Source organism: Protomyctophum bolini (genome assembly GCF_963924005.1).
Source record: "Protomyctophum bolini genome assembly, chromosome: 6".
Taxonomy (NCBI): domain Eukaryota; kingdom Metazoa; phylum Chordata; class Actinopteri; order Myctophiformes; family Myctophidae; genus Protomyctophum; species Protomyctophum bolini.
Window position 1 is genome coordinate 4,884,901 of NC_137867.1, and position 72,089 is coordinate 4,956,989.

The 72,089-nt window shown below is 42.8% G+C and overlaps 1 protein-coding gene and 1 long non-coding RNA gene across 2 annotated transcripts; both read left to right on the plus strand.

Moving 5' to 3' along the window:
* The first annotated feature begins 9,198 nt into the window (after positions 1–9,198).
* Positions 9,199–14,461, plus strand: LOC308316836. The gene is made up of 6 exons (XR_013964218.1): positions 9,199–9,328; positions 9,718–9,975; positions 11,242–11,295; positions 11,412–11,600; positions 13,344–13,517; positions 14,306–14,461. It is a non-coding gene; the product is annotated as an uncharacterized lncRNA (long non-coding RNA).
* A 342-nt stretch (positions 14,462–14,803) lies between these two features.
* LOC308316842 (adhesion G protein-coupled receptor F5-like) lies at positions 14,804–29,076 on the plus strand. The gene is made up of 13 exons (XM_080765630.1): positions 14,804–14,901; positions 15,361–15,391; positions 16,281–16,332; positions 21,586–21,687; positions 22,104–22,180; positions 22,900–23,075; positions 23,574–23,738; positions 24,081–24,280; positions 25,109–26,126; positions 26,683–26,724; positions 26,856–26,921; positions 28,523–28,586; positions 28,954–29,076. Exons 1-13 carry the CDS (start codon positions 14,806–14,808, stop codon positions 29,028–29,030), a joined length of 2,166 nt encoding a protein of 721 aa, XP_080621756.1. The 5' UTR covers positions 14,804–14,805; the 3' UTR covers positions 29,031–29,076.
* Positions 29,077–72,089: the final 43,013 nt, after the last annotated feature.

The window sequence follows — 72,089 nt, forward strand, 5'->3', positions numbered from 1 at the left end:
GTGGCTGAAACCATTTAAGATGTGTGCGACTGTTTCTTTGTCATGTGGTACTGGATGTAGGATGCAGTGTGGGTCGTGTGCTGATGGGCACCAGGTTGCCAAGTTGAACTTGGTCGGCAACACCTGTAAACGGGCTTTAATAGTGAAAATGAGAATGTCCTCACCTATGGTGTTATTTGACAGTAAATAAAGAGTGTGATAATGAGTGGTTTGCAAAGGGAAGAAGAGACAGTTTTCCCTGCAGCCTCAGACAGGTCCAGTGTTGTGCACTTTCTGATCGCTTCATTCCTAGAATGGTGGCTCTTGCGGTCGCGGATTTGATTGACAGTTCATGGTGCGCACCGTCCTGCTCGTAGGTCGCACATGCACGGACACGCGGATCTATGATGATGCTGTTGTTGAGCGCAGCAGTTGTTGTATCAGGCGCCGCCCACTTTAACTGTAATCCTGATCGCTGGCATAGATCATTAAGATCCATCCAGTCGGACCGCACACCGAATCCAGCGGCTTTAATGTCCAATTTACCATTCGCCTTAGTCTTGAATTCAAGGAACTGCGTCTCGTTCTCCAGCGCGGATGGTACTTTACGTCGCTGCATGTTGAATGAGTGACTCACGAGCCATTTCCCTGACCGTGGGGTCGTCGCTGTTGAGCATATTTATGAGGTGACTGGTTCTGGGTGCGGTGTAAACCCATTCAATATTCGGTACACCCAGACCACCATCTCTGATGGGCTGAAACAGTATGGCACGGGTGGAGTGAGTATTGAGACAGAACCAGCCCCTCACCAAGCGCACTGCCTTGTTATTCAGTTCTGTAAGGGTGTTCTGTGGCAAATGGATGTTCGAGAATAGATGTTGAATTTTGGCGAGTGCCAATTCTCTGATTGCCTGCAATTTCATTCGGATAGGGAGGGGGGAGGAGTCGATCAAGTCCAGTCTGACAGAGTAGTCATCATGACATCACACACACACACACACACACACACACACACACACACACACACTTGTCCCCTTATGCACAACATCAGTATCGTGATAAAAACAATCGATGATCGGTTCCAAAAAAAACCTGATCGGAGTTGGAGCACCTCTAACTTGAATGAATGCCAGCCTTGTAGATTTCCCCAAATCCAGCAGGATTCAGGGACACAGCAGTCGATTCCACAGCATGAACGTCACATAATCACAGAGTAAACCACACATAACGAGCTCAACGCTTACGTACAGTAAGCCATTAGAACCAACATGTAGCAGAGAAGACACGTCAGGTCTTGTAAATCAGTGGTTCCCAAAGTGGGGTCCGGGAACCCCCCCAGGGGTCCTTGAGGGAGTTCCAGGGGGTCCCCATGCTAAATGATAGTTTGTAACCAAATGGACCCTTCTGGGTCTGCATTAAGCTTTATTCTACACTTCCCTGTATTGTCCAAAATACACCAGATCCTTCAAATTCAGAGAGAAATTCATTGCAAAGTGTGTGGAGAAGCTTTTAGTCCATCAAATTATTTATAAGTTCACAAGGTTGTATACACTTACGGACAGATATCTATTTTAACATTTGTTAAGTTGGTCACGTGCCAAAAGCGGTGGACAGAAACTGGTCGACAGAAACTGCTGTTGCCCCACAGGGGCAGAAACAAGGCCTTTTAACCAGGCTACTTACACACACTACAACTCGCTTACAATTCGCAAACCTGGCAACACTGCTCTGTGTTCTCATAGGCCCACCAGGCCCGCCCCCACACTACCTTTCACACTCTCACAATCAGCCATCTTGCTTTTTAGGGCTCTCGCAGGATAACAGACAGAAGGAAGGGGAGAAATTATTGGCTCACTATTTTGCTTATCACTTCTAAATCCCTGTATTTACAAAATAAAACACTCAGCGAATCCCTTAGTTAAATCAACATTGTTCATTGTCACTACTTGGATTGTGCCGAAATATTTACATTACACGTATAGCTTTTGTTATTTTCGCCTGCCAGCCAATGCCGACTACACACGCCTGCACACACACACACACACACACACACACACACACACACAGGAATGGCTATACGGCGGCGAGACAGCAGTGCAGAGTTATAATTTTCAGTTTCATTAAATAACTGTCTTTCTCAGCGTGCGCACGTGCGCACACAACATTATTCAAGTGAAATGCGTAACGCCAATATTGGGCTCAACTACGTTCACTTAATGGGGCCAGTCCTTCACAGTGACACACGCGTTAGATGAACCACGCGACCGGGATGGTTTCTACCCCTCAATGTCGTGCATTTGCTGCGCCCTTCTAATGCTGCGCCACGCCTACTCTATACTGGTCCATGCGACTCCAACAGCGTCAGCAGCAGGCTAGCAGCAGCTCCGAGCCTCCGTCAGAAAGGCTGCCCACACCACTGCACAGCCCCACACCCAAATGAATCGAATGAATGAATAAGGCGCTTATATCGCTTTTGCTCAGTGGATGGGACATTTACATTAAAAGCAATCGGATGGACGCGTGGATAACGGCATGGTTGTGTGCAATCGGGAAAGCTTCCATAATCCATATAGCTTCCATGCTAGCTGCTTCAGACACAGGGGAGGGGAGGGAGAAATAGTGCGAAATAGCACTTATGCAACAATTACCCTTAAAACAAACACCTCAACTCGATGTCATTGTGAATAAGAATTTCGAGCGAAAAAAAGTGTGCGTGTGTGTGTGTGTGTGTGTGGGGGGGGGGGGGTGTGTGTGTCGCGTCGCCCTCCAGCTGCAATTGCGAGTGTGCGCTGTGTGCAGGGCACACTACTGAGTTTAAAAACACAGCTGAAACATGAAGTGGAGTCTGTCCAACGACGTCGAGTCTGTGGGGGCTATATGAAGAATTAAATAGCCCCTTTTAGCCCCCATGAGGATTTTCGTGGACATTTTATATTAACATTACAGATTTTCTGGGAATTATTGACACTCTGTGACTCTGTCACAGACTGCATACTAGCGTATTTACACATGCTCTGGAATTCCGCCGGCTGTTCAGAGGTGTTAAAAGTACTCAAATGCTAATCGGGTTTCTTTTGTTTTCACCTAGCCAGGTATTATATGCCTACAGTACAGTGCCCATAGGCGGCGGGTGTGTAAGGCAGCAACACTGACACTTTCAGCGGAGTGACTCGAGAAAAGACCCATATCGTCCAAAATAGGCTAATCAGTCGTTGTCTGTGTATAGGCTAATTCATTGGTAAAAGTATGCTAAATCACTCAATTTTAGACCATTTGGGAAATAAATAAATCCGCGGCGGAAAGTACAATGTGCATGCACACAATATGTAAATAAATAAATGTATTTTCTTGCATAAACACAAAGAGCTGTTTCCATAACTGCACAAATTATTGCACATAACATGAGTAGCTGTTATAATAACATAATAACATAACATGAGTAGCTCTTTGCCTGCCTGCCTGTCTGTCTGTCCATGAGTAGTTATTTGTCTGTCTGTCAATGAGTAGCTGTCTTACTGTCTGCCTGTCTATGAGTAGCTGTCTGCCTGCCTGTCTATGAGTAGCTGTCTGCCTGCCTGCCTGTCTGTCCAATTGTCCATGAGTAGCTGTCTGTCTGCCTGTCTGAGTAGCTGTCTGCCTGCCTGCCTAATTGTCCATGAGTAGCTGTCTGTCTGCCTGTCTATGAGTAGCTGTCTGCCTGCCTGCCTGCCTAATTGTCCATGAGTAGCTGTCTGTCTGCCTGTCTATGAGTAGCTGTCTGCCTTCCTGCCTGTCCAATTGTCCATGAGTAGCTGTCTGTCTGTCTATGAGTAGCTGTCTGCCTGCCTGCCTGTCCAATTGTCCATGAGTAGCTGTCTGTCTGTCTATGAGTAGCTGTCTGCCTTCCTGCCTGTCCAATTGTCCATGAGTAGCTGTCTGTCTGTCTATGAGTAGCTGTCTGCCTTCATGCCTGCCTGTCCAATTGTCCATGAGTAGCTGTCTGTCTGCCTGTCTATGAGTAGCTGTCTGCCTGCCTGCCTGTCCAATTCTCCATGAGTAGCTGTCTGTCTGCCTGTCTATGAGTAGCTGTCTGCCTGCCTGCCTGTCCAATTCTCCATGAGTAGCTGTCTGTCTGCCTGTCTATGAGTAGCTGTCTGCCTGCCTGTCCAATTCTCCATGAGTAGCTGTCTGTCTGCCTGTCTATGAGTAGCTGTCTGACTGCCTGCCTGTCCAATTATCCATGAGTAGCTGTCTGTCTGCCTGTCTATGAGTAGCTGTCTGCCTGCCTGCCAGCCAGCAAGTTGGTTAACAGAAAATAAATTGTTATGGCTGAGTAAAATAAAATACAATAAACACAATTTGCCTGAAAATAGATTACCCAGCTATGACCTTTTTCATGAAAAAAATGTAGTAGTGATATGGCTGACTGAGTAAAATAAAACAATCTACCTGAAAATAGATAGCTATAAGTGAAGAACTATTAATGGCAGCTGGGTTTCATCATTCAAATAAAATAGAATTCTGTCCGTTTAGCTATAAAATTATGTCAGGGAATAGGGATACACAGTATATGTCTTTCATTTGCATTGCATCTCCCCCCCCCCCCCCCCCCCCCCCGCCCCAAACTTTTATTTTCGTTCGAGTAATAGTACAACTCTAATAGTATTACTTATAATAATGTAATTAAAGATAACTTCATTCAGATTTATTTATTTTTATTTCATTTTCCAGATTTTTTTTTTCTTTTTTTTAGATTTTCATTGGTGGGCCAGTCATAATGGTCCCGCGGGCCTGATGTGGCCCGCGGGCCTGAGGTTGAGTATCACTGCTGTAGCCTACCCAAAGTACCAGTGAAAACATCAACTTATTTTTTTCCACCGCTGTGGGGGGGGGGCCTGCGGGGAGGCGGGGCTGCGGGTAGCCCCCATGAGGATCATCAGAACTATTCGGTTCTGAGTCTGTCAACTCCCGCAATTTCCTTCTTCCCATATTGCGCTGCAACGACACTAGGATTTCGCCCCCCGAAGGGGGGCGAAATTCTAGTAAACATATAACTCTGTTTAGCGTGAACAGTAGCCTTTAACTAAAGCGTAATTATAGAGGATGAGTGTATGACGATTACAAAGCTGCCCGTCGCACAACATACACTGACATGTTAATTACGTTTTGTTTCGTGGAATGGACCAATTCACACTGGAGAGAAACCCTATGGATGTGATCAATGTGGACAACACTTCTCTCAATTGGCTCACCTTAAAGCACACCAGAAAATTCACACAGTTACACAGAATAACTGACAATTGTGGAAGAATCTTGAAAAATGAAATAAAGAGGGTAAGAAGATAGCTCTCAGTATAATCTACACACTTTAACTGTCATTGTCTCCAAGTATCCCCCAATTTACACATTCTTGTATCTAGATGGGTTGTTGACCAGTCATTAAATGTACTAATTCGTATGGTGGTGACTTTTTTTTTTTCACTTTTTTTTTTCTTTTCCACAGTTTTGTTTATTCAAGATTCAGGGCACACAGCAAATCAAATGACAGTATATGTGACACACTCGTATGAAACATATAAAAGATGACAAAATGTTGTGAGTCCATACACAAAATATTGTGGTAGCATAAAATAAAACAACTGGTCAGACACACACACACACACACACACACACACAGTCCGAAACGGAGCCGAGAAGTTTTAACCAAAACGGCTGATCCGATCCGAGATCCGGACCCATAGTGTGTTCTCTGCAATATTATATGCTTTAACATGACATGAGACTGCTCTCTATGAGCAACGCGCACCCCGCCGCCTCTCCAGACAGCGCAGCGGAGGAGGAGGGTTGCAAACTTGCATAGGCCGCTATAGTGCATTTTTGTGCACCGACATTCTTACCAGAGCTGTTGACAATCACAACAAAACTGTCCCACATTAAGAGAACAGATATAAACATAACTCTGTTTAGCGTGAACAGTAGCCTTTAACTAAAGCGTAATTATAGAGGATGAGTGTATGACGATTACAAAGCTGCCCGTCGCACAACATACACTGACATGTTAATTACGTTTTGTTTCGTGGAATGGACCAATTCACACTGGAGAGAAACCCTATGGATGTGATCAATGTGGACAACACTTCTCTCAATTGGCTCACCTTAAAGCACACCAGAAAATTCACACTGGAGAGAAACCCTAGTGTTTAGCACATCCACGTAAAAGTGTTGTATGATTATCTTTTTTTTTTACATTTTTAATTACAATTAAAGTTGTATTAAATGACCCTGACATTCAGCTCAGGTAAGACGTGGAGAACATACTGTATGATGCACACCAAAGACATTGTAATGCTGCTTTTGACCTCTTGGGTCTAATCGTGCTCTCTTCAGAAAGATCTGAGTGGAATTTATTGTGTGCAATGAATTCCAGTTAAGTGTGCAATCATTGAACATTGAGAATGACATATGTAATGTTTTTATTCCCTTTTATAATGTGACTTTTTATCTAATTATTTCAAAACTTTTCTTTTCTTTCTTTCTCTTCCCAGTCCCATGTGCCCCAATGAATGTCAATGCCAGTCTGGCGTGTACCAACACAGCCCATGTGACCTGGGTAGAAAGCTCCAGTGCCACATCTTACAATGTGACAGCAGTGGGTCAGGATGGACACATACATGACTGCTCCACCAACAGTACCAGCTGTCAGATACCCAACATGCACTGTGGCCAGAACTATACCATCACAGTGACACCATATGCTGACTCATGTGCTGGGATTCCCAGCATTCCTCTTCACTTCAGTGCAGGTACACAGAGAAAACAATATGTACTAATTATAAAGGTGCAATTTTGGGAAATTGAAAGTGTGGTTGCATTGACACGAGTCGCGAGGAATCCACTGGGAACTGAATTCTGTCTTACCATTATATATTTAATATATAATATAATATTATATATTGCGATATCATGTGAAGCATGACAACAGTGACAACAGTCACAGTGTGTGAAACATGAAAAAAATTCTCGGACCGAGAACAATAGTGTGTTGCCTATAGCAACCACACTAATATGACTAAAGACTATGCACTAATATGAACAATCTACAACAGACTAATTTGATAGTCTAATTAAGATGCTCAGCATACGTTTTGTACTTTTGTTTGATCAATTGAAGCACAAATGAAAGAGAATAATCGTTCTTTCTCTCCACTTCTTCCCTCCATCTCTCCAGGTCCCTGCGCCCCCAGTAATGTTTCTGTTTCTGCATCATGTGGGGCTAGCACAGTGTCCTGGTCCCCTGTTTCAGGAGCAGACGCGTACATAGCAACAGCAACAGGACATGATGGACACAACCACACCTGCAACTCAAGCACTGCCAACACCTGCTCTTTCACTGATCTACACTGTGGTGGAAACTACTCTGTCAGTGTTGTAGCTGTTGACAGAGGTTGTCACAGTGAACCAAGTTCAGCTGTGGAACTGAAAACAGGTGAGATGATGGTCACTAACGACTGTGTAATGCTGACCGGAGCATTTACACGTTCTTCAGTACGATATAATTTAAATGTTGGTATCAGGATGTCTGACTTAATTACTAAATGCATTACTTAATTACTAATTTAATTTCCGTGAATACATCAAATATATTTACCTCTTTCTCTTCCCTAGTACCATGTGCCCCAGTGAATGTTAGTGCCAGTCTGGCGTGTCCCAACACAGCCCATGTGACCTGGGCAGGAAGCTCCAGTGCCACATCTTACAATGTGACGGCAGTGGGTCATGATGGACACATACATGACTGCTCCACCAACAGTACCGGCTGTCACATACCCAACATGCACTGTGGCCAGAACGTTACCATCACAGTGACACCATATGCTGACTCATGTGCTGGGAATCCCAGCATTCCTTATCACTTCAGTGCAGGTAAAAAGATGGAACAAGATTACTCTAAAGGCTATGTACTAATTCTAACAACATCCAAAACAGAACATTTTGAATGGTCTAATTGCAATTTGCATGAAATACATGAAAGACAATAATCTTTCTTTCTCACAATTTCTTCCCTCCATCTCTCCAGATCTCTGCCCCCCCGGTAATGTCTCTGTTTCTGCATCATGTGGGGCAAGCACAGTGTCCTGGTCCCCTCTACCAGGAGCAGATATGTACATAGCAACAGCAACAGCACATGATGGACACAAACACACCTGTAACGCAAGCATTGTAAACTCCTGCTCTTTCACTGATCTACACTGTGGTGAAAACTACTCTGTCAGTCTTGTAGCTGTTGGCAGAGGTTGTCCCAGTGAACCGAGTCCAGCTATGGAACTGAAAACAGGTGAGATGATGGTCACTAATCCTGACTTGTTGTGTCATAAACTTAAATTGATTAAGTGTCTTAAAATCTAGATTAAGATCAATGCATGAATTGAGTGAAGGGAGGAAGGATTGAACATGTTTGCCACCCCCAAATTTTAAATGATTTAAGAAATATGAATACAAAGAAAACATTTTGCCCATTAATATAGTCTTTTCCCCCATTTCTTCTATGCAAATCAGAGATTCAAATCATGTTGTGACAAAATTGTCAAATGTTTGTCATTGGTTTCCTTAAGTTCATTGGAACATAGTATTATTGTTTCTGTACCTAATGTTTAACTCTGTATCCATGCTCTCTTTGCAGTGCCATGTGTTCCTACCAATGTCTCAGTAACGCCTGACTGTATCAGCAATGCTGCTGTTGTATCCTGGTCTGCCAGCAAGGGGGCAGTACAGTACTCTGTTTCTGCCTGGAGTAGTCAAGGCAATGCCAGACAAGTTGCCACCAACACTACAAGCTGTCAGAAACCCCTTATGTACTGTGGCCAGAACTATACCATCACAGTGATACCATATGCTGACTCATGTGCTGGAAATCCCAGCATTCCTCTTCACTTCAGTGCAGGTACACAGAGAGAACAAGAAATCTAAAAGCTATGCCGTAATCCGAACACAAAGAGTGTAATTTGATTAATCTAATTATCATTTCCTCAACAAAAGTTTATTTATCCAGTTCAAGGAAACATGAAAGATAATAATCTTTCTTTCTCTCCACTTCTTCCCTCCATCTCTCCAGGTCCCTGCGCCCCCAGTAATGTTTCTGTTTCTACTGAATGTGGGGCACAGTGTCCTGGTCCAATGTTTCAGGAGCAGACATGTACATGTATAGCAACAGCAAAAGGACATGATGGACACAACCACACCTGCAACTCAAGCACTGCCAACACCTGCTCTTTCACTGATCTACACTGTGGTGAAAACTACTCTGTCAGTGTTGTAGCTGTTGACAGAGGTTGTCACACAGAACCAAGTCCAGCTGTGGAACTGATAACAGGTTAGAAGATGTTGATCGAACACTATAACATGACTTATTAGGAAATTTTCCCCTCTGAGTCGATTTAATTATATTGAATGGTTAAAAACATCTATGATTTAGTCCATGAAATGAGTAAGTGGAGGAAGGAAAGATTAAACTTTGCCACCCCACAATGTAAAATCATTGTAGAATTGGGAACACAAATAATACAACATGATTCAGCAAAAATTATTTCTCATAACTTCTTGCTCCATGTCCTGTCACTGATTTGGAGATTCTAATCATAATAATTTACATTTTCTACATGAGATCTCAGAGCCTGCCCAGATATGTTTTATTTTCTCCCCCAATGTTCCATCCTCATATTATTTCTGTACAATGTTTAACTCTGTATCCGTCCTTTGCAGTGCCATGTGTTCCTACCAGCGTCTCGGTAGCTCCTGACTGTATCAGCAACACTGCTGTTGTGTCCTGGTCTGCCAGCAAGGGGGCAGTACAGTACTCTGTTTCTGCCTGGAGTAGTCAAGGCAATACCACCTGCATGTCCTCTGATCTCAACTGTACTCTTACAAACATCACCTGTGGCTCCAACTACACTGTAGATGTAAAGGCTATTGATGGAAACTGCTCCAGTGACCCGAGTCAGACCCTGACATTCAGCTCAGGTAAGACATGGAGAACATACTGTACTGTATGTATGCACACCAAAGACAAAAGACAATGTAATGCTGTTTTTTGATCTCATGTTCACTTCAGAAAGATGTATGTGGAATGAATAGAATCAAATAGTTTGGTATGACTTATTTCATGAGTGAATTTGTTTATGTTACATTGGAAGAATAAGGAAAGAGAAATTCAGTTACTTAAGTGTTTGATCCTTCCTGAATATTTTCTTAATGTGAAGATTTTCTGCTCAATAACAACACTCCCCTCGCACCTATTTCTCTTCCCAGCCCCGTGTGCCCCAGTGAGTGTTAGTGCCAGTCTGGTGTGTCCCAACTCAGCCAATGTGACCTGGGTAGAAAGCTCCAGTGCCACAGCTTACAATGTGACAGCAGTGGGTGAGGATGGACACATATATATGACTGCTCCACCAACAGTACCAGCTGTCAGATACCCAACATGCACTGTGGCTAGAACTATACCATCACAGTGACACCATATGCTGACTCATGTGCTGGGAATCGCAGCATTCCTCACTACCTCATTGCCGGTACAGAGAGAGAACAGTATTTAAAATCTCTAAACAATGTACAGTACTAATCTGTCTGCAAAAGTTTCCAACAAACTCATTAGTTTATACTTATTCAAAAGGAGCACCCAGTAGAACAGGGGTTCCTAAACCTTTTTGGCCCAACACCCCTTGGGAGGGAGACATTTTTCCAGTACCCCCAATCCTCGCGATAAGCAATAAGCTACAAGCTACAACCTTACATTTAGATGCTAGTGGAACTATTTGTATTACAACCTTTCAATCAAATTAAGTCTCAACTCGCTACCACATTTTCACAACTTTTATTTAAGATGACATCAGTGCAAAAACATAATTGCCTTCCTTGATGCATTAGCGAGCGTCAACGAGCAACAGCTGCTCACAGAAACGCAGCTTCTGCAGTGCTCTAACTGAAAGTGACTGCATGGAGTGACTTTCCAAAAACCCTTGAATAGGCCTATGATGTAATATGATTAAGGATTGCTGCGATTATGGTAAACTCACATATTACACATAGTATACCAGTTCACTACCAAAACCCCCCCCAAACACGGACCCCCTGGCTATGCGTCGCGGAACCGACTTTGGGATCCGTGGCAGTAGGGTACAAAGCTATACTAAGAGGCATACTCCTCTCTTAACCTTTCTCATCATCAGGCCAGAGTTTGATAGCGATCACTTGTCAGTGCAAATGTATATCAAATATATATCGTTACAGAAACTACTGAACCGAACACTACAGTCCTACCAACACCAGCAACTTCAGTAACTGGCAAATATATATATGGCATGTGTTAAACTTTGAAACAGACTTAATTACCGGTAGTCTGCTTGATCTGAATATTTTCGCCCATCAGGAATAACTGAATTATGATTTTATCATTCTAGATTCAACAACTACTGCTACAACACAGCAGAACACTACAGCCATCACATCAACTACTGCTACAACACAGCAGAACACTACAGCCATCACATCAACTACTGCTACAACACAGCAGAACACTACAGCCATCACATCAACTACTGCTACAACACAGCAGAACACTACAGCCATCACATCATCTTTAGTAACCAGTAAGTAAGAACATTTGTTGAATGTTTTCTTTTCAGCTAGTGAACAGAATACTACAATTATCACAACATCAAGTTTTGTAACCAGTAAGTATGTAAAAGATCTGTAGGGTTGTAAGTTCGTTTAGTATTTAACTTAAAATACGACATGAGACACTTAATATATAAATTCATTATTAGAAATGTTTCTAGACCTTCCTTTTCCGTGGTATACCGGTAATTTATTTTCTATAAAACAGCTTGCCCCCAAATTGATTTGCTGTCAGCTACTGATATTCACAAACACTGCAAATAAACAGATGCTTTCTTCACCCTCCCAATGACTGATTGTGGGGGCTAGCAGAGATGGAGTACTTGTAGAGAGGCTGGGGAATTGGGAATTGGCTTTAATAAATTGGTACTTGAAGGGGAGAAAATGTTTTTCTTTTGTCTTGAAGGGGCATGTTTTGCACAATAACAGTCTTCATTATGTCTGCCCACAATCTCTGTGATTTATACAGTACGTTTGTTTACCTCACTCACTGATACTAAAATCTGATATTTTAATTTTTTCTATGAACCTGTGAATTGACACCCATACTGTTAAAAAAGATTATAAAAGGTTCTAAAAAGATTAAAATAAATAAATAATAATAAACAGATGCAACAACTATTGGACAGAACACTAAAAAAATCATTAACATCGTGATTCACTTCCTCCTCCACGTCATCAGTGCCCATACCCGAAGGCGGGGTTGGCGAAAGGGCCTTTCTGTGTGGAGTTTGCATGTTCTCCCCGTGTCCATAGGGTAGGTACCCTCACATAAAACATGCAGTAATCCTGGTCACTAAACTGCCTCCCCCTGGCCAGAGGGGCGCCTGATGGAGGGGAAAGGAACTGGTTGGAATAACGTGTTCCTTCCACGCGCTACGTCCAACCAGGGAAACTCCCCCCTGTCAGGTGTAAAGGAGCAACTTGGACACTCAGGCATGAAGGAAGCATGAGTTCAAGTCCGTTGCTCTCCCCTTGTCCCCCATATATAAAATGAGTGGAATGCCCCTTTAATACATCTTCTAGATTCAACAACTGCTGCTACAACACAACAAAACACAACAATTCTCTTGACACCAACAACATTAGTAACCAGTAAGTGAGACATGAAGATAAAATATGTTTTAAAAATAGATCAAACCTTTTAGATTTATTTTAAGCAAGGCATCAGCGGTCTTCTTGCTAATAATTACTAATTATAATCCAATCATTTCAAAATAGTGCTCCTCCTTCCCTCTCCTAGCTGTGCCTTGGGGTGGCTCTTACAGTGTCAGTTTGCTCGCTATTATCACCTGATACTGTACATAACTAATAGACTTTGCAGTATTAATGTGAAGAACTGAACAGTTACTTTTCAGTACATGGAAAACAAACATTATTCAAAATTCTCCTCTGCCCCAACACAACACCACAAACATTCTCCAAAAACACCAAAAAGTCTGATAAAGCTGAAACACACCAACTGAATATTTTCAGTTTGGGGGACAAACACGTTTTAAAGCACTTTCATACATAACGTTCACAGTAGCCTACAATAACACAGGGCTTAAAGTTCTCAGTCCTGGGGACTGATTTCAGTCCTGGGGACTGATTTCAGTCCTGAGGATTTCATAGGGGTCATTTAATGAGATCAGTGCAGATTTGCAGAAAATCTTTTTCAGTCTTGGGATTCTTTTTGGCTTTAAGCCCTGAATAACAGCATTATGTATCCTTAGACTCAACAACTACTGCTACAACACAACACAATACTAAAGCCAACACCACCACCACCACCATAAGAAGAACAACAGCAACAACACCACCACCGTCACCACCAACAACAACATCAACACCATCACCTACAACACAACAGAACACCACTGTCATTACAACACCAACTTTGGTAACCTGTAAGTAACTAACTAGGAATTTGGTTGAATATTATGTTTGGACCATACCAACAACATGTGTGACCAGCATGTCATTTTAATAATGTAAATAATTATAATTACATAATATCCTTTCTTAATGCAGTAAGTGAAACATAGTGGATCGTGGGCCTCTTGTACCTGGGCTCAGCCTCCAAATATTAGTTGTGACACATACCATTTTAGGTGTACAACTGTACACTGATGCCACTTTTACATTACCAAGTATGAGTACTTTGGAATCTGCCCAACGTGCCTGTAATTCTTGGTTATGAGATCGTAAAAGCTGAAGCATCCCACCCTAAGTAAAACTTTGCAATGTGATGTGAGAGTGCAAACTGGTCAACACAAACTCTGGACTCCTGGATTGCTGTCCTCAACTCCATACCTTCCAGCATCAGGGTCCGGAGCTCTCCAGTGTTGCTAGCTGCGCTGTCGCACTGCAGTGTGTCTACATAGTAATTAGTGCGCCTTCTTCCCTCTCCTAGCTGTGCCTTGGGTTGGCTCCCACAGTGTCAGTTTGCTCAACATCATCACTTGATACATAACTAATAATTTAACTTTACCTTATTAATGTCAACTGAACAGTTACTTTTAGTACATGGAAAACAAACTTAAAATGTATTTTCTACCACACAACAGCACAACAATTCTCCAAAACACCAACATTTTAATCTGAAACACACCAACTGAATTTCTTCAAATAGAAAAATGTTTTGCACTTTTATACATTACGTTCACAGTACAATAACAGCATTATGTATCCTCAGACCCAACTACTACTGCTACAACACAACAAAATACTATAGCCAACACCACCACCATAAGAACAACAACAGCAGCAACTACAATGACACCAACGACACAGAAGACAACAACGGCAGCAACAACAACAACACCAACGACACAGAAGACAACAGCAACAACACAGAAGACAACAACAACAGCAGCAACTACAATGACACCAACGACACAGAAGACAACAGCAACAACACAGAAGACAACAACAACAGCAGCAACTACAATGACACCAACGACACAGAAGACAACAACGGCAGCAACAACAACACCAACGACACAGAAGACAACGGCAACAACACAGAAGACAACAACAGCAGCAACAGCAACAACACAGAAGACAACAACAACAGCAGCAACTACAATGACACCAACGACACAGAAGACAACAACGGCAGCAACAACACCAACGACACAGAAGACAACAACAGCAACAACACAGAAGACAACAACAACAGCAGCAGCAACTACAATGACACCAACGACACAGAAGACAACAGCAACAACACAGAAGACAACAACAACGGCAGCAACTACAATGACACCAACGACACAGAAGACAACAGCAACAACACAGAAGACAACAACAACAGCAGCAACTACAATGACACCAACGACACAGAAGACAACAACGGCAGCAACAACACCAATGACACAGAAGACAACAACAGCAACAACACAGAAGACAACAACAACGGCAGCAACTACAATGACACCAACGACACAGAAGACAACAACGGCAGCAACAACAACACCAACGACACAGAAGACAACAGCAACAACACAGAAGACAACAACAGCAGCAACAGCAACAACACAGAAGACAACAACAACGGCAGCAACTACAATGACACCAACGACACAGAAGACAACAACGGCAGCAACAACACCAACGACACAGAAGACAACAGCAGCAGCAACAGCAACAACACAGAAGACAACAACAACAACGGCAGCAACTACAATGACACCAACGACACAGAAGACAACAACAGCAGCAAAAACAACAACACAGAAGACAACAACGGCAGCAACAACAACTACCTCAGCAAAAACGGGTAAGTTAATACTAACTCATATTGAAGTAATGGATACATTTTAAAGAAACAACTTAATTGGATGGATGCTAGAATCATTTCCAAACTGTGTGTGTGCGTGTGCGTGTGCGTGTGCGTGTGCATGTGCGTGTGTGTGTGTGTGTGTGTGTGTGTGTGTGTGTGTGTGTGCACGCGCGCGCCTGACTGTGTGTTTGGATATGGAGGCTGGTTACGTGGCAGGTGCTCTCCAGTTTGTTCCTCTAGTGACTAATTATAATCCAATCATTTCAAAATAGTGCGCCTCCTTCCCTCTCCTAGCTGTGCCTCTATTCAGAGTTTAGCCATTTTAAATGCTAACGATGGTGGCACCAACAAACGTTTTTAGAATGTGTGCGTGTGTCTACTGCTTTTGGCTCAGGTAAGACTAGCTGTCAACAAACCCATCGACACAACTTTGTCTACATATCTTTAAGAAAATCTACCAAAAATCTACCAATCATATACTTGTATATTGAATGTCATAATCTCACTGTTTCATGAGGCGATGGACGGCGCATTCAGCCCATCGGTAAGTGTGACAAGTGTCCTTTGGAACAAATTGTATACAACACGTATACAATTTGAGTGTTCCAAGCGTAAAACAAGTAGCCGAAAAAGACACATGTATCAATATTGTTCTTTTGAGAACGTATTATTTTGTGAGTCTGATTATTTACATTAATTTCAACACAGGTTCAACAGTTTTGCCATGAGTGTTTTCGGCTCCTCTTTTTAGATTTGTCACTCGTCGTTCATATCAAGCTGAGTATGTACATCATGTCTTGCCCTCTTCTTTATACTCACAGATATAGACCTTATTCTTATTACATACGTACCAGTCCTCATGTACCAGTCCTACATATCATTACAGATTCAACTACTGCTGCACCTATAGTTCTGACAGCAACACAACCACCAACGAAGTGTTTAAAAAACATTGTACATGATGTTACTTTCTACAGAGCTTCATGTACTTTGGTCGCATGACGTTCAGTAGTCTCACATAGCCAGAGTAGCTGCCAGACCATCGGTATATTTGCCTATCTCTGCCTATCAATCGTCTGCTCTGGATGACAAAATTACTGGTGACAAAATTACACCCACTGTAGGCTATGCCTTTACCACACCAACTGAATGCGTCCGCCCTTATTAGGAGGGCCGGCCTTCCCCTACGGCATTTTTATTATTATTTCAGAATGGCACCCTCCTCTACCCTAAACAGAATTAGAATGTGACCAGATCAGCGAAAGTCTGGGTATGTGAGACTAGACAGCCGGTAATATGCAAAGATAATTCTGTATTACAGTGTATTTGAATAAATGGATAATGGGTAATAGCCTTAGATACACAGTAAAACATGTTAATTTAACTGTAACGCATAAGGTTACACTCTTAGAGTTTCAAATGGATAAATTATTACAGAGGAATTTAACTGTGTCGTATAATAAATAGTTAATAATTGAATAACAGATTACAGTAATAGTAGTGCAAATATAAGGACATCCACTATGAACTTCAGACTGCTGCTGACTGGCAGCCTGTCACTCACACCATGTATTGTACATGTCACTCATGAGTCAATGTCACTGATATCAAGTATTCTCATGCTTTGGATGCGCAATTTATGCCTGGTTTTTAGTGACCGATTTCATACACTTACTGCATAATAACTCGTAAATTACACTAACTCAACAAGACAATGACAAAGACAGACAGACAATGTGATGACTCATAGGAACACGTGTGGTTGTGGTTGGGAGGGGTTATTAAAAAAGATCACACTTGTGTGAAGTGAGGGGAGCTCACTTGGCTGCCTAATAGTTTTGGTTTTTTCATTATAGTTTAGTTTTAGTTAGTTTTGACATATTTTTTTTCTAATTCAGTTAGTTTTAGTTAGTTTTTAGAGCGGGTTTGCTAGTTTTTATTTTGTTTTTATTTTGGTGAAAATGCTTAGTTTTAGTTTAGTTTTAGGTTTTTTTGCGTACTTCGGTTTATTTGTGGGTTAGGGTTAGCGTGGCTACATGCTGCCGTACGGTGCTGAAAACTGCTGTAAAACTTGTTGGAGAAATGAGGAAATTAATCGAATGAATTTAAAAGGATTATTGCGAACGCAGTGAGCACTTACTATGAGACCTAGCAGATCATGTCTGTCTGTCTGTGTGTGTGTCTGTATGTCTGTGTGTCTGTCCCGCTATCCAAATATGGAGTGTGTTGCATCAGCAATCACTCAGCTCCATATATGGGCACAAAAGGGGCCAGGTCCACTCAGCTCCATATATGGGCACAAAAGGGGCCAGTGATTTGTTTGTTGTGGACCTGGCCCCTTTTGTGCCCATATATGGACACAATTTATTCTAATTGTTATTGCAATTTACGATCTGCGTTCGCTTCCCGCGTTCGCGCGTCTTACTCGTATTATAAATATCCGAAAGGCATATAAATATTGATAAAAACTAAAGGCATTTTGTCTATAATTTCAGTTCGTTTTAGTTAGTTTTGAGGACACACAATACAGTTTCATTAGTTCAATTAGTTTCAGTTAACTAAAATGTTTTTTTAATTCTAGTTTTCGTTTTTTAGTTACCGGTAGTTTTAGTTAACTATTATCCACATGACCTCACACGAGGCATACATAAAGCAACATATATAGTGGCAGATTCACTGCCACTATATACGTTAGCAGACATGAATGCAGTGTGTTAATGTATAAAACGTATCCAGTCACAACAAGATGTATTTATATTGGCCACATGACGTCTCACATTGTCAATGTTTAACTGCCATAAACAAACAGTAAATGTCCATAGACTTGGCTGCCATTCGATTTTTGTCAAAAGTTTGATTTGATAATCTATATTTTGAACTTTCAGGTAAAGAAAAAAAAAGTACAGTATTAAAAAATTATAGATAATATAAATATTAATATTAAATAAACAAATGAAATAAACAAAGAAAAAAACACAACAATGTGATCATTGATCTTCCACCATAAGTTCAAAAAGTAGTAGGAAGAAGTAAAGACTTATTTACTCCTACCCCCTTCTTATCTAATATTCATAATCCCTATAAGCAATTACAATTTTAACTGTATAAATCATATAATCCATGTGTATCTGTATCCGTATACTCCTATACTAACTATATATATATATACTGTATATATATATATAAGAAGTAAGTAACTCATAGCCAGAAACAATAAATGTGCCCCATCCTCTTAAAAAGGGCTCTAAACAAACATTAAAAATCCATAGACTTGGCTGCTATATGTCGTAATAATACAAAAAAATAAAACAGGCATTGGGATGGGGTGTGGTACATGAACTCTCTTCTTATGGTTCCTCTGCCTATGCATTAATATAATTACAGATTCAACTACTGCACCAGTTCCGCCAGCAACAACGATCGGTAAGTGTTTAAAAAACATTGTACTTTAAAAAACCCTTATACTTACGTTGTATACTTATGCTGTTTGACAGTGTCTACATACAAGCTCAACGCATCACATCATGATGTATTTTGAGCTTGTAGGTCTGCTTTTTATACATGTTTTGCCATTCTTTTTACATTTTTGAAACTCTTCGTCTATTATGACATGACCAAGATAGGAAAATCACGTTGTAAGTGGTTACGTTTGTCTGTGGGGTTTGTATTATCAATAATTAAACTGGTTGGAATAACGTGTTCCTTCCACGCGCTACGTCCAACCAGGGAAACTCCCCCCTGTCAGGTGTAAAGGAGCAACTTGGACACTCAAGCATGAAGGAAGCATGAGTTAAGTCCGTTGCTCTCCCCAGGTTGGCGGAGGGTGTGTAGAGCCCAGGATCACAGTAGATCAGGGGTGCCCATTACGTCGATCGCGGTCGACCAGTCGATCGCAAGCGCTGCGCAGGTAGACCGGCGCTTGGCCCTGACATGAAAAAAAAACAAAAAAAACAATCCTCGCCGCGGGCAGGCGGGGGCGGCTTTAAAACCCCCCACAATGCAGTGCCTTGTTTTCAAGTGTGGGGAACGTCGGGTGTGTTCTGTTGTTAAACAAACAAATTAAAAGGATATCTATCTATCATTGTTCATAATTATAGCAAGATGCACGCGGCAAAGAAGCCTAAAACATATCACTTCCATGCAGAGTGGGAAGAAGATTATTTTTTCACAAAGTCATATTCCAAGTCCAGCTGCGTTTGCCTTACTCGAGCCCATCGCTACATTCATGTGCTTCCCATTCAGAAGCTGATGTTGATTCCATTGCCTCGAAAATAGCAACACTTTTTAACATGAACTCTTCTGCGTTGGAGAATGAGATCATGGCACTGCAGGCTGACATACAGTTAAAGTTGCGCGCCCGCGATGGAGAGTTTTGGAACTTACTTGTGGAGGAAAAGTATCCAAACATCAGGACTTGTGCAGCCTCGCTCACAGCGTTATTTGGCTCCACATATTTATGTGAATCAGCGTTTTCCCACATGAAGATAATTAAGTCCAAATAACGTTCCACGTTGACGGACGATCATTTGGAGGCCTGTTTAAGACTAGCTGTCAGCAGTGACTGACGCTGAAGGACTCCATTCAGTACAAGGCTGCAAGCAGTCATCTGATTAAAGGGATAGTTCAGATTTTTTTAATTTAAATTGTATGAAATACTTCCATTAATATAGTGGTTGCAACTGTATGAATTCATTGCCAGAGTCCTGTGGTGGGAGTTCTGCTCTGGTTGAGTTGAGTGGTGCATTATTCCTTCATGTGATTGTGTATGCTTTTTATGTGTGATACTTTTAATATTTGTAACATTTTATGAGCAATATGTTATTACAAATTGAAATTGACGTTATTACAAAGAGTAACTTTAACAAAAAATCTCTTCTTTGCAATGTGGGGTAACTGAAAAGGTGAATTGATTTTGAAACAGTCCTAATGCCTTAATGTTATTTATTTTGAGTATTTTAAGCAATGGGATAATATTTTTTTGGTTGGTAGATCACCTTGAGCTGGCAATTTTAAAAGTAGACCTCAAGTCAAAAAAGTGTGGGCACCCCTGCAGTAGATGATTGACACAGGGGTGAAAAATGGGTTACAAAATCGTGGGATAAAAAATATAAGTAAAAAAAAAAAAAGAAAAAAAGTATCAACAAGAGCTTTTGACTAAATAATAACTACATTGTATCCATTGGAATGCAGCTTTTTTACATTTCATGAAAGTTTGAACATCATTGTCCACCTTGGGAATGTATATCGTTGCTGTCCGGCAGAAACCTTATCTTCATATTTTAACCTTTTTTGTTTAATTGTTCTCGTTAATCTCATAAATTAACGCTACTTGATTACACTAAACTACTACAGTGTCACACAAAAGTATCGTGAAACGACACATTTTGATCATGTCGATCTGCTACTTTTGCTAAAAATATATATATATTTGAATCCTGAAAAGTAACAGTTTGTTAACTCCATAGTTGTGGAATTATGAGATATCAACGACAGAGATGATATGGTTATTGCATACAAGACAATGCATGCAACTGCAGTATACTGTCTTTTTTTTTATCCTTGCCCAGAATTGAACATGTCAATTAGGCTTCAAAGGGCTTTCACAGAGGATTTAAATGATGAAGAAAGTACAGAATTCAGACGTTTTAAAGAAGATCTTAAACAATTTATGGAGGTCCTGGTAAGTGTGTGTGTGTGTGTGTGTGTGTGTGTGTGTGTGTGTGTGCGTGCGTGCGTGTCAATTGTTTTTCATATTGCTGTGTTCCTGTCATTAAAAGTATCATTTAATTTGCAGTTGACGGAGACTTATGGAAGAATCACAGCGTTCATTTCTATTGATGTAACAAACTTTAGGTACAGTATTTTACAGCAACAAATACAGCAATTTAGATGTACTGTAGGGCTGTGCGACACATTTATGTTCTCAACTTTTTCCTGGTTTGTTCTTACTAACAGAGAAGGAAGCACTATTGTAAACTACGTTTTGCAAACATCATCTGTTAATACAACGGAATTACTCAAAGCAAATGCAGATCTTTTACCTGCCTTGAAGAAGGCAAATCTGACTGCAATAGGACCAGTTCGAGGACCAGAGTACACGAGTACGTTTTTAAAATAAGCTACAGAAAAATGATGTCATCAATTTTCATACATTACGTTCACAGTACAATAACAGCATTATGTATCCTTAGACTCAACAACACCACCACCGTCACCACCAACAACAACATCAACACCATCACCTACAACACAACAGAACACCACTGTCATTACAACACCAACTTTGGTAACCTGTAAGTAACTACTGTACGATAACTAGGAATTTGGTTGAATATTATGTTTGGACCATACCAACATGTGTGACCAGCATGTCATTTTAATAATGTAAATAATTATAATTATATATATAATATCCTTTCTTAATGCAGTAAGTGAAACATAGTGGATCGTGGGCCTCTTGTACCTGGGCTCAGCCCCCAAATATTAGTTGTGACACATACCATTTTAGGTGTACACTGATGCCACTTTTACATGACCAAGTATGAGTACTTTGGAATCTGCCCAACGTGCCTGTAATTCTTGGTTATGAGATCGTAAAAGCTGAAGCATCCCACCCTAAGTAAAACTTTATAATGTGATGTGAGAGTGCAAACTGGTCGACACAAACTCTGGACTCCTGGATTGCTGTCCTCAACTCCATACCTTCCAGCATCAGGGTCAGGACTCAGGAGCTCTCCAGTGTTGCTAGCTGCGCTGTCACACTGCAGTGTGTCTACATAGTACATAGTAATTAGTTTGCCTCCTTCCCTCTCCTAGCTGTGCCTTGGGTTGGCTCCCACAGTGTCAGTTTGCTCAACATCATCACCTGATACATAACTAATAATTAAACTTTACCTTATTAATGTCAACTGAACAGTTACTTTTTAGTACATGGAAAACAAACTTAAAATGTATTTTCTACCACAGTCAGTAGAGCTCTTGCCTTCGGACCACAAGGTTGTGTCTTCAAATCCGTGTACTGTCAACTCAGCTCGTCAGTCGTATTTGTGCATATTGTTCTTATTGCGTATTGTCCCTCTTTCTTGGTCCCGCCTTATCACTGCTTGCAGCTATATTATTATTATTGTTATTGTTATTATTATTATTGTTGTGGTACATGAACTACTGCACCTACAGTTCCGCCAGCAACACAAACAACAACGATCGGTAAGTGTTTAAAAAACATTGTACTTTAAAAAACCCTTATACTTACGTTGTATACTTATGCTGTTTGACAGTGTCTACATACAAGCTCAACGCATCACATCATGAATAAATGAATGAATGAATTTTATTTATATAGCACCTTTCCAAACATAAAGTTACAAAGTGCTTTACAGGTTAAAAACAACAATAGCAAACAACATCATGATGTATTTTGAGCTTGTACGTCTGCTTTTTGTTATTATTATTGTTGTGCAGTCATAAAATTTGGAAATAACTAGATTATTTGCACTTGGCACAAGGTCCTACATGTAATGATGAGGAGTATGGTAGTGGACGAGAAGGAGACGAACGAAAACCACCATGTAAACGTGGCCAGGTTGGAAAAATACTCGTCAAATGTCTCAGTGGACAATGGAAACTTCTGGAGGATAGTTGTATTGTAAAAGAAATAGCAGAACTTCTGACTGAATCCCAGGTAAAATAAGCTTTTTTAAAATCTTTATAGGGAATACCACCACATGAAGGGGAATCACTTTCACTAGTGGTTCTCAAAATGGGCTCTGAGAACCCCCAGGCGTCCTCGAGGGTGTTCCAGGGGGTCCCCACCAGTGAAATTAGTTAATAAATCTGTTTAGCCACTATAACCCTATACACAGCAGATATTTGAAAATAGCTGATCTACAAGCTCACAACACGTTGGGATGTTACTTGTTGTGAAGTTATAAGTCAGCTACTTTAAAAAAAATGTATTTTTGGAATATTTGTTGAAATGGTTTAACAACAATTATCTTGTATGAGGGTCTTTGGTAGAAGATATTTCCAGATGGGACCCGGTCCACTAATTATTAATTTGGGGGTTCTTGACATTTGAGAACCACTGGTAACAGTACAGAACCACTGGTAACATAACAGAATGTTCTTGGTTGGTACCATGCAAATGCAATTGACCATTTGACATGTTTGATTCTTTTAGGATTTGGTTGCGAAGACAGTTCCAGAATTTGTGGGGAATCTAACTAAGGTGGCAGAAGCACATCAAACAGTAATTACTGGTTCGAGTGCAACCATATCTGCTATTATTGACATCCTGGTCAACATTGCAGATGTCGCCGTTGATGTCGATGAGATTGTCATGACGGTAAGCGGTGGAAATAAATCCCCATATAGGTTTCTATATGCCTCGCAGCCCTCGCCTCAAAAATATACCTATTAAGGCCTATTAAAGAAAATATATAGAATGTTATTATGGAGTAGGTGAATGATTCTTACTTTCATGGTGACCTAATAATTTCAGCTTAATGAAAATAAGAAACACTAGATGTTAGACCTGTTGTTCATCACTAAAACACCAAATTGAGAACCACAGGAGAGCTTTATTATGTTACATTGTACTTTGCTTACAGTATTATGCAATATTTTGTAGCTTAAAACAAGATAAACATGTTATCACTCTAACAGAGAAATGCCGTTTTGTCTGCAGGATATCCTGGAAATAGTGGATGTCATCATTGATGAAGCAGCAACAGAATCCTGGTTCATTTTAAACACCAACAAAACCCTCAATGTCAGCTCAAAGTTTCTAATTTCATTGGAAAGTATCATCGACTCCTTGGAAGGGGAGTTTGATATATCAACCGACCTCATTCTGCGGACAGAACAAGATTCAACAACTCGTACCAGGCGGACATTAACTCTAGTGTCACCCTCAACATTCTAAACACCAGTGCTACCAACCTCTTTATTACCACCATTGTCTTCCCCCTCAACAGCATTCTACCTCCCAGGAATGCCAGCTTCAACGCCAGCAGCTTCAATACCAACGAAACCAGCTATGAGAACACCATCAATGGCAAAGTTCTGATGGTTGATTGATTGATTGAAATCTTTATTAACAGTTTGCAGAATTACAGTACATTTCAAGCACAAACTCAATACAAAGACTGTTAACTGTGAGTGGACGACCCAATTAAGCCTTACACTTGTTTACAACAGGGTCCACATTGTTCAATTCATCAAAACATTTAGAGACAAACAAATAGACACTTCTATGTAGTTAAAGAACAGAACAGGAATTCATCATATAGGAAGCGAAAAGGGAAAAAAAGTATATATACAGTGAGGGGAACAGGGGGATAAAAGAAAAGAAAACGAAAGACAGAGTGTAGGGCGCCTGCACACAACACCATGCGTTGATGCCATGTGTGCATATGTGCAGGCACCCAACACCACGTCCATACAAAAACATAGTACAATCCATAGTACAAGGACAGAGTGTAGGGCGCCTGCACACAACACCATGCGTTGATGCCATGTGTGCATATGTGCAGGCACCCAACACCACGTCCATACAAAAACATAGTACAATCCAGATACAAATTCAGCTTTTACAGAGGCCAGTTTCGAATTGCAGCCATCCGTAGGTGCCCTTTGAGAGCAGTTTTGAAGGAGCCAAGGGATTCACATGTCTTAATGACTGTTGGTAGGGCGTTCCACATTTTGGTCGCATAGGTCGCACATGGTCAAGCTGAACACCACGGTTGAAAATGTGATAATAACTTTTGACAAACAAAACACGTCGTTGACATTGAACCCACAGTGCGTCTTCTGGAACTTTGCACTCTTTGATAACCTCGGCGGATGGGACCACGAGGGGTGTGCTTTTGTGTCAGACATAAATGATACCGTCACCTGTAACTGCACCCACCTAACCTCCTTCACAATTCTTATGTCGATTGACATTCCCCCAGAAATTAAAGTTTTACTGGACATAATCTCGTACATTGGCATAGGGATATCAATGGGATGCTTGGTCATTTGTCTCATCGTTGAGGGAGTCGTTTGGAAGGCCATGACCAGAAACAGCACCTCATACATGCGTCATGTTTGTATTGTGAACATTGCTGTGTCTCTGCTCATTGCAGACATCTGGTTCATCATTGGATCAGCAATTGCCAACAACCCCCTTGAAAATCCAGGGGAAGATTACAGAGTTCCAGTCGCTCCATGCCGCGCAGCAACATTTTTCATACACTTTTTCTACCTTGCCCTGTTCTTTTGGATGCTTGTGTCTGGCCTTCTCCTGTTTTACCGAACCATCATGGTTTTCTCCCAGATGTCTAAATCAACCATGCTGGCCATCGGTTTCTGTTTGGGCTATGGAGGCCCTTTAATTATAGCAGTCGTCACCATTGCCTCTACAGCGGGCAACAATGGCTACATCAGAGAATACAACTCTTGTTGGCTAAACTGGCACAAGACGAAAGCCCTACTTGCGTTCGTGATTCCTGCCTTGACCATTGTTTTTATAAACTTCATAATTCTAATCGTGGTCTTGTACAAAATGCTGAGGAGAGGTGTGGAGCATTCTGACCAGTCAGATGAAACGAATGCGATAGTTGTCGTCGCAAGATGCTTGGCCATTTTGACTCCTTTCTTTGGATTGACTTGGGGTCTGGGAGTGGGAACTATGACAGCTCCAACAAATATTGGAATCCATATTGCCTTCGCATTCTTCAACTCATTACAGGTAATGCAAAAGCATATAGGCTAATTTTCCTACTTATATTGATCCCAAATGACTTGCCATGGGGTCTATTTTGAGGGGTTTCAGAAATGCCCCTGTTGTCCAGTTTCCCTCCTCTCTATCACAGTCTCGTAAATCATGTTTTGAGGTGAGCGTTCGGCACAACTGTCAATCAAAGTGACTGTACTGGCCAATCACAGTGCGTCTTTTCCGGGCAAAACACATAACAGCATAACATCTGTTTAGCAGACTGTGGCTCATGTGGGACAACCAAGGCATGGATATTTGTAATGGCAGCTAATAACACATTCATGAAACAAGCTAAAACAAAAAAACACATTTGACCGCAACAAATTGCATAAAAGCTAAATTACTTATAGCCTCCGCTCTATGCTATGAGGTCTGCTGGGGAAACTTCAATTCCGCAAAGTTATGTTAAGTTAAGGTCACAAACAAACAGTTTGTTTTTTATTGGGCATGAATGTATAGGCCTACTCTACATTACTATACTGATGTATACAACCATCAATAAAACACTTTATTTATTTATTTCATTTAGGGTTTCTTCATTTTAGTGTTTGGGACACTGTTGGATTCAAAGGTATGTTGTAGTATACAAATATAAAACATACACTAATGCAGATGCATACTAAACTATATTAAAATAAAACATTTGCTTTGTTTTTAAAAGTATGTATTGTGTTGTATAACATTCAAACACTCTGCCTACAGATCCGAGCTGCCTTATTAAGACGTCTACCTGCAGGAAGTACAGGCACCGGCTCTAATCGAACAAGAGTAAGTGCATTTGAAAATCAGTAGTTTTTAAAACCACAGTTCGTTCCACTAGCATCAGTTTGCTATTTGGCTTTTCTTTTGCAGTTTCCCCCCATTTTCTCACAATTTATTCGCTGGTGTGAAATTGGCCTAATGTGCACTGTCAACCAATAACAAACAGTAAGACGCCCTGAGGGCGAGAAGCGACCACTTTGGCATGGGGGTCAGATCAACATATGGAATGAATTCTGTACTGGCCATATATGGAGCATGTTTTGAGTGTACAGGGTTTGATGAGGACATGAAGATCAACATTATGGAATGTCAGTACAGGCCAGCTCCATATATGGAGATATAAGGGTGGCAAGCGGGGCAGTGTCTTTGAGTGTACAGGGTTTGATGAGGGCCCAGGTAGGGCCAGGCCAAAGTTTTCGAGTTTTCGATGAGGTCAGTGCCGTGATCTTCATATATGGAGATAGCCATATATGGAGACGGCCATATATGGGGCATCAACCATATATGAAGATGGCCGTATATGGAGAATCGACCATACAGTATCTGGTGGTGTGACGTGTCACAAGGTGTGATGTCACGAGGCGTCATGAGCTGACAACCATATGAGTGTGACCTGACTGACGGACAGGTTTTCATAGTAATTTGCGACCTACAGTTGCAATTAACACTTCTTTGACTGTGTTGACCTTGGAATGGAGCAAGCATTTTACCTTTGTCATATAATCCCATTTAGAAAAATATATCTGAATATGAATTGAAACATAAAAGCGATGCCATGTGGAATGCAGGTAGCCACGAGTCTCCTACTCTCCTCCATTGAACAGTGCTTTCTTCTGTCATAAGTAAAATGCCAAGTTATTGCACCTCACACCAGATGGACTAAACCAGTAAGACGCGCAAACGCGGGAAGCGAACGCAGCTTGTACATATTTGGGTTTTGGACGTATAGCTGCTTTGGGGACTCCTTATGGCTGAGTCATGGTGACGTAACAGCGGGACTCCATATATGGGCACAAAAGCGGGACAGACAGACAGACACACACACAGACATGATCTGCTAGGTCTCATAGTAAGTGCTCACTGTGTTCGCAATCACTGCGTTCGCAATCACTGCGTTCGCAATCACTGCGTTCACAATTATAATTTGGTCACTTCCACAAGGACATACAAATTAACCAGTAAGACGCGCAAACGCGGGAAGCGAACGCAGCTCGTACATATTTGGGTTTTGGACGTATAGCTGCTTTGGGGACTCCTTATATGGTTATGGCTGAGTCATGGTGACGTAATCACTCAGCTCCATATATGGGCACAAAAGCGGGACAGACAGACAGACAGACACACAGACAGACAGACACACAGACATGATCTGCTAGGTCTCATAGTAAGTGCTCATTGCGTTCGCAATAATAATTAAATATTTTTTTGTGTTTCATTCTCCACTAGTAACCCTCCCCGCCAAACAGGCACCCAGAACAACCAGTAGGAGGCGCTAGTGCACTGACAACAGTCAAGGACACAAGTGAAGCGCCTCTTTAATGATGGTGTTGCATACTTGCATTGTGTGAACACATTCTTATAATTACTGGTCCATGTTTTCCATACAGAGTACAAGTGGTGGTATTGCTTCCTCTGGATTAAACTTCTTCAGGAGAATACGTGGAAGGCGAAGTAAGTGCATCATGTTTAATAATAATAGATTCACTGATCTAACCGGCGGCGGTGGCTCAGGGGTAGAGTGGTCCGAGGTTGCCAGTTCGAACACGGGCTCCCGTCGAAGTGTCCTTGAGCAAGACACTGAACCCCTACTTGCTCCTGATGTGCTGGTTGGTGCCTTGCATGGTTTCCGTATGAATGTGTGTGTGAATGTAATACAATCTATGCAAATATCTACGCAATATAAATGCACCATTTACGGGCCGTAGCCAAACACACATTAATTTGGGGGTCCTTGATGACACAAAGAAGTTTGAGAACCACTTATAGATATTTTTCAGATTGAATGAGCCATTTCACTAAAACATTTCTTGTTCTCCAGATATCTACCATGTGTCAGGAGCCAACAACACAAGCAGTTCTGTTCCGACAGAATCATTCATTATTACCAACAATTAATGGAGTGTGTTAGCAATTAATGTCGATACTATTCATTAAAAGTGTAGGCCTACTGTATTTATTATTTTTTTGTGTTTTGTTTAACGGTTAAAGCTCTATTATATAGCCTATTCCAATAGTAATCAATGGTGTATTGTTTGTTCAGGAACAGGTGTTTTCCCGTTTCTCCAGTAAACACTAAACAGAAAATACAATTTCAGGTCGGGAAGGGATAGACATTTTATCCAATCAGGAGAGAGAACCCTACCATGATTATTTATCAGCTTCAATTTTATAGTGATCCAGTTCCAATTTTGTCTCTTCTGTTATCTGTTTAATAAAGATGGGGAGAGCCTATATTTATTCATTGTCTTCAATTAGTGCAGAATGCTGCAGCCTACCTTTTAATTGGCTCCACGAAATTCGACCACATCACACCCATTTTAGCTTCCCTGCACTGGCTCCCATCTTTAGAATTGATTTCAAAGTCCTTCTCACGTTATACAAGGTCTGGTCTCGCTCCACCCTACATCTTTGATCTAATCTCCCCCTATGTCCCAACTCGCTGTCTGAGATTATCAAGCAAGAGTTTATAGATGCCCAAGTCTGTAATTTAAAGACCAAAGTCCTCTTTTAAATCCCTATACTGAAAATGCACTTATAGATTAGTCTTCAGTGCCAACTCCTATTAATCATTTTTAATTTAATTTCACTGATTATTGAAATGTCTTCTGTTGCTTATTGCTGACTTTTGAAATGTTTCCTGTTGCATCTTGTTCTGTTGTTTGTATCCTTGTTCCTTAAGTGTGTAAAGCATTCACAAGGTTTGCTGTCAGTTCACCCCTTTGCGGGGTGTGTGGGTCAATATGTCAATGGGGTGGGTGGGGGGTAGGCCTATCATGGGTAAAGTTAATTGAGAATCTGTCCACATCAAGGATGCAGCACTGTGGTCCTCGCCTCGGTCACAACAAAGCACTTTAAAACAGCGGTGCTGAATGAAGGTAGACCTAATGTTATTCCTCCTGTGTCTTGAGCCATTGTCCTCTTCTGTCTTAACCACATTAACAATGGCGTCCCTATTTTGGGAAAATAAAAAGAAAACAGCAACACTTGCACATTGGCTATATACTGTTGATTGTACAATGAAATGCTTACTGCTGTGTCAGGCCCAGTGGTGGCACATCTTGCACATTGCATGGCTATTTTTGCTATTTGTTGTACAATGAAATATAGGGCTTAAATGGTTAATACTGCTTTGCCAGGTCCAGTGTTGGCACAGATGTGAATTTGTGAAAGGCATTGCTGTTGGTCCAATGCAGTTGCTTACCGTGTCCTTGGTTTGCACCCCAGTCGTGCAACGGATGTGGTCCAAGTGCGCTTAGTACTAGCCACGGCCAGAGCCCCGAATCCCAATAGGCCACTAGGCCTAGGCTATATAGACTGTTGGGTGGGACTTGCCAGAGAATGGTTTAAGAGCTCCATAAAGCTATATCTTGGAGATGTGGACATGCATGCTTCCTATTGCCATAGGAGAGTATGCCACCAGATTGTTGTTGTATGGGTGAACTTTGCCGAATAATGTATTTTATTTGTATTTATTTTAAATAATAATCTATTTTTTAAGTCAACAAAATGCATACATTGTACAATGTAATTAAACAGCTTCAAGGTCTCCGTTGTCCAATTACTGTCTGTAGGGACAGTGTCCAGACATATAGCCTATCCTAACAATCCACTCTCTTATGACAATGACATGCAGGTCTCTGGACTTTGTAGCCTAGTACAGTATAAAACAATACAATTGGTATTAAAAGTGGTAAAGTGTAGTGACATTTTGAGTGTGTGTGGTGTGCTGTGCTTCTGCAGTGACTTTTTTCCATTATAAATAAATAATTCCAAAATAAAAGACCATGAATAAAGATAATAGGCTATTTGTAACCGTAAATGTGAATAACAATAGATAATTGTATACATCCTCCTAACTTTGTTCTTCAAAAAAGGCACTTTTGCACGTATGATGTGCTAATTTTATTTATTTTATGATAATAACAAAAAGGTTTATGAGAAATGTGATTATCCGCCCGTTAGCTCTGATCCATATAGCTGATGCCGTTAAATGCAACCGCATTAGTATGGACCAGAGCCATATGGTTGAGACAAAGCAGTTAAAGGCCCTGAAAGTTACATAACGTCAGTCTTACCCAATACCCAATCTTTCTGTTTAATGAACACAAGGCTGCTGTACTTTATACCTCATACTTTAAATGCTTAGTACTGCATACTTTAAATGCTCAGCCACCACGGTGGATATTTTGACATTCAGTTTTTTTGTTATTGGAATGTTGCCACTACTGTTGGAGCTTTTCATTTAAAACGTTCGCTATGCAGAGCTGGGGCGTATGTACACCTGGTTCTACCTGGGCCTGGGCCTATAGTTAGGTAAAGTTAGCTTAAGTTGTGGCAAATCTGCAAAATAAATGCTTATCACTAGTTTTCTTCACAGATGTGTTCATAAAGGTGTCTACTATCACAGAAAAATGTGTTCCAACCCAACTCCCTTGGGAAACTTTGTGACAGCTGCTGAAAGTTAGGGTACCATTATCAACCAATATAAGGCAAAAAAATCCAAATTTCAGTAGGCCTATCATGATGTGACATGTCAATCCATTGCAAGCATTAGTTTTGCACAAAAAACACTCCTTTGCCTAAAAATGCCCATAGCCCAAATATGATGAGGTCAGCACATTTGGGCACATTTGCCCAAAGTAGCTATGGCCGAATTTAGCCCAAGGAGTATTTTCGTGCAAAACTCATGCTTGGAATGGCATCATGAAAACCCCTATAGTTTGACTTGTCACTTAAAGTATAATGAAATTTGGATTTTGTGTGCGTGTGTGTGTGTGTGTGTGTGTGTGTGTGTGTGTGTGTGTGTGTGTGTGTGTGTGTGGGCAGATAGGGTTGGCTCATTTGGCTGTCAATCAAACAGCCGGGCACGCTATAGTTTAGTGAACGCCCACCAAATACCAAAACAAAACAACATGCTGAACAAACACAGCACAAGTTAGCGTTAGCGAAGTTAGCGAAAATTGTGGAGAAACATGAAGGAGAAACTGACCACCGCAAAGAAAAGGGAATGCAGTTACAACAAGAAGTAGGCTACTGGGAAAGTATGTAGGCTATCTGAGTAAAGCCAGTGCAAGACTCAACACACAATGTGCTGCTGCTCAAAAGGAGGCTGGCTTCAATGTGTTGATCATCGTATGGAACCAAAACAAGATTCCAACACAGATAAGGTAACAGCAGTTTAAATAACTAGTGTTCACTGTTTATACCACACAGTGCAACACATTGGTTCCTTATTGGTTGTAATTAATTTCTTCACAATCAAATAAAAGTCTCTTGGTTGGTTGGTGTATTGTATTGTCCAGTTGTATCATGTATTCTTTTGTTGGTTGGTTGGTTGGTTGGTTGGTTGGCTCAGGAATGACACCAAGTTGCAAAAACGTTGACATTTTATTCACATCAGATTTAAAAGTGCATGTTTTAGCCACATACATTTGTTCTGATCTTCCTCAGTAGGCCTAAATTACAATTCCATTTTTGGAGTCCATAAACATCAAATAAATTAATACACAGCTCACAAGTTGACACAACACTACAAAAAGAGCTTACAGAAATCTCAATAACAATTGGTATTAAAAGAGGGAGGACCAACATAGGCTACTAATAAATTAGTGGGTTGTGTGCCAACTTGCGCCTTGCACACAAGTAGGCCATACATGACCTACTTGTGTGCAAGCAGAGCGCACAAGTACTGCTACTAACGAAGGTTACGTAGGTAACCATGGTTGGATCACTCCAATATATGATAGTTCCTCCGCTAGGCGGAGCCATCGAGCGGACTTACCGATAATTTCCCGTGCTATACACGGGAAAGTGACGTGCGAGTAATCCGGTTTCTTGCATATCGGTCTGTCTGTCTGCTTTAGTTTGCTACCCAGCTAGCAAGTCATGGCGCGCCGCCTGCGGGAGGCGGTCGCCGCGCGCCGCCGATCGTGTCCTCCGCCGGGCGCGTCGCACGATGTGGCCGCGTCGTTCTTGATCAGCGTGTGCCGTGCGCGCCGACGCGCGTGTAGCCGGCGCCCCGCTACTCTGCCGCGCCTCGAACGTCAGCTACCGAAGGCAGCAGCAGGACAGCGTGGAGCTGTCTTATGACACCACCCCCCCCCCCCCCATATATATTGCGACCCCGCACCCCTCCTCCCCCATGCTCACCTCCCTCCCACATATTTATAGAAACATAATAAAGCAGCAAATGTATACTTAATTTTGTTTCTTTATTAGGAAAAAAAGGTTACAATGAAATAATTTAGGCACATAGAAAAAATATGTAAACAACCAAGTTTAGAATACAAGAAAACAGTCATACCATTCAAACACTTTAACCATCATTGTTGGCTCACGAGCTTGTAGATTTGCTATTTTTGAAAAATCGTGAAAATGTGGCCCAAACACAGTGAACGTTTTAACTAAAAACTGCAAGGATTTAGAAGACATTTTGTGGAATCAGTTCTCAAGTTTAATTTCTATAAAACACCAAGTCTATTCTGTGTGGAGTTAGTTATGTAGGCCCAGTAATGTTGCAATAACAGTTACACAGCAATAAACAGAACACACAATCGAGATTCACCTTTTGAGCAAGAAATAGTGCAGCATACATTCAAGAGTCCATTTGGAAACCCCTATAGCGGTGGGTTTGAACACTTTTCATGCCAAAGTTATTCAGCATTTGAGCCACGGACGACCGTTTGATGAGCTGCCTGCCATGCCTGTCCGTTTCCTTCCTTTATGAAGCCTGACTGGTGGTGGCCGCCAGCAGAAGTTCCAAAATGCACCCTGTCCAACGTCTCCGGCTCTCAGACCCCAGGTCCCTGTCACTGAAGTCCAAGATCCAGTGGTTTTAGCCACTTTAACCATTATTTAAAAAGCTGTAAGCTGTTGAAAACGAGTTTGCTCATTTTGAAACATCGTGAAAATGTGGCACAAATCTGTAAATATTATTTTGCTGCAAACGTTTTAACTAAAATCTGTGAGGATTTAGAAGACATATCAGTTCTCAAGTTTAAGTGCTTAAGTCTTTAAAACACCAATTCTCTTCTGAGTGGAGTCAGGAGTTTCTGAGCGTAGCAATGTGTGTATGTCCCCGTGTCTGTATGTCCGAGCACGGAAAGCTGGGTGCGTGCGTTCCTTGAGGTCTGGATGTTGCATAATGAGACCAGTGCCAGTGGTTTAATATACAAGGGGGCATTTTTCATTTTTCAGTTCTTTACATATTATGAAACTGCACACTGTAACCTTTCATATGATGTATTGCTCATTGAAATTGGGGGGGAAATGAAGAAGATATGACCATTTGAAATTTGTTGAACTGTAAACACCAAAGTACATAATTTGCCATTCTAAGATTTCAAAGTATTTAGCATCTCTGAGCCCAGGAATGGGTGTGACAATAGATACTTGTCTCCACGCCTAGATACTTGCATAAACACTCCCCCCATTCACTAACCACTCCCCCCACTTAGCTGTCAACTGCACAGAATGACTTGAGTGGACACTTAGTAAAACAAAGTGGGCTCTTAGAATAAGAATAAATAGAGATGGGAATTAGAATTAGTTTGTTTATTTTCACATACTTGAATTTGCATACTGTGACAATGACAAATAAGAGTGGCATAAGAATAAAATACAACTAACAGTTTAACATTGCACTTTCCCTGTGACTAAATAAATATACAGTTTAAATTTGCACTTCCCCTGGGACTAAAAATTGCAGCCTTGTAGAGACGCCAGACTGATGCTTTGGTCACATTACTTGGCAACAACTTCAGGCTGTAATCCTTGTGTCCAGGATGTCGACCAGGCAAAGATATGGCATGGACCTCTGCATAGTTTGTTATGAATGTCAACACCAATGTGATGTCCTCTTTAGTCAGAAACTTCTTGTTCGTTCTGGGAGTCTTTTTCCTCTGCCGTGGAGTGATACCATTCTCCTTGTAGTGTCGCTTAATTGCATTTAGAAGGGTGCTGCTGATCCTGAACAAAAACAACACAAACGCTGGGTTACTAACTAACAACGTTAGTATGCCTGGACTCTATTTACTGTTCAGCGCTTGGATCCGGTCTAGAGCCCACCCACTTAAACATAAACATACATACACGCACACAAACGTTTCCGTATCCGCTCTATACCGGATGTTGTTATAAACAGCGCTAACGCTAACAACACACTGCAAATTAAAACGCTACTGCATCATGTATCAGTCTTACTTAAAACAAACTCATAAACTCATAAACAGACTGATTTCAGAGACTAGATCCTGAATATATACAAGATGATAATGAAACTCACCCATAGATGAAGCAAAAGGTAGCTCGACACACCACGATGGCGTTCACCATGTATGTGGATCTGTTGAACTTTCGCTTCGCGTTGACTTTCTTCGTGGATTGAGTCATTTCGGAGTCGTTCATACAAGTCTTTATAATCGCCAAAATAACAAGGTCTTTCTGGTCCTTTGTCAAAGCTGCCATGTCTGTTCGGGTCTCCCAGATCATGTCTGGATCGAGTTGTTTACTGCAAGACGAATGCGGCTGTTCTACGTTCTCTTTTGATCTTTTATGACACCCGCAATCAAAGTTTATTATTTTCTCCATTTCTGCTGGTCGGTCGGTGTCCACTGCTACATTATTGACTTCTGGTACAAGTAAAAGCGAGGCGATGCCGACCTGTACACCACCCGGCCCAGCTGTCCCTCCAGACTCGTCTTCCTCGTCCTCGTTATCACAACACAAACTCCAGCGTGTATGAAATCAGAAATAAATGTTCCCAGGAGATCGTCTTGTGCCTGTCCATTTAAAGCGTTAAGCAAGCGTTCCAATTCAAAGTTACTAGCCATGATCACAAACAAACAACAAGAATGATGTTGTGTTTACTGACAGCCTGAACACGTTGCTACTTATGGGCGGTGATCGGCTACGTGAAACTGGAGAACAATACATAGGTATGGCCAATCGAAACAGCTCTATGTAAATACGTGCAGGAATGTTCACACCCCCAAAATACGGAAAATAATCTTTCTTTATAGAGACATTTTTGCAACGTAATTACAACGACTTAATGACACTAAAACGACTTTCTGATGGAATAAAAACATTCTTTAACATTACAACTGTGTTAATGTGGCTAAAAACGAAAACCACCAAAAAAAAAAGAAGAATACGTTTCGTTATATTGTGAAGTTTCATTACTGCCGACTTGTGGTTTAAATCACTGGCACTGGTCACATATAGTAGAGGGTCAGGGAAACCCGACTGGTGGTAGAGCAGAGGTTGCATTTGAAGTCGATAGGTCTTCCTCCAGCGAAAGTTCGTCTGAAATCACAGAATTAATTAAATAAATTATTTTCACCTTAATCATTTCTCTGGCTTGTGATCCATGACTTAACAGTTGCCCTGTGGGTAAAACCCAGCCATTTTCTAATTTCTATTCCTGTGCTAAAATGTGAAAATGTTCTTACCATTTTTATTATCCATTTTATTTATCCATCACCATCATCTCCACGTGACCTCCTCATCTGTAATTTGAACAAAATCAAATACAAAATTGATATGGATTGCATTTGTATAGGGCTCACAACACGTGAGCTTGTAGATCGACTATTTTCACCATGCAACCAAGTGTAAATTCAGGCATTCTGAAATAGGCCTACCTACCATCACTGCTGTGAAATGTGGGATAACGTTTTGATGGCTGTGAGAACCACTGCCTTAACCTATTTAGACCTGAGGACGCATCTGTGTCGCCTCATAGGTTTTAAACATTATTTTAAAAGCTGTTAGCTGTTGAAAAATAGCAGATCTACAAGCTCATCTCCCTTCTACACCTCAGTCATTTAAAATGTCATGATGGTAACAAATTAACAATGGTACACAGTTACACATTTCAAACTTGAGGCAAGAGAGCTTGTAGATCGGCTATTTTCAGCAGGATCCAAAGGCCAATACAGAAGTTACACAAAATATATGGCTTAACCTTGTTATGTAGCTGCTGTTGTTGTTGTTGCCATGATGTAACTGGAGTAGAAACGAGAAGAATGACAAAAAATGTGATTTACAGCAAAAATGCTGTTTATGTAGCCTATACACAAGCAACGTATCAAATCTTATCCAATTCGAATAATTGTGGACTTTTATCAACATAAGAAGACGTTAGAAAAGAACATCATGATACATTATTATTGTTCGCTACTAAACCATTTTACTTAGCCTACTTCTGATAAGGTTGCGTTGTTTCCCCAGGCTCCACCGTCTGGGTCTTGGAACGTCATCTTGTTTGTCTGTAAAATGAAATAATATAAAACACCGTCCATAACGCTTAAGCTGCAGTAGCTTTCTTTCTTTCCAACGGAGCTGTTTTTAAGCCTGTTAAAATAGCATGAATTATACGTTTGCTAACCCCCGTCCAGACAATAGATTAGCTAGCTAGCTAGCTATAGCTACCGGTAATCTATTCCCTCTGCTAGCGTTAGGAAACGAAACGATTCTAACACGTGCAATTACACTACACACAGTATATATCAGATATAAAAATACACTGACCTTTCAACTGAATTTCTCCGGAGAAAACGGCGAAATATAAGCCTTTGTTGTGGAGTCTTGTCTTCCTAGCTCATTTCTCAATTCTCAACAACACAAGAACAACAACAGACTCAGAGAAGCCGCAATGCATGCCGCGTGAAGCCTCGGTCCCAGGCTTCACGGGTGAATGCACGACCACAGTAAAGTGTTACAAATTACTATAGTCTGCAGGTACATATTATTATTAATAAAAATTAAAACTAAATATAGCTGCAAGAAGAAGTAGAAGAAGAATCCACTTAATTATATTCAATAATAGTTAAAAAAAAAAAAAAAAACATAATAATCCTACAAAATATAATATTATTATTATTGATTTATTTTATACATAAGATGCACATCCTTGTCTGAGAGAGAGAGAGAGAGAGAGAGAGAGAGAGCGCAAAAGAAAGAGAGAAGAGAGGAATAGAGGGGCGGGGGGGGCAAGCCTCAGGACAGCGTCACGAGGGCTGTAAATGCACACTGTTGCGCAGAGGAATGAAAATCTAACTGAGGCGCGATCGTTTGACGCGATGACAGCGGGGGGAAGTCCAAGCCCGCCCGGGCGTGCTACGCTGTGAAGGCGACAGCGGGAGGCGGTAGCTAGCGGGGAAATGTTAGCTGGGTATGTACAAGGTAATCTTTCAAGTTTTTGTTCTTCCTATACGCTGGTATAATTTTGTATTTGTTTGGTAGGTCATCCGTTCTATTTGCAAAGTTCCTCTTTATTTTTGTCATGTATTCTGTGTTGAATAGGTAGTAACTAAGGCTAGTTAAACAAAGGAACTCAAGTGCAATTAAAAGCAAGGGAGAACAGATGGGTTTTGAGTAGGGATTTAAAAACACTGATCGACTGGGCAGATCGGATGGTGAAGGGCAGTGTGTTCCAGAGCCTGGGGCCTGCAGCCGCAAAGGCACGGTCACCCCTACTTCTCTTGCTGGTCGTAGGCTTGACCAGCAGCATGCTGGTCCGCAGACCGTAGAGCTCTGAGTGGGACATAGGGTGAGAGGTCATGACTCATGATGTGTTTTAAAAACAAATAAAAGAACCCAACGATGCTTCTCGGTAACATGTTTTATTTAATTAATTACCTTACGTTTTTTTCTGTTCTTTTTTCACCTAAACATCGTCATTGATGTTCATTGTTTAGTTTTGCAATGCCATTGGTCATGATATTTGCATATAAATACCCCCCACAGAGGCACACATTTACACTACTTCAAAAGCTCTGGTGCAATTTTCAATCAAAATTGACCTATGACCTTTAATCTTTAACCCTGATAAAAGTAACTAAAATGCATGTAATACAGAGCTGAATAGTTCTGATGATGCTCATGGGGGCTCCCCACCCGGCGGTGTTGCTGCCCCTCCCGGGAGTCGCGGCTCATGGCTCTTCACAGACGGCACAGAGACGGCAGTCACTCCGCTGAATGTGTCAGTGTTGCTGCAGTGGTGTGAACTGTGAACCGTGCGGGCACTGGTGTTGGTGCTGAGTTCTGACAGCCGAGTCACAGCTTCTTCTTCTGAATTACTTTATCTTTACATTGGAAAATACATTTTGCGTTTTGCTGTTTCCCAAAACAAACCAGCGCGCGCTACAGTTTGCTACAAAGCGACTGGAAGCGGACGAGGTTTACAGACATACCAATAGTAGCCAATCATATGCTGATTGCTGATTAGGCCAGTTGCTGTATAGCCTACCTACCCGATCACCATGGGGAGCAGCAACAACACACACACACACACACACACACACACTACACACACACACAATAGCCTTCTATATAATGCTGCGCACATATATTATATATATTTTAAAAAAGAAACCCGATTAGCATTTGAGTACTTCTAACACCTCTGAACAGCCGGCGGAATTCCAGAGCATGTGTAAATAGTATGCAGTCTGTGACAGAGTCACAGAGTGTCAATAATTCCCAGAAAATCTGTAATGTTAATATAAAATGTCCACGAAAATCTTCATGGGGGCTAAAAGGGGCTATTTAATTCTTCATGGGGGCTGTAGCCTCATAGCCCCCACAGAGTCGACGTCGTTGATGTAATACATGTATATATTTGTGTGATCATTAGAATGTCTAGAATTATTATTTTTTTACTACAAAGTCCTAGTAGTACAACATAGTAGTAAGGTTGAAATCTATTTTTTGCAAGTAGAAATATATCCGGGTCTTACAGGGTTATGCCAGTATACAGGGAGTTGACCTGAGTGATGCCAGTATACAAGGATTTGACCTGAGTGAAGCCAGTATACAGGGAGTTGACCTGAGTGATGCCAGTATACAAGGATTTGACCTGAGTGAAGCCAGTATACAGGGAGTTGACCTGAGTGATGCCAGTATACAAGGAGTTGACCTGAGTGATGCCAGTATACAAGGAGTTGACCTGAGTGATGCCAGTATACAGGGAGTTGACTTGAGTGATGCCAGTATACAGGGAGTTGCAATAATCAAGTCTAGAAGATATAAAAGCATGGACATTGGATAACCATCTCCAGCTGTTGTGGGGGGAGGTAGGATTTGACCTTGGCAACGACGTTTTTACGGTTTTAACGACGGAGCTGATTTGTTTGTTGAATTTAAAATCGAATTTAAAACCAAGATTTCTGGAAAAGGGGTGGATGTTAGAATTTAGCGCACCCATGGGGCTAGAGGATATGGTGGAATGGTTGTCAAAAATTATGATTTCTGTTTTATTTTCATTGAGGGTGAGAAAGTTATTGGTGTCCATCCAGGACTTGACATCGTGAAGGCACTTGAGGAATTTGACAATTTGATGGGCGTAGGTGCATGACCACGTCTGTGAGAGCAGAGAGAGGTATGGGCTCAAACTGGGAGAATGTGGCAAGACTGGATGGAGTGTCAGGGTCATGGGTCAAAAGTGAATGGTTTGCCCTAATTTCGGAGATTTTGGCAATGAAAAATGATTGAAAATTAGTGAAGAGGGCAAGGGATGGGACAATTGGAGGAGCATAACATTTTTGTTAGATGCGGGGGAGGGGGGCACAACACAGCCATCAAACAAATGTTTTGTCAAACCATGCGACTTCCATTGGAAATGCATTGGGGCAGCCATTAAACACAGACTCACACGCAAACAGTGTGAGTGAGGCCTAACTGTGGAATGCATGGTACTCTGTAGGGCGTAGGCTATACTTGCTGCTGCAGCATGATTGACTACAATCAAGGCTGTCACTCACTACGTTGCTCTCACAACAGCACACTGCAGGAGTCAAGGAAGGCAGACAGAATCGTTTGGAGCCTTGGAGGGAAAATGGCAAAATGCCCATTCTGTATTTCATTTTTCAACAGTTGCTAAAAGTTCCAAATAACATTTAAACAAGTTTGTTGCTAATTTTGTAGCTAAGCGTTGCCAGGGTATTCTGAAATGTAGTTTCGATTAGCCTATACCCACTGAACCACACTTGAAAGAGGAGGCTCAGCTTGAAAGAGGAGGTGAGTAGCAATTATTACTTCATTTGTTTGTTCATTCATTAATTAATTAATTTGTTCATTCATTCATTCATTCATTCATTCATTCATGCATTAATTAATTCATTCATTCATTCATTCATTCATTCATAATTATTACAGAACCACTGCATCACACGAAATGTTAGAAACGAAATGTTTTGTTCATCATCCCCACCTTATAACGGATCTTCAATATTTGAACATATTTCGAATTAGGACTACACAATTATGATTACCGGTATGTGAAATGCATCATGCATAAAAATGAATAGGCCTACTTTTACTTTTTCTGCTTTAAGGTGTCCGTACACTAGCCGATTTTAGCCCATAGTAATACCGTACACAAATGGTTTTCTTTTTTTGTGAATTCATAATCTCATCCATATCCTGCTGTCCCTCCATATTTGAGCAAGACATCTTTAAGGCCTATATTAAAAACTTCCTAGACCAAACGGTTTTAATATTTTACAATAATAATAATAGCAATGTGTGCAGTCATATTTCTACCTACAACCATGGAAATGTGTGGCATGTGGCCTGATCCTGATGTGAGGACTCCCTCTTGGACATTTTTATATTTTTAAATGTTTGTACTGAGTGTGTTGCTCTGGGGGTTTTGTTTGCATGCCGGCTGATAGTCACACATGGCACCAAAGCATGGTGCTGTTGGCGGGTGGTGAGACCCTTAGAGCGGCACATACAGGCGCAGGCATTTGGGCTTTAGGGGGTGTCGCGGATAGTACACATCGCATCAACGGATGGTACTGTGGCGCTCGCCATTTGATGTGATGATTTTATACGATGACAAGCAGCATATTTTTTGTATGGATTTTCAAGTTTTGATATATGTAATTTGTGGAAATTTTATAAAATACTTTAAAATGGATAACAATACAGGATGCTGATTGTTAATTCCTAATGTTTGTATAGTGGTGAACTGGGAAGAAAAACCAGCTCTGCCTGAATTTAATCTGTGCAAATTGAGTGAAAACAATTAAGCTTTCCATCTGAAATGTAAAATGTCTGGTTTCTGCTGGCCCACACTCGCTTTGCGAGTCCTTTGCAAGAGGAAGTATAATAACTTGGCACCATGCATGCCTTAAATTGACACCAACATAATTTGTCACAACAATGGTCTCTACTGTCTTCAATACACATAATTTCTGTTTGACTTATGACAGCTCAGACTGGGTTAAATGGGCACGGACAACTCGGACATTAATCGTGAAAATAGTAGTCTGCATATCAGAGCAAATGGTCATGGAGTTATGGCCATTTGAAGTGTTAAACATTGCTGTAACTCCACTGTAGCGCCCCATGTGTGTGCAATTTAGTTTTTTTGTGACACTATTCTCATGCCAGTCCCCTGAACAGTGTTTGGTGCGGATTGGAGGAACGGTGCACCTGTGACACCCATGGGGCCCCGGCCTTGGGTCCACATATGTGGTCTCTTGTCTAACTATTTTCAAGTCCGGCCCCTGAACAGTGTTTCACAGACACTGAAATGCTGTGCCTCTTACAGTAGGAGGTCGTTTGAGATGGTGTGTGTGAGACCATCGGTCCTCACACACACTCACCGTCTAGGCATTTTTTATATAAAATAAATAATATGTATGTTGGTGTTAATCAAAAAAGGGCTTGCACCGGCAGACTTTAATGAATGTTGTTGATTTTTCCTGCGATTATAACTTTAGAAAATTACACTGTTGTCGCACACTGTTGGCGGATTCCTATTTTCTTTTAAATATTTGTAATGAATGGCTCATCACATGAGTCACAGTAGTGGGTATAATACTGAATGCTGTGGATTAACATGTGGTGTACGTGCCACACAGTATGTTGATGTACAGGTGTGGGAGTTGCGGTACTCCACATCATTGTTTTGAGGTCAGGAGTCTGGGGATAAAAACGTGCCTGAGCCTGCTTGCATTTGTCCGATGGTAACAAAAACAGTTCAGTGCTCAGGTGACCCTCTGGGCCTTCACCCGACTCCTTTGGGTGTACTCTAGAGCAGGGGTTCTCAATGTTTATGGCTGGAGATCCGGCCCGGAAATGCTTTGGCAATGTCTCGCAAGTCGCGCCCCCCGCCCCGCCCCCCTCCCCACCACCAATACAAACTGACTGCAAAAATAACCTTAATAATAGAGAAAATATCATAAATGAATACTGAAACCAGATATAATCATTAAGGGAAATGTATGCAATGCACCACGTACGTATGTAAACTCTTAATTTCCATTTTCCAGCCATTCAGTTCAATTATTGTTTTTTTTTATAATTTGGGGACCCCCCAAAATAATTTGGCGACCCCCAAAGGGGTCGCGACCTACGGGTTGAGAACCCCTGCTGTAGAGGTACCTGAAATCTATAAAATAAGTATGATTACGTACGATATACCTGGAGGTGTGAATAGACGATGACAATGTAAGTTGCATTATGTTTTGCCATTCACCATCACAGCTGACACCCGGTGTCACTTCCTAACACCATTGCCTCCGGTTTGGCTGCATGGCCACACCAACAAACTCAATCGTGTTTGTTTGACCTTCCCCTTGTTTTGTTCTCTCTGATTTTCTTGACAGGAATGGCAATATTAACGAATATCTGCACTGTCATTGGCCTTCTACTGACGTGCTATATTTCTGAGATTTCATGCCCGGCTCCACAGGTAGGCCTGTTGTGTTTATGGTACACAGTAAATGTGGGCAAGGACAAGATCCATTATTGTTGTTCAAGAGCTCCTTGGTTAAATTAACACAGTTTAGCCGGATATTCATTTGAGTATATTATTATTTATTACATCCTTGTTTGCACATAAAACAAAACTATTTTCAAGCTAAACTAAAGTACCAGTCAAACAATGAATGGATCATTTAGATTTGCTCAAGTTAATCAAGTCTTTATTCTAATCTCAGGTGCCCGATGTTGAAGACTCGCTACCTGACATGGTTAGGAATGGTTAGTACAATGTACTGTATATACAGTAGAGACATTTAGAGACAAGCAACAATTAGAGTGGATGCACAATGAAGTAATTTGATGTTAACATTGCTGTAATAGGTGGCTTAATGTCAATTCATGAAATTGGAATGAAATCATTAAAGCACAACTCCATCTTTTTTCAACACATTTCTGTGTGAAAGCCTGATAAGCTTAAGGGGTTAACGGTGTGGCTCTGTGGGAGGCTATCTATAAGGTGTGTGTGTGTGTGTGTGTGTGTGTGTGTGTGTGTGTGTGTGTGTGTGTGTGTCTGATGAGCTTGAAAAACTGTGGAGTTGTCCTTTAAGTAGCCTCAGAAACTGCAGGTGTTTATCCTTTAAGTAGATGAATAACGGACAAACAAGAATAGCAATTTTAGGTGTTTACAATACATTTTTGACTTCTAGTATTAGTATATCTCTTCCAACAAACTCTAATGTAGGCTATATTTTAGTCATTGTTGTTGGAGGTTCATACTGTACTCATTTATGTTTTCTATTGTGTAGTGACAGTGCTTCCAAATCAGTGGAACTATATCATTGATGTTGAAGTGAATGCATCAAGCACTGAAATATTAGACCAGATTCGCTCTGCTGGAAGCTTCCCTCTGCAAATGAATAATGACACCGAAATCACAGACATTGAAATCACCACTGGTGAGTATTGTAGCTACAAAACAAGTTCAGTGACTTCATTCTTTGTTGTTCTCACATTCTTTCTAGTTTTACTGACATTCTCCAGTTTCTTTGAACTCTTCTGACCTGTTCATCCGGTCAATTTTTGACTGAGTTGTTCTCACATTCTTTCTAGTTTTACTGACATTCTACTGAATAAGTATTTAGTAGGCTAACTTCTATCGGCTAATAACTAATACGTGAAAAAAATGTAAATTATTGTGTGCAAAAAATATTTTCACATAAGACAAAAAAGGTGTAGGTATAGAGTTATAGTCATTTCAATACTCAATATACTATTTCTTTCCTGTAGCCATTATTATTAGGAGCAGTATCAATATTCAAATTGAAAGAAACATCTCTGCTTCCAGTGTGTGCTCCAAATGGCAATGGGTACCAGTGTAGATGTGAGGAACAGTATGGTTGGCCCTACAGCAGCTGTATCACTTATGGAGCCTGTGATAAGATCACCACCAGTGGCATCTGCAAATGCATCAATGCCATTCCAACTGATGGACAGTACTGTAAGCTGATATCAGGTAATCGCATCATACTTTCAAACTTTCACACATCAATTCACACCAAAATATATGTTATAAATCTCAAAAGATAAGATATCAAGGAGTTTCTGTAAACATTAGATCACTGACAATTATGTTGATATGTGTGTAGTGTTGGTATGACTATAACAAGCAAGCTCATCATAAGTATAGTCTGGTGTATGATCAAAGATATACGCCTGGGCTCGGATGCTGGAAAAAGTCAGCAGTAACAAACATACGCACACACACTGCTTTGAACACCATGATCATGATAAGTTGATAACAACCCGTACGAAGGACCGGCCCAAACGGCCTTCTGCTGTTATTTCTTTAATTCTTGTTGTTTCCATCCAGTTTTAGACCATTGACTGAATTTATATCACCTGAAGTGTCAGTAGGTGGAGTAAGTGAGACTATTAAGCTGGATATGCACTACGAGAAATTTAGGACAATTTTGGGTGAGCTTAAATGGGGAATGTAGCTAATGCGTGAAAATGAGCGTGCACCAGGCTCGTGCACCGCGCGCGCAGAGCCTACTGAACATTCAGCACCTCCTACTGTAAATATCTTCCCGTGGCCATGCTCGCAAAGGCGTCTCATCTGTGGCGCTCTTATACTGTACATCTCCGACGCCTACTGTGTATGTTCTATGTGTAGGCTACTCATATCGCAGCTCAATATCAGCTTGTAGGCCTACATATCACATACTGATTCACAATCTTTAACAACTGCCTTTGGAAGCAACGTAGATATTACACCTACAGTACAGATTGTACAAGTACAGTGACACTGCTAGCCTTAGAATTGTGTGTTTTACTGTTTTATACCAGTATTCGATGTAACATGGCAGCAACAATAATAACAATTATTGTTATAATACAGTGTATAATATAATATTCACCATTTCACTTCTATCCCCTGTAGCATTACTAGACTTGGCTGACTATGAGGTGGATGTTGAATTAAATGTGACTGCTGTGGAGACAGTGGAAATCCTCAAGACCCTTCTGGAAAATTCCAACTTTTCCCAATTTCTTGGTCCAGCTGTGAATGTCTCAGACATTAATATAACCACAGGTAAAATCATCATCTTCTACTACTACTACTACTACTACTACTACTACTATAATAATAATAATAATGGAGTGCCTGTTCTATTGATTAATGGGCAGTGTAATAACAGTGTATCATAATGTAATACTTGTACCATACAGTTCTGTGTTTCATGTGGCAATAAATAGATTCTCAGAGGTTGTAAGCTAAAACCTTTAAAGCAATATTGAACTGATACTTCGGAAAACAGAAGTAACGATTCCCATTGTACAGTATGGTGAAATTGGTGTCATATACTGTATATAAAAGGTGGCCAGTATTGGTATAACACAAGCTCTGCAACTCTGACAATAATAATTTTAAATTGACTGGAAGTGACTCCTTACATTTTACAACAATTACATTATTTTATTTTGTTATGTGATTTCTTTATCAGTGTGTTACCCAAATGGCTCAAGTTTCCAGTGCAGGTGTGAGGAGCAGTTTGTCTGGTCATACAACAACTGTATCACATATGGAGCCTGTGACATTATCACTGGTGACACATGTGGATGTATCAATGGCATTCCTTCAGATGGACAGTACTGCCAGCCAAAGCCAGGTTTGAACTATTCATCATTCAATTAAACGTAATAGTGCCGTCGCTACCTATACGTGCAATACGCACTGTGAGTAGGGCAACACGCCGAGGGGGACAACAATATGTACCAAAAAGTGCCAAGCAGGCCCTCATAATAGCAATTTTCTACGCGGCTATAATAGCAGCACTCTCATTTGGAGGAGGGGGCAGCACAAATATATGCGAGTAGGGCAACCAAATGGTCAGCTACGTCCTTGATTACTGTACTGTATATTGGTTACACTTGTATGCAGTTTAGTGCCCAGTGAATCCACAATGTATCATTGCCCAAGCTTATCCAATAAATTGGAGGGTTATCTTGTCTAGTCAATGTCCTTCACAAAATAATAAGCCTACCCTGCCATTGTTGTTACCATAAGCTCAGGTAACAACAAATACCAGATGATAATTTGTTCATCATATACTACATTAGCAATTTGGCATCATATTGTTTATGCGTCTGCTAAAGCGCTGGATCTCAACATTGGGTATGGACACTTACAGGACTGCAACTTGAGGCCCATTTTCCACCATGGTTGAATCGGTTGCGTTCTTTTTACCCACCTAATTTTGAACCAAATTAATTTGTTCAGATCCAGAACGAAAGAAGACTTCTTCTTCCCCAGAAGTGGGAACCAAAGTGGGCGTGTCACTTCTCTATTCAGGTTGGAAGATACAGAGCAGATATGATCTAAAAAACCATCATAAAGAACGTAACCGGTTCTAGAACCAAAGTTATTTTGGTGGAAAAGGGGACTTTTGTTAAGTTTTTATACTCAGACCCCCTTTCCACCGGTTGGTTCCCAATGGGAATCGGTACAGTTCTTTTTGGTTCTTAGTCCATGAGCCAGAGCTCCAACATTGGTGGGAAAACTAGACCTATAGGCTTATATTGTTTATAGGATCAATACAAGTAAATTAATACCTTCCACAGTAGTATAGCTTTTTCATATTTTCTATTATTTTGCATATTTTCCTACATAATGCCTCATTTGAATATTTAAAAATGTAAAATGTGTGATACAATAAATCATCGTCTTCCTGTAAGTACTCAATTGGGGAAGTTTCATCAATCTAATATATATTTGTGGTTTTGCCACTCAATTCATTATTCACTAGTACAGACCACGCATTCAATCGAACATCGTTTAACATGGTTTAGCATTTATTTAGAAGAGAGGTGGAACATGAGAAGGAATGATGCATAGGAATGAGATGCATTGAATGAATGATGCATTGGAATAATGCATTGGGTAGAATGATGCATGGGGTGAGATGCATAGGATGGCCTTGACCGTTCGTGTGGGATGTGTCCCGTGTGGGATGTGTCCCGTGTGGGATGTGTCCCGTGTGGGATGGGGGGAAGGGAGGAGGATGTCGGGTTGGGAAGGGGTGTGAGGATGGGGGAAGGGTAGGGGGTGTGAGGATGTTGGGATGTGGGCCGTGGCCGGATGTGGGCCGTAGGCCATGTACCAGGAGCCGGGTGAATGAGTGAAAGGAGGGGGTGGGGAGGGGGAGTGAGGATGAGGGGATGAGTTGGAGCTACAGAGGGAATCTTGAGGGAGTGAAGGGATGAGGGATGACTAGGCCCCTGGGGGAAGTGGAGGATGATAGGGCGTGGCCCTGTGAGGGGAGGGGGGTCGGTCGTAGGCCTGGTTCCGGGGGGGGGGTATTTGACCCTGAGTATTTGGCATGGGGTCCGAAGGGAGGCGTCCGTCTTGGCTGACGTCTGAGACGGCCCGAAGAGAGAGGCGTCCGTCTTGACTGACGTCTGACACGGTGCACTCCGTCATTTCAGGACCCCCATCTGGAACCTGAAAGTAAGGATGTGGTTGTGATTAAACTGATTAAGTGTGGAACAGAACAAGTTGTCTCAATGCACTCTTGTGGAGCAGACGTTGTCCTATCCTGTGTAGGCAATTGCAACAGGGCGCAAGCAATTTCTGAACTTGGTGACAAAAACTTCCCCTTGGCGGCGGAAGAAAAGTCAGGAAGTGGTGACAAAAACTTCCCCTTGGCGGCGGAAGAAAAGTCGGACTGACCAGACTCTAGGTCTGGAAAAGGGGAGGGAGGGAGGGATACGAAGAACAAAGCACGAAATGGCAGGTAGACGTGCAGGTATAAATACGTGGAGAAGGGGAGGGGTTTGGGTGGAATGCTATCAGTTACCATGGTAGATAGTTGATGGGGGGTACTGGATTGGTTACCATGGTGATGTTGGTTAACGATTTATCATAGAAGGCGCGGTCTTCCTCCTGAACATATGTTGTACCAACTTCAATTCACTAGTACAGACCACGCATTCAATCGAACATCGTTTAACATGGTTTAGCATTTATTTAGAAGAGAGGTGGAACATGAGAAGGAATGATGCATAGGAATGAGATGCATTGAATGAATGATGCATTGGGTAGAATGATGCATGGGGTGAGATGCATAGGATGGCCTTGACCGTTCATGTGGGATGTGTCCCGTGTGGGATGTGTCCCGTGTGGGATGTGTCCCGTGTGGGATGGGGGGAAGGGAGGAGGATGTCGGGTTGGGAAGGGGGGAAGGGGTGTGAGGATGGGGGAAGGGTAGGGGGTGTGAGGATGTTGGGATGTGGGCCGTGGCCGGATGTGGGCCGTAGGCCATGTACCAGGAGCCGGGTGAATGAGTGAAAGGAGGGGGTGGGGAGGGGGAGTGAGGATGAGGGGATGAGTTGGAGCTACAGAGGGAATCTTGAGGGAGTGAAGGGATGAGGGATGACTAGGCCCCTGGGGGAAGTGGAGGATGATAGGGCGTGGCCCTGTGAGGGGAGGGGGGTCGGTCGTAGGCCTGGTTCCGGGGGGGGGGGTATTGGACCCTGAGTATTTGGCATGGGGTCCGAAGGGAGGCGTCCGTCTTGGCTGACGTCTGAGACGGCCCGAAGAGAGAGGCGTCCGTCTTGACTGACGTCTGACACGGTGCACTCCGTCATTTCAGGACCCCAAAGAGGAGTGCATCTTCTTCTTTCGTGTAACGTTAGAGGTCCAACTCGGTGTCGCGGAGCCACGCCTGCATCTCTGGTCCCAGGTCAAAGAGGCCGGCCTCTGAGGGCGGTCTGTGTAAGGGGCAGGTGAAGATGACATGATCGGCGGTCTGCTCAGGGGCACCGCACTCACATGCCGCACTGTCTGCCAGTCCCCACTTCTGCAATGATGCATTGAAGCGCCCAACCCCAGTTCTTAATCGGTTCAGTGTGGTCCATTGTTTGCGAGGAAGATCCTCTCCTCCTATGTCGCCAACTCCTGGGTCCCAGATGAACCGGTGCATGCGGGAGGGCCCGGCTGACTCCCACTCCTGCTTCCACGCTGTTGCCAGCCATGCATCTCTGGAGATGGCCTCAGGGGTGGCGTTGAGCATCTCCTGTGCTGCCCTGTTGTAGGGGTGACGAGACCTGAGTCTGCCTGGGGGCACTGGAGTTGTGGTGGTGCCATGCAGGATGTGCCAATCCTGCTTTTGGGCTTTCCTGGCCAGGACGAGGGTGGCAGCTTCCCGTCGGAGTGCATAAGAAACAGTTACTTGACGGTGGCAAGGTGGGCGTTTCTTAGGAGTCTTATCTGCGAGGTTGCACGCAAGATAGAAGTGGTGGATTCCGAGTGCCCTGGAAACCCGGGGAATGCAGGAGAGGTCGACTTGGTCCGGGTGGAGCGTGATGATTCGTCCTACGAGGGTTTGAGGTAATGGTTTGAGGCGAGGAGGTCGACGTGACTTGGAGGCTCTTGGGAGCTGAGTGACGTGGAGGGGTAGGTGCTCCTGACTGGAGTTTGTAGGGAAGTTATTGCTTGGTGGCGGGACTTGCGAAGCAGGTCGTTCTTGTTAGAAGATGGGGGTGAGGAGTGCCGATGGAGAGCTTGATGGGCGTGTGGTTTATAGTCGTGCCAGTGGCCCGGGATAAGTCGCTGTGGGGTCTGGTTTGGGACGGAATGGTAGGTTGGATGGAATTTGATGATCTGGATCTGTGGATCTGTGGATCTGGATCTGGATCTGTGTTGTCTGAGTGTAGAGAAGAGAGCGGCTGGTCAATTCGGAGCCCAAAAGAAGCCGCGATGATGATCTGGTAGATTCGATTGATTCTTGTGATGGACCGATGTCACTGGGTAGTCGATCCTTATCGTCGAACAGTATCACGGGGTAGTCGTACCTCTGTAGTGCAGAGGGGCGGTGGCACGCCGTGTCGATGCAGGGAGGCAGGGAGGGGATGGAGGGAGTGGAGGTGGTATGCTGTACCGATGTAGGGAGGCGGGGGTGGAAGGAGGCGTGCGTGCCGAGGGAGGTATGGATGCTGCATGAGGTATGGAGGGATGAAGGAAGGGAGGGATGGATGCTGCATGAGGGATGGAGGGATGAAGGAAGGGAGGGATGGAGGATGGGAGGGAGTTGGAAGGAGGCGTACGTGCCGAGGGAGGTAGAGAGGGATGGGAGGACGTCCGCCAATCGAGACGTCGGGAGGCATGGTTCCGTAGGAAGTCGATGACTTCGAGTATCTGAGCTCATGGGTCGGCTCGGGAGCAGGATCTGGAGGTGGGGAAGGCACTTGCATGGGGGACCCTGGATGGCGTGGGCGGTGTATGGAACTCCGATCTCCCGACGGGTCGAGCTCAGCTTCTTCTACGCGGCGGTAGAATTCGTTGTCCTATGGGCAGTAAGTGCTGGACCCTGGAGCCAACTCTGCGGAAGGCTCTAGACGGGTGCTACGCCAGGATGTTACGTGTAGTGCTCGACGGCGGCAGGAGTACACGTGTTACTAGCGGGAATCTGTATGCTGGAATATTCAGGGTGAACGACGAAATAGCGGCCTGGAGGATTAGACTTGCAGGGCGCTGCTGAGGCACCGGGAGCTGCCGGCCGGCAAGCTGGTGCTGAGGAGATCGGCGCATGGCAGCGGTCGCGGGGACGTCGCGTACTAACATGTGGCTGTATTCGAGAGAGATGCAGGAGTGCGAATCTCTGACGAGCTAGCCGGATGTATGGAGAACCGGGATGGCTGGAAGCGATGATGGGTGGCTCGTCTTAAGACAACCTGGAGACACTGCAGAGGGAGGTAGGGATGAAAGGAAGGAGGCACGCTGTCGAGGTAGAGGGGGAGGGAGGCACCCTGTGCCGAGGGAGGGAAGGAGGGGGGGGGGGAGGAGGGAGGGGAGGGCGGGAAGGAAGCACCCTGCTGAGGGAGGGAAGGAGGGAGCACGATGCTGAGGGAGGGAAGGAGGGGGGGAGGAGGGGGGGGAAGGAGGGGGGGGAGGAGGGAGGAGGGAGGGGAGGAAGGCAGGAAGGAAGCACCCTGCTGAGGGTGCACTGCAGAGGGAGGTAGGGATGAAAGGAAGGAGGCACGCTGTCGAGGTAGAGGGGGAGGGAGGCACCCTGTGCCAAGGGAGGGAAGGAGGGGGGGGGAGGAGGGAGGGGGGGGGGGGGGGGAGGGAGGGAAGGAGGGGGGGGTGAGGAGGGAGGGAAGGAGGGGGGGGGGAGGAGGGAGGGAAGGAGGGGAAGGAGGAGGGAAGGAGGGCTGGATCGAGGCTGAAGACGAGCATTCTGTTGACTCGATGTAGGCCGACGTGTGCACCGGAGTTGAACTGCAGTTGCAGGGACATGATAGGGATTTGATGCAGGCACGCTCTGGCTGCAATGGAATTCTTACTGCTGTGACGGTGCGGTTTGTACTAGGTTGGAGCCGGTACTCTTGGGTCGGCCATGATGGTGCACGGTGGATCGTGCGATGACTGAGATGAGACCTTCGGCGGAAGGTTTGTAGGAGGGGAGAGGGAAGGAGGGGAGCAGGCACAGGTTATGCGTTAGGGTTGGATGTACGGGCCTGGTCTGCTCGGGACCGAGGCGGTTAGTAGAGGTAGCGGATTGAGCGATACCTTGATGGGGTGGGAGTACCGAGTGGTGGACTAGACAATTATGGATGCTAGCCTTAGAAGGAGTGGGAGGATAGGGGGGCTGCTTGCCTGGACGAGGTTGCGTTAATTCCTTCATGGTGGCGATAGCTTCATAGTTGTTGCAGAAACATGACGCGACCTTTGCTGTACGTTCCGGCTCGCGTGAGTGTTGCACGTTACGTCAAAGTTAATAAGCAGACGATCGGCAGATTGTTTGAACTGTAGATGTCCGATGGTGATAAAGGGTGCCCGGCATACAGACGGTTAACTGGGTAGATGCATGTTACATCAAATGTTGATGGGCAGACAATCGGTAAATTGTTTAACTGTAGGTGTCCGATGATGTTAGCGGATGGCCGGACTACGGACAGATAACAGGGTAAATGCTCGTTACAACAGATGTTAATGAGCGGACAATTGGTAAATTGTTTAACTGTGGGTGTCCGATGACCGATGGTGTTACGGTTAACAGATGGCCGGCATACAGACAGATAACTGGGTAAATGCTCGTTACATCAAATGTTAATGAGCAGACAATCGGTAAATTGTTTAGGCTGTAGATGTCCGATGGTGTTAACTGATGCCCAGCGTACGGGCAGTTAACTGGGTCAGGATGGCCCGTTAATTCAGTTGAGTGATTGTGCAGTCCTAGGGGATGGGTAGGTAGTGTTAAATGGGGGCTGATGATTGTAAGGATAGAAGGACTAACTACTCTTACACGCTTCACTTAGAAACTCTGTTAATGTACTATTTACTGATGTTTGGCTTGCGGGAAGCCAATGAGGTCTCGACTACGGCGAGTGGGCGTGAAGGCACCGCAGAGAGGTATGATGGGTCAAGAGGGGATGGTCTGCGTGATCATGGAGTATGAGGAGATGAACACACAGAAGATTGAATGGTAGCGTAATAGAATGCATGAGTTTGTGATGAAGTTAGAGGCTGTCGGTACAGCCAATGACTACGGCGAGTGGGCGTGGAAGCACCGCAGATAGAACGTTGGCCGGCTGCACTTACACAGCGGCTGGTAAAAGGGGCTTTGTGAAAACTGGGTGCACGGCCCACTTGGAACCCATGCCATTTAGCCTGTGTCAAGACCCATGTGGGGCCCAGATGGACATGTTGGCTGGGTAGTATGAATGCATATGTGGCTACTCAGTGTAGTAGTGTTAATATGAACCGGGGGAAACATTGATATTATTGTCGGAAGTTGGAGGAAACTTAGCTTTGTGTGTTGTAGTTGCCCGTGGCGGGTGTGTAGCTCAGCCTCGTTCGGCGCAGCATCTGGGAGTGACGTCATCGAATCGGCGAAGGTGACAGGTCCGTGGCGACCTTGAAGTGTGCCGGTTTGAAGTTGCACCGGGGGGAGAGTTGATTTCTCGGATCGCGGTGTTGTTGTCATTTGTGTCCCGCGAGTCGCGACGTCGGGTGGCGTTGGAAGAATAAACTGAACGGCGGTTCAGTGAGACGGCATGAACGAGATCGATGAGGAAGCGGTTGATGGCGGGGTGTAGACGCTGGAATACAGGAACGTCGTGGCTGGCTCCTGGCTGTCGTTAGTGGCGTCTGTCCGGGGTTTCTCCGACGGAGAACGGTGCTGATAGTGTGGTCCGTCCGTGATGGCGAGGTAACTTAAGTTGTGGTAATGATAACTTTTAAATCAGACGGCGATTCGGCGGAGCGGCGGAGGAGCAACACGGAAGCGGCCGTGACGTGAGTCATACGAAGAACAAAGCACGAAATGGCAGGTAGACGTGCAGGTATAAATACGTGGAGAAGGGGAGGGGTTTGGGTGGAATGCTATCAGTTACCATGGTAGATAGTTGATGGGGGGTACTGGATTGGTTACCATGGTGATGTTGGTTAACGATTTATCATAGAAGGCGCGGTCTTCCTCCTGAACATATGTTGTACCAACTTCAATTAATGTTCCAATGTTGGAGCTCTGGCTCATGGACTAAGAACCAAAAAGAAGTGAACCGGTGGAAAAGGGGCCTGAGAGTTAAATTCACACTGAGGATGTTACAGGGTAGGCCTACTGTATATTACAGGGTAGGCCTACTGTATATTGGGGTCCAAGAGATAAAATGAGAGTTGAAGGGCATTGTGGACAACACTAGCCTCCCTATAGTCAGTGACTCAATAAACATCACAGAAGTCATTATAACCGGTCCGTAACAAGTATGAATATTTTGTGGAACTGTACAATCTATGATAAATTACAAAACAGGTTCATTAACTAATAGGAGGGTGGTTAAAGGAACATTTTCTCATTCATTCATCATTACGGTGGCATCTACATCTACAATACTGCCAAACTAAAGATCCGCATTAGCTGACGCCGGGGTGATGACAGCTAATGTCTTTATTTAGATTTAACTTTGAAGTACAGTATACAGTGCAATATTATTCCCCAAAACATGTGATTGATGCATTGCATATTCAAACAGGAACATTTTTTGTAATGCGTAATGACTTATTTTCTACTATTTACCCCACAGAACTTGTAGAACTTTATGAATATATAGTTGAAGTTGAGATAACTAGTGCTGATGTTAAAGTCATAGAGTAACTCAAAGACATTGTGGACAACACTAGTCTTCCTATAAGAGTCAGACTAGTGACACAATAGACACCACAGAAGTCAATATAACCTTCATAGATAAGAATATAGTATGTTTTGGAGTTTATATTATTGCACATCAGTTGACTGTTGTAAGCAAAAGCAAGGTACACATAATCACATTTAAGAACATCATCAAGAAGATTGTGGTTTATATGACAAGAGTTGGTTATTTATACTGACAAACTTCTTTAATCAAATGACGTATTGTGTACTATTCTGCGGACCACAGAACTACCACAACTCTATGAATACATAGTTGAAGTTGAGATCAGCACTGTTGATGTTGAAGTGTTAAAGCAACTGAAGGACATCGTGGACAACACTAGTCTTCCTATAAGAGTCAGTGACTCAATAAACATCACAGAAGTCAATATAACCTTCATAGGTAAGAATATTCTATTAAACTTTACAATTAATTTAGAAGTTAAAGGAAATTAAAATGGTGCCCTTTGGGAAATACCATACATGCGAACGATGCTAGTCGGGAACAATGCAAGTTGGAAAACATGCCCCCCCCCCCCAGTTATGCAATACCTGTTGTATATACACTGTCTGTCTGTCTGTCTGTCTGTCTGTCTGTCTGTGTCCCTTTTATTATTATTAAGTTGTATGTTGATTGAAATGTCAGTCTCAAGTACTGTACTGTTCCTAAATATTCTATGTGAAGCATTGCATATCGAATCAGGAAAATATTTTTTAATCCAGCATTTCATCTTGTACTATTTGCCCACAGTACTTCCACAGCTATATGAATACATAGTTGAAGTTGAGATCAGCACTGTTGATGTTGAAGTGTTACTGCAACTGCAGGACATCTTGGACAACACTAGTCTTCCCATAAGAATCCATGACTCAATAAACATCACAGAAGACAATATAACCTTCATAGGTAAGAATATTCTATTAAACTTTACAATTAATGAGAAGTAAAAGGAATTTTAACAGGTAACCATTGGGCACCACCCTACTTGGGAACGATGCTAGTCGGGAACAATGCAAGTTTAAAATACACGCCCACCCAGTTATGCGATACCCGTTGTACCTGTGTTAGAGTTACCTTGTTCCTGTCTGTCTGTGTCCCTTATGTTATTAAATTGTATCTTGTTTAAATTTCAGTCTCAAGTACTGTTCAGTCTGTTACTAAATATTCTATGTGAAGCATTGCATCGAATCAATTTCAATGTGCAATACAGAGACACATTGAAATTGTAAAAATATTTATTTTATTGCCCATAATAATACCCAACAAACTTATCACACATTGCATATTTTCCTCATACAGTATCATGCAGCAAACATTTATCCTCAATATCAACACCTATGTTTTTGTCTTCCAAGTCCCATGTGCCAGCTGGCCCCCAGACAATGTTACTGCCAGTCTGGTGTGTCCCAACTCAGCCCATGTGACCTGGGTAGGAAGCCCCAGTGCCACAGCTTACAATGTGACAGCGGTGGGCCAGGATGGACAAGTACATGACTGCAACACCAACAGTACCAGCTGTCAGATACCCAACATGCACTGTGGCCAGAACTTCACCATCACAGTGACACCATATTCTGACTCATGTGCTGGGAATCCCAGCATTCCTTATCGGTTGATGGCAGGTACAGAGCGGGAACAATATCTAAAATCTAAAAACTATGTACTTTTAGACCAATTAAAATATTCTCCACAACATGAAAGAGAATAAACTTTTCTTTTTCTCCATTTCTTACCTCTTATGTCTCCAGGTCCCTGCCCGCCTAGTAATATTTCTGTTTCTACATTATGTGGAGTTAGCAACGTGTCCTGGTCCCCTGACAGAGGAGCAGACATGTACATAGCAACAGCAACAACACATGATGGAGACATCTACACCTGTGACTCAGGCAATGCAAACTCCTGCTCTTTCACTGATCTAGACTGTGGTGAAAACTACTCTGTCACTGTTGTAGCTGTGGACAGAGGTTGTCACAGTCAACCAAGTTCAGCTGTGTATCTGAAAACAGGTGAGAAGATGTTCACCAAAGGCACCGTAATTCAGATTTTGAAGCGTTAGGTCATTTTCTCTGTGGGACTCAACTTAATTCAATTGAATGACTTAAAATCGGGATATGGAATGCACAATTGAGTAAAGGGAGGAACCAAGAAATACGTTGTTCCATTTCTCTTTATTAATTTTGAGATTCAAATAATGGTTATTTACATTTTGCTTCATTATATCTTGAAGCCCAGTTAGATTTTTTCTTCTTAGCTCATCACATTATGGCTTTAATCATGCTTAACTTTGGAATTGTCTTCTCTTTGTAGTGCCATGTGTTGCTACCAACATCTCTGTAGCGCCTGAATGTATCAGCAACAGTGCTGTTGCGTCCTGGTCTGGCCACAAAGGAACAGTACAGTACTATGTTTCTGCCTCAAGTAGTCAAGACAATTCCACCTGCCTGTCCTCTGAACTCCATTCTACTCTTACAACCATCATGTGTGGCACCACCTACACTGTACGCGTTAAGGCTATCAATGGCAACTGCTCCAGTGACCCGAGTCCGGCCTTGACGTTCAGCTCAGGTATGAGATGGAGAACATTACACGCATGCTCGCACACACACACACACACACACACACACACACACACACACACACACACACACACACACACACGTGCGCACGCACACACTTCTTGTAAACCTGTGATGTGACAAAAATAATGATTCTGATTAACTTTCTCACTCTTTTTCTTTCTCTTCCCAGCCCCATGTGCTCCATATAATGTTACTGCCAGTCTGGTGTGTCCCAACTCGACCCATGTGACCTCACTGACCTGGGTAGGAAGCCCCAGTGCCACAGCTTACAATGTGACAGCGGTGGGCCAGGATGGACAAGTACATGACTGCAACACCAACAGTACCAGCTGTCAGATACCCAACATGCACTGTGGCCAGAACTTCACCATCACAGTGACACCATATTCTGACTCATGTGCTGGGAATCCCAGCATTCCTTATCGGTTGATGGCAGGTACAGAGCGGGAACAAGACCTAAAATCTAAAAACGATGTACTATTAGACCAATTGAAATATTCTCCACAACATGAAAGAGAATAAACTTTTCTTTTTCTCCATTTCTTACCTCTTATGTCTCCAGGTCCCTGCCCGCCTAGTAATATTTCTGTTTCTACATTATGCGGAGTTAGCAACGTGTCCTGGTCCCCTGACAGAGGAGCAGACATGTACATAGCAACAGCAACAACACATGATGGAGACATCTACACCTGTGACTCAGGCAATGCAAACTCCTGCTCTTTCACTGATCTAGACTGTGGTGAAAACTACTCTGTCACTGTTGTAGCTGTGGACAGAGGTTGTCACAGTCAACCAAGTTCAGCTGTGTATTTGAAAACAGGTGAGAAGATGTTCACCAAAGGCACCGTAATTCTGATTTTGAAGCGTTAGGTCATTTTCTCTGTGGGACTCAACTTAATTCAATTGAATGACTTAAAATCGGGATATGGAATGCACAATTGAGTAAAGGGAGGAACCAAGAAATATGTTGTTCCATTTCTCTTTATTAATTTTGAGATTCAAATAATGGTTATTTACATTTTGCTTCATTATATCTTGAAGCCCAGTTAGATTTTTTCTTCTTAGCTCATCACATTATGGCTTTAATCATGCTTAACTTTGGAATTGTCTTCTCTTTGTAGTGCCATGTGTTGCTACCAACATCTCTGTAGCTCCTGAATGTATCAGCAACAGTGCTGTTGTGTCCTGGTCTGGCCACAAAGGAACAGTACAGTACTATGTTTCTGCCTCAAGTAGTCAAGACAATTCCACCTGCCTGTCCTCTGAACTCCATTCTACTCTTACAACCATCATGTGTGGCACCACCTACACTGTACGCGTTAAGGCTATCAATGGCAACTGCTCCAGTGACCCGAGTCCGGCCTTGACGTTCAGCTCAGGTATGAGATGGAGAACATTACACGCATGCTCACACACACACACACACACACACACACACACACACACACACACACACGTGCGCACGCACACACTTCTTGTAAACCTGTGATGTGACAAAAATAATGATTCTGATTAACTTTCTCACTCTTTTTCTTTCTCTTCCCAGCCCCATGTGCTCCATATAATGTTACTGCCAGTCTGGTGTGTCCCAACTCGACCCATGTGACCTCACTGACCTGGGTAGGAAGCCCCAGTGCCACAGCTTACAATGTGACAGCGGTGGGCCAGGATGGACAAGTACATGACTGCAACACCAACAGTACCAGCTGTCAGATACCCAACATGCACTGTGGCCAGAACTTCACCATCACAGTGACACCATATTCTGACTCATGTGCTGGGAATCCCAGCATTCCTTATCGGTTGATGGCAGGTACAGAGCGGGAACAAGACCTAAAATCTAAAAACGATGTACTATTAGACCAATTGAAATATTCTCCACAACATGAAAGAGAATAAACTTTTCTTTTTCTCCATTTCTTACCTCTTATGTCTCCAGGTCCCTGCCCGCCTAGTAATATTTCTGTTTCTACATTATGCGGAGTTAGCAACGTGTCCTGGTCCCCTGACAGAGGAGCAGACATGTACATAGCAACAGCAACAACACATGATGGAGACATCTACACCTGTGACTCAGGCAATGCAAACTCCTGCTCTTTCACTGATCTAGACTGTGGTGAAAACTTCTCTGTCACTGTTGTAGCTGTGGACAGAGGTTGTCACAGTCAACCAAGTTCAGCTGTGTATTTGAAAACAGGTGAGAAGATGTTCACCAAAGGCACCGTAATTCTGATTTTGAAGCGTTAGGTCATTTTCTCTGTGGGACTCAACTTAATTCAATTGAATGACTTAAAATCGGGATATGGAATGCACAATTGAGTAAAGGGAGGAACCAAGAAATATGTTGTTCCATTTCTCTTTATTAATTTTGAGATTCAAATAATGGTTATTTACATTTTGCTTCATTATATCTTGAAGCCCAGTTAGATTTTTTCTTCTTAGCTCATCACATTATGGCTTTAATCATGCTTAACTTTGGAATTGTCTTCTCTTTGTAGTGCCATGTGTTGCTACCAACATCTCTGTAGCTCCTGAATGTATCAGCAACAGTGCTGTTGTGTCCTGGTCTGGCCACAAAGGAACAGTACAGTACTATGTTTCTGCCTCAAGTAGTCAAGACAATTCCACCTGCCTGTCCTCTGAACTCCATTCTACTCTTACAACCATCATGTGTGGCACCACCTACACTGTACGCGTTAAGGCTATCAATGGCAACTGCTCCAGTGACCCGAGTCCGGCCTTGACGTTCAGCTCAGGTATGAGATGGAGAACATTACACGCATGCTCGCGCACACACACACACACACACACACACACACGTGCGCACGCACACACTTCTTGTAAACCTGTGATGTGACAAAAATAATGATTCTGATTAACTTTCTCACTGTTTTTCTTTCTCTTCCCAGCCCCATGTGCTCCATATAATGTTACTGCCAGTCTGGTGTGTCCCAACTCGACCCATGTGACCTCACTGACCTGGGTAGGAAGCCCCAGTGCCACAGCTTACAATGTGACAGCGGTGGGCCAGGATGGACAAGTACATGACTGCAACACCAACAGTACCAGCTGTCAGATACCCAACATGCACTGTGGCCAGAACTTCACCATCACAGTGACACCATATTCTGACTCATGTGCTGGGAATCCCAGCATTCCTTATCGGTTGATGGCAGGTACAGAGCGGGAACAAGACCTAAAATCTAAAAACGATGTACTATTAGACCAATTGAAATATTCTCCACAACATGAAAGAGAATAAACTTTTCTTTTTCTCCATTTCTTACCTCTTATGTCTCCAGGTCCCTGCCCGCCTAGTAATATTTCTGTTTCTACATTATGCGGAGTTAGCAACGTGTCCTGGTCCCCTGACAGAGGAGCAGACATGTACATAGCAACAGCAACAACACATGATGGAGACATCTACACCTGTGACTCAGGCAATGCAAACTCCTGCTCTTTCACTGATCTAGACTGTGGTGAAAACTACTCTGTCACTGTTGTAGCTGTGGACAGAGGTTGTCACAGTCAACCAAGTTCAGCTGTGTATTTGAAAACAGGTGAGAAGATGTTCACCAAAGGCACCGTAATTCTGATTTTGAAGCGTTAGGTCATTTTCTCTGTGGGACTCAACTTAATTCAATTGAATGACTTAAAATCGGGATATGGAATGCACAATTGAGTAAAGGGAGGAACCAAGAAATATGTTGTTCCATTTCTCTTTATTAATTTTGAGATTCAAATAATGGTTATTTACATTTTGCTTCATTATATCTTGAAGCCCAGTTAGATTTTTTCTTCTTAGCTCATCACATTATGGCTTTAATCATGCTTAACTTTGGAATTGTCTTCTCTTTGTAGTGCCATGTGTTGCTACCAACATCTCTGTAGCTCCTGAATGTATCAGCAACAGTGCTGTTGTGTCCTGGTCTGGCCACAAAGGAACAGTACAGTACTATGTTTCTGCCTCAAGTAGTCAAGACAATTCCACCTGCCTGTCCTCTGAACTCCATTCTACTCTTACAACCATCATGTGTGGCACCACCTACACTGTACGCGTTAAGGCTATCAATGGCAACTGCTCCAGTGACCCGAGTCCGGCCTTGACGTTCAGCTCAGGTATGAGATGGAGAACATTACACGCATGCTCGCGCACACACACACACACACACACACACACACACACGTGCGCACGCACACACTTCTTGTAAACCTGTGATGTGACAAAAATAATGATTCTGATTAACTTTCTCACTCTTTTTCTTTCTCTTCCCAGCCCCATGTGCTCCATATAATGTTACTGCCAGTCTGGTGTGTCCCAACTCAACCCATGTGACCTCACTGACCTGGGTAGGAAGCCCCAGTGCCACAGCTTACAATGTGACAGCGGTGGGCCAGGATGGACAAGTACATGACTGCAACACCAACAGTACCAGCTGTCAGATACCCAACATGCACTGTGGCCAGAACTTCACCATCACAGTCACACCATATTCTGACTCATGTGCTGGGATTACCAGCATTCCTTATTGGTTGATGGCAGGTACAGAGCGGGAACAATACCTAAAATCTAAAAACGATGTACTATTAGACCAATTAAAATATTCTCCACAACATGAAAGAGAATAAACTTTTATTTTTCTCCATTTCTTACCTCTTTTGTCTCCAGGTCCCTGCCCGCCTAGTAATATTTCTGTTTCTACATTATGTGGAGTTAGCAACGTGTCCTGGTCCCCTGACAGAGGAGCAGACATGTACATAGCAACAGCATCAACACATGATGGAGACATCTACACCTGTGACTCAAGCAATGCAAACTCCTGCTCTTTCACTGATCTAGACTGTGGTGAAAACTACTCTGTCACTGTTGTAGCTGTGGACAGAGGTTGTCACAGTCAACCAAGTTCAGCTGTGTATCTGAAAACAGGTGAGAAGATGTTCACCAAAGGCACCGTAATTCTGATTTTGAAGCGTTAGGTCATTTTCTCTGTGGGACACAACTTAATTCAATTGAATGACTTAAAATCGAGATATGGAATACACAATTGAGTAAAGGGAGAAACCAAGAAATACGTTGTTCCATTTCTCTTTATTAATTTTGAGATTCAAATAATGGTTATTTACATTTTGCTTCATTATATCTTGAAGCCCAGTTAGATTTTTTCTTCTTAGCTCATCACATTATGGCTTTAATCATGCTTAACTTTGGAATTGTCTTCTCTTTGTAGTGCCATGTGTTGCTACCAACATCTCTGTAGCTCCTGAATGTATCAGCAACAGTGCTGTTGTGTCCTGGTCTGGCCACAAAGGAACAGTACAGTACTATGTTTCTGCCTCAAGTAGTCAAGACAATTCCACCTGCCTGTCCTCTGAACTCCATTCTACTCTTACAACCATCATGTGCGGCACCACCTACACTGTACGCGTTAAGGCTATCAATGGCAACTGCTCCAGTGACCCGAGTCCGGCCTTGACGTTCAGATCAGGTATGAGATGGAGAACATTACACGCATGCTCGCACACACACACACACACACACACACACACACACGTGCGCATGCACACACTTCTTGTAAACCTGTGATGTGACAAAAATAATGATTCTGATTAACTTTCTCACTGTTTTTCTTTCTCTTCCCAGCCCCATGTGCTCCATATAATGTTACTGCCAGTCTGGTGTGTCCCAACTCGACCCATGTGACCTCACTGACCTGGGTAGGAAGCCCCAGTGCCACAGCTTACAATGTGACAGCGGTGGGCCAGGATGGACAAGTACATGACTGCAACACCAACAGTACCAGCTGTCAGATACCCAACATGCACTGTGGCCAGAACTTCACCATCACAGTGACACCATATTCTGACTCATGTGCTGGGAATCCCAGCATTCCTTATCGGTTGATGGCAGGTACAGAGCGGGAACAAGACCTAAAATCTAAAAACGATGTACTATTAGACCAATTAAAATATTCTCCACAACATGAAAAAGAATAAACTTTTATTTTTCTCCATTTCTTACCTCTTATGTCTCCAGGTCCCTGCCCGCCTAGTAATATTTCTGTTTCTACATTATGCGGAGTTAGCAACGTGTCCTGGTCCCCTGACAGAGGAGCAGACATGTACATAGCAACAGCAACAACACATGGTGGAGACATCTACACCTGTGACTCAGTCAATGCAAACTCCTGCTCTTTCACTGATCTAGACTGTGGCGAAAACTACTCTGTCACTGTTGTAGCTGTGGACAGAGGTTGTCACAGTCAACCAAGTTCAGCTGTGTATCTGAAAACAGGTGAGAAGATGTTCACCAAAGGCACCGTAATTCTGATTTTGAAGCGTTAGGTCATTTTTTCTGTGGGACTCAACTTAATTCAATTGAATGACTTAAAATCAGGATATGGAATGCACAATTGAGTAAAGGGAGAAACCAAGAAATACCTTGTTCCATTTCTCTTTATTAATTTTGAGATTCAAATCATGGTTATTTACATTTTGCTTATCTTGAAGCCCAGTTAGATTTTTTCTTCTTAGAACTTCACATTATGGCTTTAATCATGCTTACCTTTGGAATTGTTTTCTCTTTGTAGTGCCATGTGTTGCTACCAACATCTCTGTAGCTCCTGAATGTATCAGCAACAGTGCTGTTGTGTCCTGGTCTGGCCACAAAGGAACAGTACAGTACTATGTTTCTGCCTCAAGTAGTCAAGACAATTCCACCTGCCTGTCCTCTGAACTCCATTCTACTCTTACAACCATCATGTGTGGCACCACCTACACTGTACGCGTTAAGGCTATCAATGGCAACTGCTCCAGTGACCCGAGTCCGGCCTTGACGTTCAGCTCAGGTATGAGATGGAGAACATTACACGCATGCTCGCACACACACACACACACACACACACACACACACGTGCGCACGCACACACTTCTTGTAAACCTGTGATGTGACAAAAATAATGATTCTGATTAACTTTCTCACTCTTTTTCTTTCTCTTCCCAGCCCCATGTGCTCCATATAATGTTACTGCCAGTCTGGTGTGTCCCAACTCGACCCATGTGACCTCACTGACCTGGGTAGGAAGCCCCAGTGCCACAGCTTACAATGTGACAGCGGTGGGCCAGGATGGACAAGTACATGACTGCAACACCAACAGTACCAGCTGTCAGATACCCAACATGCACTGTGGCCAGAACTTCACCATCACAGTGACACCATATTCTGACTCATGTGCTGGGAATCCCAGCATTCCTTATCGGTTGATGGCAGGTACAGAGCGGGAACAAGACCTAAAATCTAAAAACGATGTACTATTAGACCAATTAAAATATTCTCCACAACATGAAAGAGAATAAACTTTTATTTTTCTCCATTTCTTACCTCTTATGTCTCCAGGTCCCTGCCCGCCTAGTAATATTTCTGTTTCTACATTATGCGGAGTTAGCAACGTGTCCTGGTCCCCTGACAGAGGAGCAGACATGTACATAGCAACAGCAACAACACATGGTGGAGACATCTACACCTGTGACTCAGGCAATGCAAACTCCTGCTCTTTCACTGATCTAGACTGTGGTGAAAACTACTCTGTCACTGTTGTAGCTGTGGACAGAGGTTGTCACAGTCAACCAAGTTCAGCTGTGTATCTGAAAACAGGTGAGAAGATGTTCACTAAAGGCACCGTAATTCTGATTTTGAAGCGTTAGGTCATTTTCTCTGTGGGACTCAACTTAATTCAATTGAATGACTTAAAATCAGGATATGGAATGCACAATTGAGTAAAGGGAGGAACCAAGAAATACCTTGTTCCATTTCTCTTTATTAATTTTGAGATTCAAATCATGGTTATTTACATTTTGCTTATCTTGAAGCCCAGTTAGATTTTTTCTTCTTAGCTCATCACATTATGGCTTTAATCATGCTTAACTTTGGAATTGTCTTCTCTTTGTAGTGCCATGTGTTGCTACCAACATCTCTGTAGCTCCTGAATGTATCAGCAACAGTGCTGTTGTGTCCTGGTCTGGCCACAAAGGAACAGTACAGTACTATGTTTCTGCCTCAAGTAGTCAAGACAATGCCACCTGCCTGTCCTCTGAACTCCATTGTACTCTTACAAGCATGTGTGGCACCACCTACACTGTACGCGTTAAGGCTATCAATGGCAACTGCTCCAGTGACCATAGTCCGGCATTGACATTCAGCTCAGGTATGAGATGGAGAACATTACACGCATGCTCGCACACACACACACACACACACACACACACACACACACACACACACACACGTGCGCATGCACACACTTCTTGTAAACCTGTGATGTGACAAAAATAATTATTCTGATTAACTTTCTCACTGTTTTTCTTTCTCTTCCCAGCCCCATGTGCTCCATATAATGTTACTGCCAGTCTGGTGTGTCCCAACTCGACCCATGTGACCTCACTGACCTGGGTAGGAAGCCCCAGTGCCACAGCTTACAATGTGACAGCGGTGGGCCAGGATGGACAAGTACATGACTGCAACACCAACAGTACCAGCTGTCAGATACCCAACATGCACTGTGGCCAGAACTTCACCATCACAGTGACACCATATTCTGACTCATGTGCTGGGAATCCCAGCATTCCTTATCGGTTGATGGCAGGTACAGAGCGGGAACAATACCTAAAATCTAAAAACGATGTACCGGTACTATTAGACCAATTAAAATATTCTCCCCAACATTAAAGAGAATAAACTTTTCTTTTTCTCCATTTCTTACCTCTTATGTCTCCAGGTCCCTGCCCGCCTAGTAATATTTCTGTTTCTACATTATGCGGAGTTAGCAACGTGTCCTGGTCCCCTGACAGAGGAGCAGACATGTACATAGCAACAGCAACAACACATGATGGAGACATCTACACCTGTGACTCAGGCAATGCAAACTCCTGCTCTTTCACTGATCTAGATTGTGGTGAAAACTACTCTGTCACTGTTGTAGCTGTGGACAGAGGTTGTCACAGTCAACCAAGTTCAGCTGTGTATCTGAAAACAGGTGAGAAGATGTTCACCAAAGGCACCGTAATTCAGATTTTGAAGCGTTAGGTCATTTTCTCTGTGGGACTCAACTTAATTCAATTGAATGACTTAAAATCGGGATATGGAATGCACAATTGAGTAAAGGGAGGAACCAAGAAATACGTTGTTCCATTTCTCTTTATTAATTTTGAGATTCAAATAATGGTTATTTACATTTTGCTTCATTATATCTTGAAGCCCAGTTAGATTTTTTCTTCTTAGCTCATCACATTATGGCTTTAATCATGCTTAACTTTGGAATTGTCTTCTCTTTGTAGTGCCATGTGTTGCTACCAACATCTCTGTAGCTCCTGAATGTATCAGCAACAGTGCTGTTGTGTCCTGGTCTGGCCACAAAGGAACAGTACAGTACTATGTTTCTGCCTCAAGTAGTCAAGACAATTCCACCTGCCTGTCCTCTGAACTCCATTCTACTCTTACAACCATCATGTGTGGCACCACCTACACTGTACGCGTTAAGGCTATCAATGGCAACTGCTCCAGTGACCCGAGTCCGGCCTTGACGTTCAGCTCAGGTATGAGATGGAGAACATTACACGCATGCTCGCGCACACACACACACACACACACACACACACACACACACACGTGCGCACGCACACACTTCTTGTAAACCTGTGATGTGACAAAAATAATGATTCTGATTAACTTTCTCACTCTTTTTCTTTCTCTTCCCAGCCCCATGTGCTCCATATAATGTTACTGCCAGTCTGGTGTGTCCCAACTCAACCCATGTGACCTCACTGACCTGGGTAGGAAGCCCCAGTGCCACAGCTTACAATGTGACAGCGGTGGGCCAGGATGGACAAGTACATGACTGCAACACCAACAGTACCAGCTGTCAGATACCCAACATGCACTGTGGCCAGAACTTCACCATCACAGTGACACCATATTCTGACTCATGTGCTGGGATTCCCAGCATTCCTTATCGGTTGATGGCAGGTACAGAGCGGGAACAATACCTAAAATCTAAAAACGATGTACTATTAGACCAATTAAAATAATCTCCACAACATGAAAGAGAATAAACTTTAAAATTTTCTCCATTTCTTTCCTCTTATGTCTCCAGGTCCCTGCCCGCCTAGTAATATTTCTGTTTCTACATTATGTGGAGTTAGCAACGTGTCCTGGTCCCCTGACAGAGGAGCAGACATGTACATAGCAACAGCAACAACACATGATGGAGACATCTACACCTGTGACTCAGGCAATGCAAACTCCTGCTCTTTCACTGATCTAGACTGTGGTGAAAACTACTCTGTCACTGTTGTAGCTGTGGACAGAGGTTGTCACAGTCAACCAAGTTCAGCTGTGTATCTGAAAACAGGTGAGAATATTTTCACCAAAGGCACCGTAATTCTGATTTTGAAGCGTTAGGTCATTTTCTCTGTGGGACTCAACTTAATTCAATTGAATGACTTAAAATCGGGATATGGAATGCACAATTGAGTAAAGGGAGGAACCAAGAAATACCTTGTTCCATTTCTCTTTATTAATTTTGAGATTCAAATCATGGTTATTTACATTTTGCTTCATTATATCTTGAAGCCCAGTTAGATTTTTTCTTCTTAGCTCATCACATTATGGCTTTAATCATGCTTAACTTTGGAATTGTCTTCTCTTTGTAGTGCCATGTGTTGCTACCAACATCTCTGTAGCTCCTGAATGTATCAGCAACAGTGCTGTTGTGTCCTGGTCTGGCCACAAAGGAACAGTACAGTACTATGTTTCTGCCTCAAGTAGTCAAGACAATTCCACCTGCCTGTCCTCTGAACTCCATTCTACTCTTACAACCATCATGTGTGGCACCACCTACACTGTACGCGTTAAGGGTATCAATGGCAACTGCTCCAGTGACCCGAGTCCGGCCTTGACGTTCAGCTCAGGTATGAGATGGAGAACATTACACGCATGCTCGCGCACACACACACACACACACACACACACACACACACACACACACACACACACACGTGCGCACGCACACACTTCTTGTAAACCTGTGATGTGACAAAAATAATGATTCTGATTAACTTTCTCACTCTTTTTCTTTCTCTTCCCAGCCCCATGTGCTCCATATAATGTTACTGCCAGTCTGGTGTGTCCCAACTCAACCCATGTGACCTCACTGACCTGGGTAGGAAGCCCCAGTGCCACAGCTTACAATGTGACAGCGGTGGGCCAGGATGGACAAGTACATGACTGCAACACCAACAGTACCAGCTGTCAGATACCCAACATGCACTGTGGCCAGAACTTCACCATCACAGTGACACCATATTCTGACTCATGTGCTGGGATTCCCAGCATTCCTTATCGGTTGATGGCAGGTACAGAGCGGGAACAATACCTAAAATCTAAAAACTATGTACTATTAGACCAATTAAAATAATCTCCACAACATGAAAGAGAATAAACTTTTATTTTTCTCCATTTCTTTCCTCTTATGTCTCCAGGTCCCTGCCCGCCTAGTAATATTTCTGTTTCTACATTATGTGGAGTTAGCAACGTGTCCTGGTCCCCTGACAGAGGAGCAGACATGTACATAGCAACAGCAACAACACATGATGGAGACATCTACACCTGTGACTCAGGCAATGCAAACTCCTGCTCTTTCACTGATCTAGACTGTGGTGAAAACTACTCTGTCACTGTTGTAGCTGTGGACAGAGGTTGTCACAGTCAACCAAGTTCAGCTGTGTATCTGAAAACAGGTGAGAAGATGTTCACCAAAGGCACCGTAATTCTGATTTTGAAGCGTTAGGTCATTTTCTCTGTGGGACTCAACTTAATTCAATTGAATGACTTAAAATCGAGATATGGAATACACAATTGAGTAAAGGGAGAAACCAAGAAATACGTTGTTCCATTTCTCTTTATTAATTTTGAGATTCAAATAATGGTTATTTACATTTTGCTTCATTATATCTTGAAGCCCAGTTAGATTTTTTCTTCTTAGCTCATCACATTATGGCTTTAATCATGCTTAACTTTGGAATTGTCTTCTCTTTGTAGTGCCATGTGTTGCTACCAACATCTCTGTAGCTCCTGAATGTATCAGCAACAGTGCTGTTGTGTCCTGGTCTGGCCACAAAGGAACAGTAGAGTACTATGTTTCTGCCTCAAGTAGTCAAGACAATTCCACCTGCCTGTCCTCTGAACTCCATTCTACTCTTACAACCATCATGTGCGGCACCACCTACACTGTACGCGTTAAGGCTATCAATGGCAACTGCTCCAGTGACCCGAGTCCGGCCTTGACGTTCAGCTCAGGTATGAGATGGAGAACATTACACGCATGCTCGCACACACACACACACACACACACACACACTCACACACACACGTGCGCATGCACACACTTCTTGTAAACCTGTGATGTGACAAAAATAATGATTCTGATTAACTTTCTCACTGTTTTTCTTTCTCTTCCCAGCCCCATGTGCTCCATATAATGTTACTGCCAGTCTGGTGTGTCCCAACTCGACCCATGTGACCTCACTGACCTGGGTAGGAAGCCCCAGTGCCACAGCTTACAATGTGACAGCGGTGGGCCAGGATGGACAAGTACATGACTGCAACACCAACAGTACCAGCTGTCAGATACCCAACATGCACTGTGGCCAGAACTTCACCACCACAGTGACACCATATTCTGACTCATGTGCTGGGAATCCCAGCATTCCTTATCGGTTGATGGCAGGTACAGAGCGGGAACAAGACCTAAAATCTAAAAACGATGTACTATTAGACCAATTAAAATATTCTCCACAACATGAAAAAGAATAAACTTTTATTTTTCTCCATTTCTTACCTCTTATGTCTCCAGGTCCCTGCCCGCCTAGTAATATTTCTGTTTCTACATTATGCGGAGTTAGCAACGTGTCCTGGTCCCCTGACAGAGGAGCAGACATGTACATAGCAACAGCAACAACACATGGTGGAGACATCTACACCTGTGACTCAGGCAATGCAAACTCCTGCTCTTTCACTGATCTAGACTGTGGTGAAAACTACTCTGTCACTGTTGTAGCTGTGGACAGAGGTTGTCACAGTCAACCAAGTTCAGCTGTGTATCTGAAAACAGGTGAGAAGATGTTCACCAAAGGCACCGTAATTCTGATTTTGAAGCGTTAGGTCATTTTCTCTGTGGGACTCAACTTAATTCAATTGAATGACTTAAAATCAGGATATGGAATGCACAATTGAGTAAAGGGAGGAACCAAGAAATACCTTGTTCCATTTCTCTTTATTAATTTTGAGATTCAAATCATGGTTATTTACATTTTGCTTATCTTGAAGCCCAGTTAGATTTTTTCTTCTTAGCTCATCACATTATGGCTTTAATCATGCTTAACTTTGGAATTGTCTTCTCTTTGTAGTGCCATGTGTTGCTACCAACATCTCTGTAGCTCCTGAATGTATCAGCAACAGTGCTGTTGTGTCCTGGTCTGGCCACAAAGGAACAGTACAGTACTATGTTTCTGCCTCAAGTAGTCAAGACAATGCCACCTGCCTGTCCTCTGAACTCCATTGTACTCTTACAAGCATGTGTGGCACCACCTACACTGTACGCGTTAAGGCTATCAATGGCAAATGCTCCAGTGACCATAGTCCGGCATTGACATTCAGCTCAGGTATGAGATGGAGAACATTACACGCATGCTCGCGCACACACACACACACACACACACGCACACACGTGCGCATGCACACACTTCTTGTAAACCTGTGATGTGACAAAAATAATTATTCTGATTAACTTTCTCACTGTTTTTCTTTCTCTTCCCAGCCCCATGTGCTCCATATAATGTTACTGCCAGTCTGGTGTGTCCCAACTCGACCCATGTGACCTCACTGACCTGGGTAGGAAGCCCCAGTGCCACA

Bases quoted from the DNA above. Each gene is read 5' to 3' on its own strand.
- LOC308316842 (XM_080765630.1), top strand. From the start codon at position 14,806: ATGACACCAACGACACAGAAGACAACAGCAACAACACAGAAGACAACA. The intron at 14,902-15,360 runs ACAACACAGAAG...AAGACAACAACG, and splicing joins CGACACAGAAGACAACAGCA to GCAGCAACAACAACTACCTC. The intron at 16,333-21,585 runs GTGTTTAAAAAA...ATGTATCCTTAG, and splicing joins GCAACACAACCACCAACGAA to ACTCAACAACACCACCACCG.